The following is a 72,089-nucleotide window of genomic DNA, read 5'->3' on the forward strand; positions in this document are numbered from 1 at the left end:
CAAGGAAGGCAACAGTCATCGAAGAAGAAAACGACGATGGTACTGTCTTGGCAATCATTGAAGAATGTGATGAAGTTATGGTTCTGCTATCAATGACTGCTTCGCTGAAAGATAGGTGGATTTTTCATACTGGTTGTACATTCCATGTATGTCCTCATAAGGAACGGTTTTCCGCTTACACGACCATTAATGGCGGTAAGGTGTTAATGGGAAACGACGCTCCTTATAAGGTGATTGAAATCTGGATGATAATGGTTGTAAGTATACTGGTGAAGGTGGTGTTCTTTCACTACAAAAAACTGGGCCATTAGGGACAGCAAAAAATCGTCCCCAAAACGGAAAAACTGTCCCTAAAAATGTATTGGGGACAATTTTTGTCTGTCGCAGAAAGTGGTGTCCCAAATAGTATTTGGGACAGCTGTCGGGACGGATAGCTTCTGCCCCCAATACTCCATTTGGGACGATTTGCATCTGTCCCTATAACAATGCTTATTAGGGACAGTGATTAACTGTCCTTAAAAGTTCGACTTAAGTTTTCTCCAACTAGCTTTTGGGACAATTGACATCTGTCCCTAAAAGTTTAAGTAAAATTCTCTCCAATTGGGAAATTAAATGTCCTCCCAACAAATTTGCTGGAAATTTTTTCTGGCTCGCATTTGGTAAAGTTAATAACAATACCTCAAAATATTACAGAATTTGATTCGAATGTTAATTTATAATGGAAATTATCTGTACGCTTCTACTTTTTTTTTTTTGAAGCCAAGGGAACCATTTCCATTAATAAGTGATAAAATCACATTGTTTACATGGATGATACATCATTCTTATTTCTCTCCTATGAAAACTTCATGAGAGTTACATACCTTTAAATGCAAAGTGCCTCATGAAGAGAAAGAAATGGGACTAGACACAGACTCAATAAAATGACCCTAAAGGTCGAGAATGAGAAGACCCTAAAGGTCGTGAATGAGAAGACCCTAAAGGTCGCGAATGAAAAGACCCTAAAGGTCGACAAAAAGTAATACTAATACAAATACAAATACTAAAATAACCACTGTAGTCTTCACCGGAAAGTCGTCGCCGTCACCGGAAAAACCGTTTTCATCATCGGAAAACCGTCTTCATCGTCGGAGAACCGCCCCCTTCACCGGAGAACCACCACCACAGAACCGCCGTCAATGCAACCACCCGCTGCCCCATATCTTAACTCACACAATACTGATAAAACTGCCGCCATTGAACCTCTGAGATATTCTGAATCGAGCGTCATCGCTATTTGAACAAGAGACGGATCACACGACGATGATGACGACGCCGATGAAGAAGTTTTGGTACATTCAGCACCATTTCTGTACTCAGGCGCTTCAGAAAACCTAGGTAAAAGATTCAATCCAATCAAATCTGTATCTCTTTTACTATCACGGAAAGATCTAATTGAATCTGAAGATTGAAATGAAATCAGTAATAATAAAGTAACAAAGATTGAAATCGAGAAACCGTTAATCGACATTTTAACGGGAAAGTTTCGATCTTAATCCTCTTCTTCGTCGTCGTCTTCTTCTCTCTCTTAGTTATATAAACCCTAGTTTAGAGAGAGAGAGAGAAAGAGTTAAATGAGATTGTTAGAGATGCAATTAAACACAAGAATAAGAACTCTGATTCGGTTTTTCTGAGTCAACTCATTCATAATGAATCGTTAATCAAAAGTATGGAGATTGGAAGAGTAACAAAGATAGAGAGGAAAAGAGGGAAAGAGAGGTGTAACCCTCGCCGGATCTGGCGAGGGTTACACAAAAACTACAACGAGAACGAAGAAGAAAGTTGAAAAGGGAGAGAGACTAGAGAGAGACGGTGAAGAGAAAAAAGTGAATTTTTTTTTTATGAGGTCAAACATCGATAATCAACATATTTTGTCCATACAAAGAGATAATGTATTCTATTTGTAGCTATTGTCAATCAAAACATTTAGAGTATTTAACAAATATTAACAAAATAACATCCAAGATGTGTGCAACCAAACCGGTAACCGGTCAGATAGACCAAATCGCATTTGTTATAAAAAAGAAACTTGCGCACAGTATCATTTTCATATCTATCGATCTCATTGAAGCACTGCTCGACATGGTTGAAACTCTCCATCGCAGTAGCATCATAGGCAATCTGCAATATCTCAAATATCAGTACGTGTCTGATAATAAAAAAAAAATCAAAAAAATATAATGCAAGTAGTAAATCATGTCAACTTACAACTCCGACATAGCAGCTACCCTTGGACATCTAAATAATCCAGAATGAAAAAGTAGAGGAACTGAAGTATTGGTACGTGCCAAGACAGGCTTGTTGCTTTCAACAAGCAATTTGATATAGCCTTTACACAGTCAGATATGCTAATAGGAGCTTTTCCAAAATTAAATAGAGCTGGCAAGGTAGATGTTTTGCACACAAGAACAGAATTATACGCATAAGAATAAATATTAAAGCCCTCACCTAAATAAATTTTCCTAAATGATGTGTCTCAATAAATTCTCTGGAACATAAATCTCTCCCAACAAGAAAGTGGTCCAAACATGAACTGGTAGAAAATGATGGTATAAAGGTAGCAATTAAACACCCGCATAATTCGCCTACTCAGTCTAATCAAATAAATTTCTTCACATTTCATGGGCTCATGGTATATAACATTTAAACAATCAAAATCATATTCTAAAATCTAAATTACCTTTTTTCACGCAATTCTGCATAAGAACGTATCAATATTGGCCTATGGCCGACATATGCACAAAAGATATGGTAGGAAATATAGAAAAAAAACAGACATGGTTGTCATTATGAACAAAAGATAAAAAATCATATTCTTGGCTCGAAAAGGATGATAGAATTAGGGCCTTTATCGATGCCAATAACAATCCTTTTGCTTGTTTTGGACTTCGAGGAAAAACCGCCTATTAAAAGAAAAGTTATGAGGCTTATGTAACACGGGAGTAAACCTTGTTTTTCTGATCCGGGAACATGACAGAAGAATGCTTCTAGTGATTGTGAGTGATAATACCCACCATGTGCCACAACACCATAAGGAGATCTTAGAGTGAAACCTGATATTTATCATATATTAGCATACACATCTATGAATGAAATCAAGAAATGAAGTTTGAATGAAGTGGAGAACTGTGCCTCCATAATTGAACTGATTCCCACTCCTATATCTGAAATTCTGAATTTGGCAGCTTCATTCACAATCTACAGGATAACAATATTCCAATAAAATAAAAAAATTGTGTAGCTATGAGAGAGATAACTATAAAAGGAATACAGAGTTACAGACCTGATCGAAAGCAGGAAATATATAACCTGCAAACTAAATTTCAGCAATAGCCCGAATCCCCTATAACATTAAAAGTTAAAAATAAAATAAGATGAAGGCACAAATTAATAAATCATAAAAGATATTGAAGCTTGGGTTTTCAATTCATATGCACAATTGCTGCCAGACCAATGCCGAATTCAACGAACCCTGCATAAGAAGTTGTAATACTCTAAGATTTTCTTATGGGGTGTCCTTTGCTTCATCTTATAGAATAAGGAAAAGAGAACTAGTATTTAAAGTGGAAGCTTATGAGGTAACAAATAACCTGCTCGTATAGACGAGTGTTGCTACCAAATCGATCAGCCAATCTTGTTGTGCACTGGAAAACCCCACCAAAACCCACATCTTCGCCAAACAGGTAAATAACAAAGTTCATACTTTATAAGTATTCAATAACTAATAACTAATAAGTTTAATACCTAGTAGTAATATAGTCATCATCTTCAATTTCCATAATGACTAATAGTTCAATAAAATAAGTAGTATACTATTCGGATTTAAAGTTGACAAATAAATTAGAAGGTGTTGTCTCGGGTCTCGACCGAGATAGCCGAGAAACTCGGACAAACCCTAACTCGGAATCTCGGCCAAGTCTCGTCTCGGGGGAGGGTCGAGACCAACTACATAGGAATATACATCTATTTACATAAATTTTTTATGGGTTCTTCTGAAGAACTTCACCAAAGAAAAATAGATAAATTCAGCTCCAAGAAAAAAACGTTAAAACAATCCAACCTTTTTCTCTCTATTATTCTTTAAACACAAAAGGTTCCTAATGGGTTATTGTCTTTTAAATCTATGATAAAGAAAACCCTTTAGCCCTAAATTCAGCTATCTCAAAATTCAGAAGTACTTAAAAATCGAAGCTTTCTATCTCTAACTCCTCAAAAAGAAGAAATTTAGATACTTACGGGCTTAAGCAAGTGTGACCCCAATGTATAACAAAGTCGGGATCAACTTGTAAAGCTCCAACTTCATCCGCACAACAACTTCCATATGTAGTATCCACCATTACATACAATCCAACATTTGTGGTACCATCTGTTTCCCTACTGATAAAATGAAGTTCTTTTATCAAATTCCTCATTACACTTATTGAATCCTTCAATAACTCATCTGGAAACTGAATAGAGGGCAGACAGAGAGAGAGAGATAAAATAGTTGTTTTAGTTCAATTGAAGTTAAAAAAAATCAACTGAATAAGAAAATCTAGGGTTTTTACAAAGAAAGGATTTTGGAAGGGTTCTAGGGTATTTACATAACCGAAGAAGAAGATGATGATGATTGATTAACTGCAACGTGGCTCTAGTAAAATTTCCACTGCATAAGAAATCAACTGTGCAGGCAATTACGTATCAGATGCACCCATGGTTAAGATATATTTCCAGTCACAAAAGAACAACAAATCTGGTAATAATCGGAGTAATATAAACTTTCAAACTAAAATAATTTTCTGCAAAACCGAATTAGGGTTTTATGTTATAAACTCTTAATTGTTTCATTTGAAGAAGAAGAAGAAGAGGAGGAGAAGAACAACAAACCTGGTAGTGCAGGAGATGCAAACGATCTATGATACCGCTAGAAAAACCTAGAAGAAGAAGACGAACAAATTGCAGAGGAAAAAACCCACGCACACGCGAGAGAGATCGAAGATGAAGAAGAGAAACAAACCCTAGGACGAGAAGAAGAAGAAAAATCGTGCCCTAAAATGAGAAGGAGAAGGAAATCGTGCAGTGTGGAGAGATGAGGGAGGAAAAAAAAGAAGGGGGAAACGAAAAGAGGAAACTTATTTGTTTTGCGCGCCATTATTTTTTTTTGGCTCCAATTTTGCGCCATTGCCCATTATTTCTATAAACAACTGCCCAAGAATCAATATATTTGTCCTTATTACAATTTTATCAGGGACAAATATTATAAAATGGTCCCTATTATTAATATATTAGGGACATACGCAAAATGTGTGTCCCTATTGACCCTTTTTTTTTGTAGTGTTTGGATTTCTAAGGGGAGTCTTACAGTTACGAAGGGGTTGAAGAAGAATGATTTATATGTGCTACAGGGTAAGACTTTTACCAAATCTGTAGCGGTATCATCATCAAACAAGGAGGTTGAGACTACCTAGCTGTGACATATACGGTTAGGGCATATGAGTGAAAAAGGGGGTGGCTATACTGAGTAAGAAGGGTTTACTACGTGGATAGAAGGTTGGAAAACTGGAATTCTGTGGACATTGCGTTTTCGGGAAGCAGTGTCGGGTAAAGTTCAGTATAACGGTTCATAATACCAAAGGAACTCTAGATTACATCCATTCAGATCTTTGGGGTCCCTCCCGGGTTAGGTCAAATGGCGGGGGTAGATACATGTTAACCTTGATAGATGATTTTTCCAAGAAAGTATGGGTATACATACTGAAATGCAAAGATAAAGCATTCGCCAAGTTCAAGCAGTGGAAGACCTTGATCGAGAAGAAAAATGGAAAATCATTCAAACGCTTGAGGACTGATAATGGTATGGAATTTTGCGGAAACGAGTTTAATAGGTTCCGTGAAGACCAAGGGATTGTAAGACACCATAAGATCAGAAAGACACCACAACAGAATGGTGTGGCAGAACGTATGAATAGAATTCTATTAGAACAAGCTCGTTGTATGCTTTCAAATGCAGGGTTGTCGTAGTTTTTCTGGGTTGAAGCAGTGAACATGACAGCGTATCTGGTAAATATTTCTCCATGTACATTTATTGAATGTAAAACTCCAAATGAGGTATGGTCTGGTTATCCTGCAAAGTACGAGAACTTGAAGATTTTCGGTTGCTCGACTTATGCACATCTTAAAGAAGGTAAACTTGATCCTAGGGCTAAGAAATGTGGATTTCTTTGTTATGAGCCTGGATTTAAGGGTTATCGGTTATGGAATCCGGATGAAAAATCAAAAAAGTTTATCATTAGCATAGATGTTACTTTTGATGAGTTAGTCATGGTAACTCAGAAGGTAACGCCTGTAGATGCTCAGGAGAGTGTTGGTAAATAGGTGGAGTAGGAAGATCACGGAGAACAAGTGGAGTTTGAGATATGCACTGGGGAAGAGGTTAAACCTCAGATAGATGAGGAAGCCGAGGAAGATGAACAGGAAGAAGTTCATTACAATGTTGCAAGGAACAAGAGAAGGAGAGACCTTCAGGCACTGGAAAGGTATGGACTGGCAGATATGGTTGCATTCGCACTTAGTATAAGGGAAAACATTGATGCATGTGACCCATGCACCTATAAATAAGCTATAAGGAGTGATGAGTCGAGACAATGGTCTTTTGCCATGAATGAAGAGATTGAGTCTCTTAATAAGAACCGGGCTTGGGAATTAACCGAGAACCCTAAGGGTCAGAAGATTATTAGTAGCAAATGAGTTTTCAAGAAGAAGGAAGGAATCACAGGGGTGGAGTATGCACGGTACAAAGTACGGTTAGTAGCCAAGGGGTTTACACAGCGAGAAGGGATTGACTTTAATGAGGTATTTACTCTTGTTGTTAAACATATCTCTATTAGAGTATTCCTTGCTATGGTTGCTTTGTATGATATGGAATTGGAGCAACTTGATGTTAAGACTGCGTTCTTACATGGTGAGTTGGAGGAACAAATCTATACGCGTCAACTAGAGCGGTTTGAAATTCTCAGGAGTAGTATAAGCGTTTTGATACCTTTATGGTTAAAAGCAGTTATGATAGAAGCAAATATGATAGCTGTGTGTATCACAGTCAACTATCAAATGATTCTTATGTGTATCTACTCCTATATGCGGATGACATGCTGATAGATTGCAAGGATATGTCAGAAGTCCACATGTTAAAGGATCCGTTAATGGGTGAGTTTGAGATGAAAGACTTGGGTGCCTCAAGGAAGATATTGGGTATGGAGGTATGGAGAGACAGATCTGCTGGGAAATTGTTCTTGTCTCAGAAAACGTACATCGGAAGGTGTTGGAACGTTTTGGTATGACTGAGGCAAAATCTGTTGGTACTCCATTGGCAACACACTTCAAGCTTTCGGATGAACTGTCACCGACAACTGATGAAGACACAAAGTATATGTCTTAGGTGCTTATGCAAGTACAGTAGTGAAGGATTTATCCGTTCGGTCTGAAGAAGATGTCCTTCGACCAAGGTTGCAATGCGATCAATTTGTCAGTTAGGATAACGATGACCACACGATGAAGATCATCCAGTCCGGTCCAATTAGGGGTCGTAATGCTTTGCTAGAAGCCAACTACGATCGTCGGATCAAGGTGTTGATTCGCGGCTAACATAGACCCGGATCCTACAACGAGTTACACATAAGAGTGGTAACTTGATCGGAGAGACTTGACTAGACGGCAACAGGCTAAAGATAGATGGGATCCAACTGGAAAGGCCGAAAGGGTTCGAATGGAGATTCGGAACAAGATAGAAAGAACCGAGCCTTAAAAGGGGTGCCCGGAGGAAGGCTCATTAGGTCGGCCATGTGATGGCCGACCAAAGTAAGTGGGCCGGCCATAGAAAGCCCATGGTGGGCTGTTCTGGCCTGCCACACTTAAGGGATTGTCAAAATACCCCAAAAGGGTATTTTGGTAATTATCTTTTTTGTGACCCGAAAATAGAAAGACCTAATCTGAATGGGATTCTAATTAGGGTTTGTCTATATATTGGGTCAGTTGAGAACAGAAAAGGTGTGGATTTTTCTCTGGAAGAAAAATATACAGCTCTCTCTCTCTCTCAATATACAGCTAGTGGAGAGAGAGGAATATAGAGAAAAAGCTCCCGTTCTATCAATCTAATCAAGAAGAAGAGTTCTTCTCAACCTTCTAGTAAGTCCTAGCAGTCTGAAAGGAAGGGAGATCAAGTCTATTCACTCGGTGTCTCAAGTAGAGGAGCTACACTTGGAGCTCTCGATCTTCACACGCGATTGGAATGGTTCGAGGGAAAAACACGTTAAGGTATTTATCCCTCTTCTAGTTCATTGATTAGTTTATGCATATGATCTTGGGAAATTTAGTGTTAACATATGATGTTTGAGATTCCGCTTAGAACACTAGATAGTGTATAGGATACACAAAACCCTACAGTGGCATCACGAGCCGGTTGCATGAAACTATCTCTGACTAGTCGAAATAGATTCGAGCTTGATTGATTAGGTGATTTTATGTTTAAATAGGGATTTAGACATGAAATTGATTAGTTTAAATTAGATTTAGAATTAATCGGATAGAAATTGAAAGTGTTTCAATGGGAGAACTTTAAAATTTTGAATTTTTGAAAAGAGTTTTCAAAAGGAAGTTTTAAAGTAGATGGTTTTTTAAAAGAGTTTTCAAAATCTGCTGGTTTTTGGATGAATTTCATAAAAAACAGTAGCTAAAGTTGGAAGAAATCGAAAAATTAGAAGGGAGAAGGTGCTGTCCAAGAGCCGGACTGACCAGGACGCGTCCCAGTCCTTCCCGGACTGGGAATCCGAGAGCGTCTCGGACAGACGCGTCCGAGTTCATCTCAGACAGGGATCCCGAGAGATCCGCGTCTAGCACGTGCGGTCGCCTCACCTGGACGCGACCAGAGAAGTCCGGACGCGTCTCGGATTGAGAATCTGGACGCGACTAGGACTGTCCCTTCCAGACGCGTCTAGGACGCGTCTGGAGAAGCCAGAAGCCATCTCGGACTGGGAGTCCGGGATGCATATACTTGGACAGAGCGTCTAGGATGCGTCTGTGGGGCTGGGGAAGCGTCTGGCCTAGGGCCAGAACGGTCCACCCGAGGGACTTCACACGTTCTGGTACGTGCCAATCCGGGTCCGACCTTGGCTCGGACCTTGACCGTGACTTGACTTGGTCTAGTCAAAGGGTTCCTTGACCAAGTTTGACTTAAGTCTTTGGAGTTTGACTCGGGTCTTTTGGGCCTTTACTTAAATGGGAGGTTTCTATTTTCTTTTTCCGACTTTGACCATATTTTTCTTCCGAAAGCGACCTGGGCCAACCAAAAGCCTGAAACGGAGTTTTTCCAAAATGATTTCAAAACCTTTTAGGTTAAAACCAAAACGAGCCATTAGTCAGAATTTTGAGAAAATTAGACTTAAGGCACGTTAGACATAGAGATGTCGGTAGTATCTCCCGAATAGCTATCTAGAACATAGCAAACCTAGATTCGACCTAAGGAAGCGAATCTCATACATACTTGGGTGTTTTATGAGTGTCATATTATTATGTATGTATGAATTTGAATGCGGGTTCTAGTATGGCCATAGAATTGTTCTATTCTTGTCTTTAAGCACGGATGGGTGCCCGATGTAATTAATTTAATTTCAAGTTTTATACGATCTGCGAATCGTTGAGTCTTGTAATTAGAGTTAAGGGTCCAAAAGAGTCCATTGAAGAGCCAAAGGATGAGATCGTGGTTCGAGTAGGAGAATTCAATGGATGTTCGAGGATGGAGATCCAGGCGAACAGAGGCAAAATAAGCAAGAACCTAAGAAGATTAGATCTTTTAGGTTAGGGGCCATACTAGGATCATGTCTGCTTGATTTATTTTCTCGCGCGCATTTACTTATTTACGTTTTATGTGGTGCATGTATGATTATGTTAGAGTTCACAGTAATGCATGCAAACACAAACGTAAGAGTCCCCAAAAAGAATTTTGAGTAATGCCTACCCAGATTAAGACACCTGTTGAGCCCTTGTTCATCGATGGTGGGTCATGCCAAAGCAGGGTGCCATCTTTTACCTCGGGACAATACGGGTAGACCTATGAAGAGGTCTACATGTCTAAATGGTTATTCTCAACGAGTCAGCAAAAGGGTTTTGGATTTCGAGGCAAAAGGATGAATTGAACACATAAGTGTTATTCATCAACCAAGAGTCATAGGAGTATGATCAGTAAGGAGTTACTCACCCAGGAGGGTGGAGTTAAGGGCAGTGCCAAAGTACGCTTAACTTCACAGGAATGGGATCATGGAATCATATTATTCAAAGGGGGACGGTTTTCACTGAATAATATGGCAAAAATATTTTTGCGGTAAACATTGAATGCAGTACTTAGCAAAATCCTTATTTTGTTTCTGTAGAGTAGAGATGGCATATAGTATTAGTTCACGTTTAGATAGAGATCTATACGACTTTCTAGATTGGGAGGAAGATCAGAGAAGAGTTCTCGATGCTTCGAATAAAGAAAGCGTAATAGAGATACCAGAAAGGGAAGTGGAAGTCGGTGCCTATGTTATAGAGGTCAATTTGGCAGATATGGCTGACTATCCTTCATGGGTATTTGATACCGGATGTGGAGTGATGGGCCTAAAAAGTTTCCTAAATAGGTCTACACCCGCAAGTGCACGGGTGTCAAGTTGTAAATTCCGGTAAGACCGGTTCGTTCCTCAGAGACTAAGTCAAACTCAAATTCTAACTTTAAAACTATTGAGATTTAAAAAGTGAATTGATGATGGTAAGATGATTCAAATAAAAATAGCACATAAAACTAAAAAAGAAAACAAATAAGTTGATATTCAGAAAAGGGGAACCAAGGTTTTTCGAATCCGTCCACGTGACAATCCTAAAGACAATGTATTTGCCTTAGTCAACTAAGTTCTTTGTTTACTCGGGTTCTATCACATGAACGCTCTAGAATCCGGAAGATGTTGTCATGAGAAGCAATAAGGACTTTAAAAGATATGAAGATTTAATCTAAAAATTAATTGACTTGCATATAAATTGAATTGATAAAATTCTCGTTATGGACTTCATCTAAACCCTAGATGGAAAAATTAGTTTCTCATGATAAAGGATGGAAGTTTAACTATATAGAATGTGGGAGAAAAGTAGAAAAATTGAGTTTCTTACTGATTTTGCAGCCAAACAGAGCCTTAAGGAAGTGATTTCCTTCTGTTTTTCCAAGAATTCTGCCAAACGCACCCTCTGGGAAAACGATTTTCTCGTCTTCCCGGAAATGGATTCTCCGTGAGAAAACTATTTTCTCATCTTCTTAAAAATACTTTCTTTCTGTTTCTTTCTCACTCTCTTTGCAATCTCTCTCTCTCTTCCTTTGTAATCTCCCTCTCTCTCACTAAGAAGCAGAAAACAAAAAGAAAAAAGAAAAATAAAAACTAAAACCGAGATGATAACCTCTTTAAAACTCTTAATCAAACTCTCTGTTATTGTTCTCTCTACAATCTCTCTCTCTTCCTCTGTAATCTCTCTCTCTTTCTCACTAAGAAACAGAAACAAAGATGGAAAAAAAAAAACAAAGCAATCAAGAAAGAAAACTAATGATAATCTCCTCCTCTCTCTCTAAGTTGTTCTCTGTTGTTCTTTCATCTCCTGTTTTCTTCTAAAAACCGTCCCCTCTTGCTTCCTTTTCTCTCTCTCTGCTTCTCTTCTGTTTTATAGACCAAAATAAAACCAATCGAAATCTCTCCTCTAACCAATTCCGAGATAAACACGCCAGCCTCTCTATCCCCTCCTCCTCTCAGTTTTTAAATTCGAATTCCACTCACTTTCTCTCTCTCGGTCTTATCTCTTCCTCCTTTCGGTTTTGATTTTTTTGAATTTAATCACATTCTCCCTCTCGGTCTTAACGAACAATCTTCTTCAATCCCTCTCTCTCTCCTGATTTGCTGAATCGAGTTGAATCGAATCTCTCAAAAACTAACTCCCCAAATCTCTCTCTATCCCTTCCTCCTTTCTGTTTAAAGTTTGAGAAGATAAAGGAGGAAGCATTCACGTGCGGTTGGTTAGTCTAGTGCATGCTTGCTTCAGTGGAGTAGGGACTATCGGAGCAATGGTGTGTCGAAGGGACAACCGCCAGATGCGAACGTTTGTTATTACGTCCGTTAGATCCTGGAGTCCCACGTTAATATCATGGCCTGCATTACACCCAGCATGGGATGAAAATAACCCGAGCGCCTTCCCACGGTGCCAGAAAGTATCCCGCTAATAACTTGGACCGTCAGATTACACCATGTGCTCTACAAAGATCTTCGCCACGTGTTCTATTTGATCTAGTCAACTGTCTTTGACTCAAACTTTGACCTTGAATATTTTACACAACTGGACTCTGATTCGACTTCATGTCTTCGCCGTTGGATTCGTCTTCGGCTCTACTCCTCATCCGAATACAGACATGGACAAATCACCTGACTCAATAAATGACCAAAATACCCCTCGTGCGTCTGTTCTCCTGTTTTTATCCGTTTTCACACTGAACTCCCTAAAAGACACCTGAGAAAGAAAATCAAACAAATCATCAGAGTAAGCGCTCGAACTGGACTAACTAACTCGAGTTAAGAGATTCAGATGGGACATTTTCATGTTTCATCATGGAGCACATATAATTTCTGAATTAGATGAGCTCAAGGAGGTCAGGTATCTGACAAAGAGCGAGATGGTTCTACGAGTTGCAAATAAGGCAAGAGTTGCTGCTGTGGTTGTAGGAACCTATGAGCTTAGTTTAGAGACTGGATTGATATTAGTGCTGCATAATTGCTATTATGTACCCACTATATCAAGGAACATCATCTTTGTGTCGGTGTTAGACAAAGAGGGATACCATGCTATAATAAAGGACAAGTGTTGTTCTTTATACAAAGGTGAGATGTTCTATACCAGTGCTAAACTACGTAATGGTCTTTATGTTGTGAACATAGAAGACAAAATCCTGAACATAGACACGAAACGGCTTCGTACTCACGATTCTAACCAAGGCTATCTCTGGCATTGTCGTTTGGGTCACATTAACATGAAACGCATGCAGAAGCTTCATACAGATGGACTTTTGGGATCGTGAGATTTAGAATCGTACGATACATGTGAGCCATGCTTAGTGGGCAAAATGACACGATCGTCCTTCAAGGGGAAAGGAGATCGGGTGAGTGAACCATTAGGACTGATACATACAGATGTATATGGACCTATGAGTACACTTGCGAGAGGTAACTATGGCTACTTCATAACGTTCACAGATGACTTCACTAGATATGGTTACGTATATCTTATGAAGCATAAGTCGGAATCGTTTGAAGTGTTCAAACAGTTCCAGAATGAAGTAGAGAATCAACTTGGAAAGAAAATAAAAGTCATTCGATCGGATCGAGGTGGTGAATATTTGAGTCAAGAGTTTGAGGATCATCTCAGGAATTGCGGAATAGTGTCCCAACTCACTCCTCTAAGAACACCTCAGATGAACGGTGTGTCCGAAAGGAGAAATCGAACCTTGATGGACATGGTTCGATCGATGATGAACTTAGCCGATCTTCCTAACACTTTCTGGGGGTATGCTCTAGAAACGGCTGCTTTCACACTAAACCGAGCTCCGTCAAAAGCTGTAGAAAAGACGCCATATGAGATATGGACTGGAAAGGTTCCAAAGTTGTCTTTTCTCAAAGTCTGGGGTTGCGATGTTTATGTAAAACGTTTACAAGGAGATAAACTAGCACCAAGATCAGACAAGTGTCTCTTTGTTGGTTATCCAAAAGAGACAAAGGGGTATTACTTCTACAACCCATCAGAGAACAAAGTGTTTGTTGCTCGTGATGGTGTCTTCCTTGAAAAGGAGTTTCTTTCCAAGAAGACAAGTGGGAGAAATATAGAGATCGAAGAAGTTTCGATCCGAGCAACAAACTGACACCGTTGTACCGATGTCAGAAGTCGCGATTCCTAACTATTCTGAGCCGATAAAAAAGGAAAGAGGGGAAGAGATGGTAGATCTCGGAGATCCTCCCGCGTAGAGCGAATGTGATTCGCAGGAGAACCCTTAAGGAGTTAAGAGTGTCTCGCCTGTTGTTCAAGACCCGCGTAGGTCCGCAAGGCTGATTGAATTATCTCAACGACAAGAGTTGTTGTTGACAGAGGATAATGAACCCAGCACCTACAAAGAAGCTATGACGAGCCCAGACTCCGAAAAATGGTGGGAGCCATGAAATCCGAAATGGAATCCATGTCTGAGAATCAAGTTTGGAACATGGTTGATTTGCCCGATGGAGTAGAACTAATCGGATGCAAATGGATTTTCATGATGAAAACAGACAAGGATGGAAACATGAGCGTTTTCAAAGCTAGACTCGTGGCAAAAGATTACAGACAAGTCCAAGGGATAGACTACGAAGAAACCTTTTCCCCTGTCGCGATGCTTAAGTCCATTAGGATTATTCTAGCAATTGCAGCTCATTACGATTATGAGATATGGCAAATGGATGTCAAAACCGCCTTCCTGAACGATAAACTGGAAAAGGATGTGTACATGACACAACCTGAGGGTTTTGAGGACTCCAAGAATGTTGGAAAAGTTTGCAAGCTTCAAAGGTCCATCTACGGGTTGAAGCAAGCAAGTCGGAGCTAGAATCTTCGATTCGACGAGAAAATCAAAGAGTTTGGTTTTCTGAAGAACGAAGAGGAATCTTGTGTATACAAGAAGGTTAGTGGGAGCAACCTAGTTTTCTTGGTCCTGTATGTGGATGACATACTGATCGTTGGAAATGACATTCCTATGCTTAACTCCGTAAAAGAGTGGCTTAAGAAGTGTTTTTCAATGAAAGACCTAGGAGATGCAGAATATATATTGGGCATCAAGATCTATAGAGATAGATCGAGGAAGATGATTGGACTCAGTCAAGAGACTTATATCGATAAGGTTCTTGGGAGATTCAAGATGGAAGACTCTATGAGAGGATTCCTACCCATGACACATGGCACGACGTTAAGCAAAACTCAGTGTCCCCGAGATCCTGATGAGCTAGCATACATGAAGAAGGTGCCTTATGCCTCGGAAATAGGATCAATTATGTACGCCATGGTCTGCACTCGCCCAGACGTCTCATATGCTCTGAGCATGTGTAGTCGTTACCAATCTAATCCAGGTGAGAAACACTGGACCGCAGCCAAAAATATCCTGAAGTACTTGAGAAGGACAAAGGATCACTTCTTGGTTTATGGCGGGAAAGATGAACTAATCGTGGAAGGCCATGTGGATGCGAGCTTCCAAACGGACAGAGATGATTTCCGATCGCAGTCGGGTTACGTCTTTTGTCTTAACGGAGGAGCAGTAAGTTGGAAAAGCTCAAAGCAGACTACTGTAGCAGACTCTACCACAGAAGCAGAATACCTTGCCGCTTCGGAAGAAGCTAAGGAAGGAGTTTGGATAAAGAAGTTTATTTCCGAACTTGGTGTCGTTCCTAGCATAGAAAATGGGGTTACTCTGTATTGTGACAACAATGGAGTTATCGCCCAGGCTAAGGAACCAAGAGCACACCAGAAATCCAAACATATCCTAAGGAAGTACCACGTGATTAGGGAAATCACTGAGCGAAAAGATGTGGTCATTTGCAAAGTCGATACGGACGACAACGTTGCCGATCCGTTAACTAAACCACTGCCTAAGCCCAAGTATGAGAGTCATAGAAGGGGCATAGGTATAAAGTGCATCGATGAATGGCTTTAAGTTGTAATTCGATTAATGAAAGGAGTTTCATGTAATCAATTAGCTACATTCAATAAAAGAAATAAATAAGTTATTTCTGTCATTAAATAATGGTTTAGTGTTTAATTGACAGTCCAAAAATAATGAGACATTCCAAGTAGGTTTATCAGATACGTGATCTGGTAAATGGAACCCTACTAAGTGAACATGGAATAGATTCATTATTGAGTCCCTAGTCCAGGTCATTGCATGGACAACAATGACTCAAGAAGACTAGCATGGGAATTGACTGATAGCGCAGTTCCATGGGCTATAGGAATATGGTATTTAAGTAAATTACATGGGTGTATGATTGGGGAATATACACTGGATAACCCAAAGATGAGAGTTCTTCAAGGAGTTGAAAAACGTCAGGAACTCTCATAGGCAAGATTGGAGAGATTCCTTAAACATGAGTACTCCACTCATCTTATGCAAGGAATGTCGAGCTTTGGTACCGTCAAACGCCACGCCGTAAAAGGAGGTTATAAAGGCGGAGTACTGGGGGAGACAGGATAGACATGAAGTTAAGTGGGAGTACAAGACTGGATGATGTCCTCCTATTAAGTTAGGATAAGTATCTCTGGGCCACTTGAGGAGAAGCAACTGGAAAATGTGTGGCCACACTCAAATGGATTAATGGTTAATCATTTGTATTGACAGTTGTTCTCTAGATCAAGAAAGTCTGAAGGGTATGACGTATCAGATGAGATACGAAGTGACATGGGAATCGAGCATTCCACTTGTTCTAAGTACAAGTGGGAGACTGAAGGATTTATTCGTTCGGTCTGAAGGAGATGTCCTTCCGAAGGAGTGTCCTTCGACCAAGGTGGCAATGCGATCATTTGTCAGTTAAGATAACGATGACAACACGATGAAGATCATCCAGTCCGGTCCAATTAAGGGTCGTAATGCTTTGCTAGAAGCCAACTACGATCGTCGGATCAAGGTGTTGATTCGCGGCAAACATACACCGGATCCTACAACGGGCTACACATAAGAGTGGTAACTTGATCGGAGAGACTTTACTAGACGGGAACAGGCTAAAGATGGATGGGATCCAATTGGAAAGGCCGAAAGGGTTCGAATGGAGATTCGGAACAAGATAGAAAGAACCGGGCCTTAAAAGGGTTGCCCAGAGGAAGGCTCATTAGGCCGGCCATGTGATGGCCGACCAGAGTAAGTGGGCCGGCCATAGAAAGCCCATGGTGGGCTGTTCTTGCCGGCCACACTTAAGGGATTGTCAAAATACCCCAAAAGGTTATTTTGGTAATTATCTTTTCTGTGACCCGAAAATAGAAAGACCTAATCTGGATGGGATTCTAATTAGGGTTGTCTATATATTGGGTCAGTTGAGAACAGAAAAGGTGTGGATTTTTCTCTAGAAGAAAAATATACAGCTCTCTCTCTCTCTCTCTCAATATACAGCTAGTGGAGAGAGGGGAATATAGAGAAAAAGCTCCCGTTCTATCAATCTAGTCAAGAAGAAGAGTTCTTCTTAACCTTCTAGTAAGTCCTAGCAGTCTGAAAGGAAGGGAGATCAAGTCTATTCACTCGGTGTCTCAAGTAGAGGAGCTACACTTGGAGCTCTCGATCTTCACACGCGATTGGAATGGTTCGAGGGAAAAACGCGTTAAGGTATTTATCCCTCTTCTAGTTCATTTATTAGTTTATGCATATGATCCTGGGAAATCTAGTGTTAACATATGATGTTTGAGATTCCGCTTAGAACACTAGATAGTGTATAGTATACACAAAACCCTACAAGTAGGTAGCATTATGTATGCTATGGTTTGCGCAAGGTCAGATATTTCACACGTTGTTAGTGTAGTCAGCAGATACATGGGTAAACCTGGGAAGGTCATTGGCAGGTTGTGAAATGGATACTATGGTATCTGGGAGGAACTGCGGATACTGGTCTTGTTTACGACAGAAGGGATGGCACTTCTGGATGGGTAGTTGCATTTGTGGATTCAGATTTTCAAGGGATCTTTATAGGAAGAGATCGCTGACAGGCTATACGTTCACTTCCTACGAGAGTGTCATAAGTTGGAGAGCAGTGCTACAGAGTAAAACCAAATAGAGTCTTTGATCATGTCACACATTTCACAACCCCTCATGCACTTCATTCTTCTTATATTGATGCCATCTCTCCTATTTCTGAACCTAAGACACACAAAATAGCTGCTCAGGATGAACATTGGGTCCATGATATGCAATCTGAGTATGAGGCTCTCATTAAAAATCACACCTGGACATTGAAACCAAGACTACCATCTATGAATGTACTTGGCTGTAAATGGGTGTTTAAGGTTAGGTACAACTCTGATGGTTCACTAGAGAGATACAAGGCCAGTCTTGTAGCTCAGGGATACTCTCAGCAGGAAGGAATAGATTATCAAGAAATATTTAACGTTGTTGTGTCAGAGTAGCTCTTACATTAGTAGTGACTCATCATTGGTCTATACAACAACTTGATGTGTCAAATGCTTTCCTTCATGGTGACTTACATGAAGTTGTTTACATGAAACAACCCATTGGGTTTGAGGATCCAAAGGATCCTGATTATGTTTGTCTCCAACATAAGTCTCTATATGGTCTTAAGCAGGCTCCAAAGCCTGGTTTACAAGAATAACAACCTATTTACAACAATGGGGTTTTGAGAGAAGCTCCTCAGACACATCTATGTTTGTGTTCTATTCAAAGGGACAACTACTCATATTTCTCCTTTACGATGACATCATCCTTACTGGTTCAAGTGTGTCTTTGATCAATAAATTGGTTACTGGTCTAGGTCATGAGTTTGCTATGAAGCAATTGGGAACCCTTCATTATTTTTTGGGTATAGAGGTTAAGACTAAAGGTTCTTCAATGCAGTTAACTCAGACTAAGTATATCATTGAACTACTTCATAAGTCTGAGCTTTTGGACAGTAAACCAAGTCTAATACTAGTGTCTCGTGGGGAAAAAGCTTCCAAAATTGATAGAGAACCTATAGCAAATCCACTATTTTATAGAAGTATGGTTGGAGGACTACAATATGCTACTATGACAAGACCTGATATTACATTTGCTGTAATCTACTTGGCTCAGTTCATGCAGCAACCTAGCACTACTCATCTTGTGTTACCAAAAAAGGTACATAGATATCAAAGGGGAACTTTAGGTGTTGGAGTAACAATTGATTTAGGAGATACATTATGTTTGTCTGGTTTTTCAGACTCTGATTGGGGAAGTTGTCCTGACTCTCGAAGATCTACTAGTGATTATTGCATCTTTCTAGGGTCTACACTTATCTGTTGGTCCTTTAAGAAGAAGAATGTGGTTTCAAGGTCTTCCACAGAGGCAGAGTATATGGCTCTTTCCTTAGCCACTTCTGAGATGTTGTGGATTTCTTATTTACTAAAGGAACTTCATGTGGAAGTTAAGATGCCTATGACAATCTTCTGTGATAATATAGGCGCAAAGTATTTGGCTTCTAATCTAGTCCTTCATGCGAGAACTAAGCATGTGGAAATAGATTATCACTTTATCAGAGACTTAGTGTTGCATAAAAGTCTTGAAGTAAAGTTTGTGTCTTCAGAAGCCAATTTGGCAGACAGCTTTACTAAAGTATTTCTCTTCTCAACTCTGAATCCATTCGAGACAAACTCATGTTTGTTCCTGGTTCAAAACATGAGTTTGAGGGGGGGGGGGGTGTAAGAGAGAAGAATCAGAAGAATGAATAAGAATTGAAGGAAGAAGAAGGTTAATTGTAATAACAATTTCGTGAAGTCGTTATGGGCACTCCCCTCTCTCGTGCGAATCACTTGTGTGAGTATTAGAATGTAAGTTAAGTTGTTAATCACTCTTAACTAACTTCTAACGGCTTTCTCTCTGTCAGAAAAGAGAATTGTATTGATTGAATTGATATTCCTAGCTATTGCATAAGATCATTATAAAGAGTTTTATAAGAGATAAGTTTTAACAATTGCACAATGTGAGACTATATAACTATTCTAACATTCCCGCTCAAACGAATGACTTTTGCTAGTGAAAAATTCATGAGTTTGCTAAAAACTTTGTTGATTTTGACTTGGTATTGATATGGAGACATCATTGTGAGGTTGCTATGTTGTTGTTGTTGTTGTTGATGTTGTTATTTGTTGTTGTTGTTGTTGTGGTTGCTGTTGTTGTTGTTTGTTGTTGTCTTTTTTCCATTAGAAGAAAAGTTGGTACCATTACCAGGTGTTGTTGTTGTTGTTGTTATAATTCTCCATCTGAAGGTCATTTGAAGAAAAGTTGGCGCCATTGCGAGGTATTTTCTCTATGTAAAAAGAATTTTGTTCTCTATTTAAAGAGAAAGCGGACAATTATAACCCATTGTCCGGTTGTGGGCGGAGATATACTCCTTGATTTTAATAGCTCTCACAAATGATTATTACTCCATATAAAATGCAAACCTTTGATCTTATGATTTTATCCTTTTTGAACCACTAGTAATCACCATTCTTTATCTTTACCACTTCAATTCTTCTCTATACTCTTTTCTCTTATCTCCTCCTCATTTGATCTTATGAAAACTAAGGAACAATAGTTTGAGAGTTCTCAACTAGGATATAGGAAGTATGAGCAAATCAACTAAGAGAATGAACTCTTTTGCCATTAAAGAACCCACAAACATGTTCACAAAAAACATCAAAAGAAAACCCTCTTTGAGAATAAGCTTCATTTCTTTCACACATATTACCAAACACTTGGTGTGCATACTTTGGTAAATAAAAAATTAGAAAACTAGAAGTCTAATTTCAAGATAAACATGGGGTATATAACAAAAAATCCATGAATGGATTCTTTCCCCCTCTCTAATAGCTTTCCAATTTCTCCTTGTTTGTACATCTCGAATACAACTTCATTTAAATGACCATTGATCCACATACGTTTCATGTTGGGGAGAACTTGAGGCATTTGAAATGCTTGAGATCTTTTAAGAGCTTATCTTTTGATTTCTTCAACAAATCACTCTTGTTTTGATCTTTCTTCTTCTTGTTAATCTTCATCATTCTCAAATACTATTGAGAAAAGTATTGAATAATGACTAGATTTGAACAATAGAAGAGAACTACTCTTATTTGAAAAAAAATACTAAAGTTGAAGCAAAAGTTAAAAACCGGCGAAAGTCCGGCAGACGCTAGCCATTAATGGGACTACCGCCGTCGGCAAAGCGGAAGACTATAAATGACTAACTATTCCCAAGAAAGAAATCTAAGCTCTTATACCATGTAAGAAAAGAGAATTGTATTGATTGAATTGATATTCCTAGCTATTACATAAGATCTTTATAAAGAGTTTTACAAGAGAAAAGTTATAACAGTTGCACAATGTGGACTATATAACTATTCTAACACTCTCTCTAGACTGTTTTGTTATTAACTTGTTCTATAAATAAGAATCATTGTAATAGCTAGAGTTAACGAAAGTGAATGAATAAATCTTGCTTTCTTTCAAAAGTATAAGGACGATCGTCAATATCAGGCCCGTGGAAGGCCCAGTGCGGGCAGGGCGCTTGCACTGGGCTCCCCACTATCACTGGCCCACTTCTCTTATAGATCTCAATAAGCCAATAGATAACTAGAGTTGTGTTAATACTATGTTAATTTTTCCTAGTTCAATTGGTAAGCCATCTTATTATCCATGTTAGGGACCCTGGTTCGAATCCCTTGTCCTCCAAATCTTCGTTTTTTTTTATCAACCTACCTTTTGTGGTACAATGGTTAACAAAATCCTCATTTCTTCTCCATGACACTTTTTTAACAGTCTTACATCAATAAATAAGATTTTGTCATGTTTAATAATTTGTAAACCAAATATTCAATATGATATTATATTAAATCCAAACAATCTATAGGATTTTAAAACTTCGGTATGTTATTTATGGTTATAAATATATATATATATATATATATATATATATATATATATATATATATATATAATCTAAGATGTAATAAACATAAGTAATTGCGGATTCTTTTAAATCGAAATGAATTTGTTTCATGTAACTAATTTATTCACAATACATTTGAATTCATCTATGATTTTCATTTATTTGTTGTTAAGCTATCTTACCTTTTAATTAATTTTTATTTGTAGTTTTTATTGTACGAAGGGCTCAGAATCGAATTCGGCACTGGGCCTCCAAAATCTCAGCCACGGCCTGGTCAAGATGATCTGCGGTGAATCACTTTTCGACATCATTGATCAATACGAATATTTAGTTTATCATTGTTATGAATTTCAGAACAATAAAACATAATATATTCCTTAACAAAAAAAATAAAACATAACATATAGTCAAAACATATACTGATTTTATTGTATGAATGCACCTCAAATTTACAATAAATATCCTAAATACACCATTGGTAGCACTATTCTTAGATCATGTTTATGTTCTTAGGATTGTTAAATGAAGCTTGTCAACGAAGTTGGGATTTGGTATTTTTTGTGGTTGGAATATTTGGTATTTGGTAATAGACCATTATCATCGACAGAGAAAGAGATAATGACAATGACTGTTTGATGCGTACCAAACGAACCAAGTAACCCATGGATGATTATAGAGTTAATTCTTATTTGGCCCCCTACTTTGTGATCAGCTTTCTTTATGACTCCCTATTTTTTGTAAATCCAAATATGACCTCCTTTTTTTAATGTAAATGTCAAAACTACCCTTCCTATAAATATTTTTCTAGAATAAAATTAAATAGAAAACATGAATTGCACCTCACCTCTCTCTCCACCTCACACCTCTCTCTTTCCAACGCACCTCTTTCTCTCTCACTCCCCAACTCACTTCTCTCTTCTCCGACGAAAATCGCCGACCGGAAAATTTTCCGGCCCGGCCGGCGACCTTAAAAAAACTCTCATCTCTCTCTCTCTCTAAACACTCCGGCGAAGGGGTTTCTTGTTCGCCGGAGCAAGGTATGTTCACGAACAGACCAGATCTGTTCGTGAAGATCTGTTCACGAACAAATCTCGATCTATTCGTGAACAGACCTACAAGATCTGTTCACGGACAGATCTCGGTTTATTCGTGAACAGACCTACAAGATCTGTTCACGGACAGATCTCGGTCTATTCGTGAACAGACCTTGCTCGGCGAAGGAGAAACCCTTTCGTCGGAGTGTTTAGAATGAGTGAGAGTTGAGAGTTTTTTTTTTGAAAGTCGCCGGCCGGAAAATTTTCTGGCCGGCGACCTTCGTCGGAGAAGAGAGAGGTGAGTTGGAGAGAGAGAGAGGTGAGTTGAAGAGAGAGAGAAAGAGAGGTGAGATGGAGAGAGAGGGAGGTGAGCTAAAGAGAGAGAGGTGAGATGAAGGGAGAGAGAGATTTCCGGTCGACGACCTTCTTCGGAGAAGAGAGAGGTGAGTTGGTGAGAGAGATAGAGGTGAGTTGGAGAGAGAGAGAGGTGAGTTGAAGAGAGAGAGAGGTGAGATGGAGAGAGAGAGAGAGGTGAGTTGAAGAGAGAGAGAGGGAGATAGGTGAGATGGAGGGAGGGAGAGGTGACGTGGAGAGAGATGTGAGGTGGAGAGGGAAGTGAGGTGGAATTCATGTTTTTTATTTTGGAAAAATATTTATAGGAAGGATAATTATGACATTTATATTAAAAAAAGGACGCCATAATTGAATTTACAGAAAATAGTGGGCCATCAAGGAAGCTGGTCACAAAGTAGGGGACAAATAGGAATTAACTCATGATTATATTTTGTTAAATAAGAAAAAAGAAGTTCCGACTTAAAAAAAAAAAAAGTAGAGACACCAACACCATTTATACGCGGAGGAGATCGTTTTTCAATTTAATATCTTCTTCAAAGAATTTCCTCAACTTATACAAGAATTAAATTACAGTTGTTGTTTAATTATTGAGTTATTTTCTTTTTCGCCCCTACTTTGTGATAAATTTTTTTTGGCTTCCTATCTTTCATAAATTCAAATTTGACTCTCTTTTTTAATGTAAATTCCACAACTACCCTTCCTATAAATATATTTTCAGAATAAAATTAATTAGAAAATATTTCTCTCCACCTCACTCTCCACCTCACATCTCTCTCCACCTCACCTATCTCTTCTCCGACGAAGGTCACCTGCCGGCGACTTTCAAATATAAAAAAATAAAACAAATTTCCTCTCTTCTCTTCTCTCTCTCCAAACACTCCGACAAAGGGGAGAAGCCCATTCGTCAGAGCCCCTAGTTTCTAGAGGAAACCAGGTCTGGTTTCCTCTGGACCAGACCTGGTCTCGTTTGGACTAGATCTGGTTTTTACACGAAACTAGACTTGGTTTCGTTTAGATACCAGGGGCTCCGGTGAAGGGGATCCTCCCCTTCGCTGGAGCTTTATAAAGAGAGAGAGGGAGAAAAGAAAGGAGAGAGAAAGAGAGAGAGACAGAGACAGAGAGAGAGAGAAAAGAAGAGAGCGAGAAGAAAGAAGAGAGAGAGAAGAAGAGAATTTTTTTTATATGTTTGAATGTTGTCGGTCAGAAAATTTTCCAGCCGGCGACCTTCGTCGGAGAAGAGAAAGGTAAGGTGGAGAGAGATGTGAGGTGGAGAGAATTATTTTCTAATTAATTTTATTTCGAAAATATATTTATAGGAAGGGTAGTTATGACATTTACGTTAAAAAATGAACTAAATTTGAATTTATGAAAAATAAGAGTACAAAAAGGAAACTGGTCACAAAGTAGGGTGTCAAAAAGGAAATAACTCTTAATTATTAATCTATTCTTAGTAAGAGACAAATGAAATATTGCAATAGTTGTTTGAGTAATTTTAACTTAGGGTCTCATTCATTAACTGTTATTTGAACTGATGGAGGCCATCATCATGGGCCTCACGTTCAAGTCATTGGGCCTCACGGCCGAGTCCATTAGGGGTTAGATTTGAGAGTTTCAGGTTTAGAAGTTTCTATGTTTGAGTATCTTTGATATTTAGGAATCCTAGTTTTGAGTCTATCTAGAAGTGTCTTAGTTCACATAAAAGGAAGTCTAGTTTGTCTTGGTCATTCAGATCAGAGAATATTATCAATCGAGTTTATTATTAATCAGGTTTATCGTTTTGTTCTTTACTTTATCAGTTTATTTACGTATTTTATCAGTTTATTTACGTATTTTATCATTGTTATAATGGTGGATTCCATTACTTTTACGCTTCCGCAACAATCTACATCAGCTGGTATTCAGAGCCTGAAGAATCTGGGAACAGATGAAGTTTTTTTCATGGATACATCTCTCCTTGAATGCTGGAATTTTTTTTCCACGTTTAGGTTGGGATCCTTTTCGAGATTCTAAATAATTCTACCTTGATCGAAAAGATCAAGAAAAAATTAATTACGTTTCCAAAATTCCTCTCTTCGACGGTCAATACCATATAGATTTTTGGATTCAATAGATGGAGGATTGGTTCATAAATCAAGATATACATGTCGAAGATAAGGTTTTTGTCATGGAACAACATATGTCCAAAAGATTCTATGAACAATTCAATGCAATGCAATGGAGACTCATTGACGAAGGGAAAAAATTCATAGACGGTTGGTTGACATTGAAAAGTATCTTCAGGTATGTTTTTCTACCCTTGGATGAATATTTCTCATATGCTGAAACAATGATTGAATCAAGTAGACAGTTCTCCAACGTTACTTTGGTCACCGGGATCGATGATATTGAAGAAGTTCTTGACAAACGGAACAAAATTCTATCAATGACCGAGGAAGAAGACGAAAGTGATTTTCCTTCACGAGACATTAATACCAAGAAGTTCATGCTCCCTCTTGTAGGAGTCTCTTTTCTCAAAGAAACAATGAACATAGGTGTAGAAGTTGATGCCCATCACCTGTTCGAAATTAGGTTTCTTAGAGTTTATAAACTTCACGAAGATGAACGAGGGAAGATAATTCAAGTTATTATTAAGAAGGACGAAAAAGAGAAATTGATGAAGTGGATGATGAAATTCATAGTTAATTTTTCCATAGTGAATTATGTGGTGTTCGTGGTCTTCTTCATCAAACTAAAAGACAACGGGAGATGTCGCAATTTGTTAGAAGTTTCTTTCCTACATTTGTTTTTGCGAGATTCTTTGAAATATGAGATTTATGTCAGTGATTTGGTCCATCATTGTCTTCTTCAGATTTTCGCCAACTTTCGTGCAAAGTGGGAATTAAGGATCGCATTGTTAAGTCTCACTTGAGGGCAAGTTCGTTCTCGGACGGGGAGTATGATGGAGGCCATCATCATGGGCCTCACGGCCGAGTCCATTAGGGGTTAGATTTGAGAGTTTCAGGTTTAGAAGTTTCTATGTTTGAGTATCTTTGATATTTAGGAATCCTAGTTTTGAGTCTATCTAGAAGTGTCTTAGTTCCTATAAAAGGAAGTCCAGTCTGTCTTGGTCATTTAGATCAGAGAATATTATCAATCGAGTTTATTATTAATCAGGTTTATCGTTTTGTTCTTTACTTTATCAGTTTATTTACGTATTTTATCAGTTTATTTACGTATTTTATCATTGTTATAATGGTGGATTCCATTACTTTTACGCTTCCGCAACAATCTACATCATGAACTTTAGTCCCAATTTTGGGTATTTTTTTGGTTTTCGTTGGCTTTAGTTTCTTTTTGGTTTTCATCCGCTTTAGTACGTTAACATTTAGCAATTGTTTTTTTTTTTTTTTTTGTTAAACTATTTAGCAATTGTTAGTTTGATTATCTAATTCAAAAAATACATTTTTCAATTTTATTTAGTTGCCCTAGGGCCACCATCATAGAAGAAAGGTATAAACATAGTGTATCACCATGTTGGGTTAATAATCCCAACTTTGCCATGTAGTACTACCAACAATTTAACTCTCTAAATATGTAATGAATGCCACATGACTTTAACAAACATTAACTAACTCTAACTCGGTATCCAAGTAAACAAGGCCAGCCCAAATGATTGGGAGGTCCCAAGTGGATTTCAAATTGGTCTCGTATATGACGCATGTTAAACAAAAATTCTACTCTGTGCTCATGAGAAGCTTTGAACCGTTGACTTATTACACGTAATCTGAACTCTTAACCACTGAGCTAAATCTTAAATCATGTTATAAATCTATTCAGAAATCAATTATTTATTCGAAACTAACGTAGAAAATTCGAAAATGAGACCCTTCACTATGTTGGGGACCAAATCCACCGCTTTAGTAGCTTTGGCTCCGCAGCGACCCTGCATGTGAAGTACTAACTCTTAAGAGCATCTCCAATGGAACGTTTAACAAAAACATTGTACAGGTAACTCTTACATTTAAGAAGAAAATATAGTTATAAAATAAAGTTTTCAGTTGTTTTAGATTTTAAAATTAGATGAGTTGCCAATGAGAAACATTCAAGAGAGTACTCTAAATTGTGTAGTGTTCTCTTTAAATGTCTCTAAAATAACTAACTCCAAATCATCATTAAGTTTCTAATAGAGTGTTTACTTATAGATGGTTTTCAACAACAGTTTTAAAAAATTTATGCGGCACGTTTTAGAGTTTGAGTGACCAATTCGAGATGCTACAGTCAATCACGACTTTGATTGACATTCAAAGACTTTATATCTATGTACATTTTCACTAACAAAGGAGAGTCCACTGACTTTCACGGATTCTCATTATCATTTCAATGGCATTTCTAATGACACTGTATAATCCTTAACGCATGGATTCTTGTTGACAACTTTCATTGACATTATATAGACTTTTTCAAGGATTTCATGTCGATAAAAATGTAGTACATTGTGAAATAAGCTTCTTTTAAAAGTTTTGAGTTCAAAATGATCTCTCTCTAATGACTCATTTCTTTCTCAAGTCTCCTCTACTGTCTCTCGCTATCCACCTTCTTCATCATCTTCAAATTCAAAAAACAACTTTTTCTCCTCCTCTAGCTCCTGTCTCTTATATTGATCATCTTCTTCATCTCTCATATCCATGTCCCTTCTCTCAAACCCAAACTAACTTCTTCTTGTCCTTTTCTCTCTCTCCTTAATCCCTATCTTTGTGGGAGAGAGAGAAATTAAAAAAGAAAAATCTAATCTATTTTATTTGTGAAGGGGGATGAACCTCTTGATAATAGAAAAGATGGTGAGACCGAGAGATGGAGAGATAGAGAGGTCGTGTGAAACCGAGAGAGGTGAACATAAAGTAAAGACACAATATTTAACGAGGTTCAGTCGGATAGTCACGACCTACATCCTCGGAGAAAGACGGAACGGCTACATACTTTATTATCAACAATTGTGGTGATTCGTTACTATGATTGATTAGTAATCGAATACTTAAACTCCTAGCACCCATCTCTTATTTATAGGGTTTAGGGTTTCCTAGTTTCTCCTAACTAAACTAGGTAACAATATAATCTCTACTTAATATTACTATTAAATAGTTACAGGAGATATCCTAAATATAAGAAAAATATCTTCGATATCTTTTATATCTTCCAATATCTTGGACTCATCTTGATCGTCGGATCTCTTTATGTCGATCCGTCTCATCTTCATATATCTTGGACGGTTGATATTTGATATCTTCGAGTCTCGATTCATGTCGATCCTTATACTCTAACACTCCCCCTCAAGTTGCAATGCGGAACGTGTGAAGTATCCAACTTGAATATCGAACTTGAAAAAGAAGAACGTTGCTCGCATACGATCAGATTCAAAACTTGAACTTGAATTTTAATTTTTGGTTAATGTCGAACAATTGGAAAAGGTGCTGAATGTTTTGCCTGCAAGTCGAACTAGTAATCGTACATAAACTTGATATAATATTCTTGACTTTCGTAAGCTTGGATAACATTCTTTTCTTTCTTTCCTTCTTTTCTTTCTTTCTTTCTACCGACAAAGCTTAGAGAACAATGGAAGTTAACATGGAAGTTAACATTGTGCGTAAAAACTAGTGATTGAGGGAGGGATGGTTTGATCCGCAAGGTACCAAATTTAGGAGAAGATCAAGCTCGTTTGAATGGTAACGAATTGATGATAGCCGGATGGTTACGGTTTGCTAGAATATATCTTCATTGTAGACAAAACAAGAAAGATGATCTAATGATATTTGAATTTCGACCCAAGAAAGGGAAAAAATTTCATAGCTAAGAAAAAACTTAAGTTTGGAAAACTTGAAATTCTTCAACTAAAGGAATCTTGGCACATCGTTTAGAAACATAGTTGAAAACATGTTTGGGGATGTTTGGAAATTGCGAAAGTTTGAATGGGGATAAAAATCACAACCAAATAGAGAACTCAACCGACATTGAGAGAGAGAAAAAAATAACGAAATTCGTTAATTCTCGATCTTGATATTGATAATCACAAGATCGCTTGGAAAAGAAAAAAGATCGACAAAGCGATTTGGTTAATGATTAAATCATAACAATTTAAGAGACTTGTAAAAAAATAATAGAGTATGTCGGAAAAAGATACGTCCTAGTCGCAATTGAGAGACAGGTAAAGAGAGAGTGATCGACGATGGTAAAAAAACGAGATAAAAAAATCTTGATTCATCACCCAACTGAAAGAAAGTCAGTGGTGGTTTAGTAGATATTGTCCAAAACGATGAGAACGATCGATTGGTGAAAGAGAAGACCGGGAAAATCGATTGTCAGAAAAAGAGGTAAAGTCGTCTCGGAGACTAAAATCGAAAAAACATGTCCAAGTGTTTTTAGACTCCCCCTGAATGGGAGAAGTTATTGGTGCCTGTCAAAATCATGACGATTACCATGCTGTGACGAAGTAATAGTTATTAAGAGTTTTGACAGAAATTCAATGCACGGGAATGAGGATTAAATTACGTTAAATCACGTGGACAATTAACAAGACAACTAACGATACAAAGACCCATGCAAAAGTGTCAGGAACCAATTTTCATGTTGTAATGATTTTCTCTGTCATTCCATAATGGACAGAAAATGTGTCTTCTTCTTGAATGGAATATTTCAGTTTCTTGATACATGTCAAGAATGAAAAACCGTTGGAATTTGCAGAAGTCTGAATCATGACTGATTAACCTGCTCAGCAAATCGCAGAAGAATATGATGAGAGTGATCACAAGTGGATATGAAATCGTCACAAAGTGATTAAAAAGATATTGAATCATAACGAGAATATAGTCGATAATAGCGGAAGCTAAAAAATGATGAAACAGGATTCGAAGGAAGTGTATCAAAGGTCTTTGATCAATCGGTTGATGGAACGGTAAGGGATGATGTTGATGAAGTAGAAACCCTAATTCTTGGAATTGGAAGAGGAAGATAATTGAAGTAAGAGAGACAACTTACTTGATTACTTGATTCAACCGGATAACACCATAGTGGGAAGAAGATGATTTCATATTAGGATTTTGGAGACGAAGGGGTTTGGAAGCCATTACTGTTTCCGAAAAAAAAAAATAATTGACCAAGTGGTTTATCGATAACGGAATCACAACGATTAGAAAAAAATCGTCGAAAAAGTGCGGAAGCATGAAAGAGGATATATTAACCTGCTCAGATACCATGTGAAGGGAGATGAACCTCTTGATAATAGAAGAGATGGTGAGACCGAGAGATGGAGAGATAGAGAGGTCGTGTGAAACCGAGAGAGGTGAACATAAAGTAAAGACACAATATTTAACGTGGTTCAGTTGGATAGTCACGACCTACATCCTCGGAGAAAGCCAGAACGGCTACATACTTTATTATCCACAATTGTGGTGATTTGTTACAATGATTGATTATTAATCGAATACTTAAACTCCTAGAATCATCTCTTATTTATAGGGTTTAGGGTTTCCTAGTTTCTCCTAACTAAACTAGGTAACAATATAATCTCTACTTAATATTACTATTAAATAGTTACAGGAGATATCCTAAATATAAGAAAAATATCTTCGATATCTTTTACATCTTCCAATACCTTGGACTCATCTTGATCGTCGGATCTCATCTCGATCCGTCTCATCTTCATATATCTTGGACGGTTGATATTTGATATCTTTTCATCTCGATCCTTATACTCTAACACTTTTTTCCTTTTAAATTCTATATTTTTTAGTTTGAAGATGAATGTGATGATTGATGAAGTTAGTGACGCTGTCACGCTGAAGGTGGGAGAGGAGAAGATGAAATAATGCGACGAAGATGTGACTTGATAGAGTTCTGATGGAAATTTCCAGAAATCCGAACATTTCTAAGAAAATTTGAGCCTTTAAGACCAAATAGGAAATTTGACATAAAATAAGGGGCCAGTTGGAAAATAATCCTCTCTTTGTTTCATTATAAATACGGCTTTTGTCAATGCATGTTTTTTTAATTGCTTGAGTATGTGAATACACAAACCTATAGTTTAAACAAAGAGTTAATACGTTTCAATCAAATATAAATATTGTCAGGTCATAACTCATAAGAGGAAGACGAGGAGAAGCAGGAAAAGACAGACGAGTATATTTTGTTCTGACAAGGACGTACCTCCTACCCCAGACTCTCCTATACTAGTTGTATCTTATATATATATTACGAGTAATGTCAAATTAAAGTGACAACCCAATCAAGCAATATCATTCTTTCAAAAAAAAAAAAAAAGAAAAAAAGATCAAGCAATATCATTATGTCGTCGTCCTATATTAACGGAGAAGGTAGCAGAAACAACAACAATCTCAGATTTAACGAGGATGAGGCCTATGTTGAAATCACTCTGGATCTCAATGACGACGATTCCATCGCCTTTCATACTAAGCATGTCGCTGGACGACCAAATGAACACGAAGATCCAAAAGTCACTCTCTTGTCAAACACTAGTAGTAGCACTCTAGTAAAGAGATCCCCCTCCTTCCGTTCTTCTTCGGTTATAAGAAATGTTTCTTCCAGATTCAAGCAGGTCTCTCAGGAGCTTAAAAGATTTGATGGTTCCATCAACCAAAGGCCCTCCACCTCTAATCCTCGTCCCAATCAAACCAAAACTTCGAAACTTAAATTCATGAGTTCCAAAGAAGAAGAAGAAGCCCGATGGTTCAAAGTTGAAAGGAGATTCAACCAGAAAACTAAAGAGACAAACGGCTTACTACCCCGTTCTCTCTTCCGCCAGGTTATAGGTAATAAGATTCTAAGGTTAAGGAAGCATTTGTTTGTGTCTTCTTCTCATCAAATCCAGAATATGATCCGAGGTAGCATTAACTCGGATCATATTTCCAAATTTCTTTTCTCTGACTCATGATACCTAAATTGTTGGACTGAGGTTGATTCTGGATTCATTCCATTCAAACGATTCAGACAATAAGAAAAACAAACATCACTTAATATATTTATATATATGGAAAAAATAGTAAGATTGATCTCTATATTAGAAAGACGTACGTACATGTTAAAACTGAATTTGAAAATGTTATCTTGTTGTGAAAATACTAGGAATGGACGAAAACTCAGAGGAGTTTGCACTTGGGCTATTCGATGCGCTTACTCGGTGGATAGGTATATCCGCAGATACAATCAACGAGGCGGAATTGGGAGCAATGTGGAACGCTATGTTCGACCAAAGTTTTGATACTAGGCTTCAGATTTTCCTAGACATGTAACCAATTCCATTTTCATCAATTTTTTTTGTATGGCCTTAATTTCTTGAATTATTCCTTTAAACTTGAGAAAGAAAAAGAATTAAAATCCAAGATGTGATTCCAGGGTGGACAAAGATGGAGATGGGAGAATCACCAAAAAAGAAATCATTGAGGTAAGGACAATGAAATTTAAGGGTTGATTCATGTTTGGGACCTCAATTACAATATATTGGTTTATTTGACCCCTAGAATCTGGTCACCGTTTGGCTTGTAAAAAGATTTTGTCAAAAAAAAAAATGCTAACTCGTATATTTTTTTTCCTACATATACCCTTACCTTTCTCTAATTTCTACCTTCCTCCTCTCTTCTGTTTTTCTATCTTCTTTATGTGTCTCTCTTCTTTCCTTCTCTCATCAATTTCTCCTCTTTCGAAGACTGCCATCAACCGAGAACAAAGAAGAGAGAAACTAGAAGGACGTGAAGGGTAAATTTGGAAAAAAGAGTTAAAAGTAGTTTTAAAATGGTATCAAGAGGCTAAAAGGTTAACTCGTCATAATAGAGTTAATTCCTATTATTTGTCCCCCTATTTTGTGACCAGCTTATTTTATGGCTCCCTATTTTCTGTAAATTCAAATATGACCATTTTTTTATGTAAATGTCTTAACTACCCTTCCTATAAATATTTTTTCAAAATAAAATTAAAAAGAAAACATAAATTCCACCTCACTTCCCTCTCCACCACTTATCTCTCTCCACGTCACCTCTCTCTCCACCTCAGCTCTCTCTCTCTTCGACGCACCTCTCTCTCTCTCCAACTTACCACTCTCTTCTTCGATGAAGGTCGCCGGCCGGCAACCTTCAAACTTAATTTTTTTATTATCTCATCTCTCTCTCTCTAAAAACTCCGGCGAAGGGGGTTTCCCTTCGTCGGAGTTCTGGTCTGTTGAAGAACATACTTGAACAGGTCTGTTGATCTGGTATGTTCTTCAACAGACCAGAACTCCGGCGAAGGGAAACCCCCTTCCCCGGATTTTTTAGAGAGAGAGAGATAGAGATGTGACAGAAAAAAAATATTGAAGGTCACTGGCCGGAAAATTTTCCGGCTGGCGACTTTCGTCGGAGAAGGTAATGGTGAGTTGGAGAGAGAGGGGTGAGTTGGAGAGAGAGAGAGAGGTGAGTTGGAAATAGAGGTGACGTGGAGAGAGATGTGTGGTGGAGAGGGAAATGAGGTGGAATTAATGTTTTATTTTTAATTTTATTTTGAAAAATATTTAAAGGAAAGGCAGTTAGGACATGTACATAAAAAAGAGGGTCATATTTGAATTTACAGAAAATAGGGAGTCATAAAGGAAGCTGGTCACAAAGTAGTGGGTCAAATAGGAATTAACTCTATTTAACAAGCACATTAGGTAGGCTAGGGTGTTAACCTTAATTTAACAAATCAAATGAACGCAAATTGCTGTACAGATTATTTGTCACAGTGCTTCTGCAAACAATATATCCTATATCGATCAGAAACAAGCGGAAGAATATGCTACTTTGATCATGGAAGAGTTTGATCCATACAATATTGGCTATATCGGGGTAATTACATTATTCAGCTAAGCATTATCATTTGTTTAGTTTTCTTTTTGATACAATAAGACTCTAGTATCTTCTATATGTGATAGACTTAAAAGACACACGCGCTCCACGTCAGCTGAAACAAAGAAAAAAAACACGTGTTAGGCTAACCACGCCACACGTGAGAGGGCGTGTGAAAATAGTCCCACATGGGAGAAGGGGTAACTAGCAGCAAAGAATATAATGTATAGGTCCTCTCCACTCATTGCCAATTGGTTTTGAGTTGGATGACCACAAACTTAACACAAGTTCGAAGGGGAGACATTTAGGAGTGACGATATTCTGCCCACTTAGGCCAGTAGAATTCTTACTTCCTTAGGTAGATAGACATGATTTAAAGAGAGAATTGATCTCTAAGAGCATCTTAATTGCAAAACTCGAAAAAAGAAAATCAAATTGTCTTATGTTTCGAGTCTCAATTGAGATTCTCTTTCTTAGATGTCACTATTGAAATCCTTAATTCAAAAGATATGTTTGAATTAAACATTGTCACATCATCTTAAGATCCAAATTGTGTTTTGCATTTGATTACAAAAAACCCAAAAATCCTAGGTGGTACTTAGAATTTTTCAATTTGAGTCTTGCACTGAAGATGCTCTAAATCTTGTCTGTCTACGTAAAGCGGTTAGATTTTGCTTTCGGAGTCTAGCAAACTATTATTCTTCTTTTATTAATTAGTTAAGGCTACACTTGCATCATAACACTAACTTTGTATTTCATGACTAATAATGGAGAACAGATTCATGACCTGATGATGGTACTATTACAAGCTCCTGATCAACCTATTATAAAAGGAGAAAGTGGTATCGTAACCAGCAACCAACTTATACATCCGAAGGCGCATATACATCCGAAGGCGCATATTCGGCAGACAAGATGGCATAATCGGAGCAAGTACTTCATCTTAGATAACTGGCAGAGGGTTTGGGTACTTTTACTATGGGTGTGTATCACATTAGGACTCTTCACTTACAAATTTGTTCAATATCGAAACAAGGCAACCGTCTACCATGTCATGGGCTATTGTGTCTGCACGGCCAAAGGTGCAGCTGAGACTCTCAAATTCAACATGGCTTTGATATTGCTACCAGTATGTCGCAACACCATGACATGGCTCAGAAACAAAACCAAGTTAGGTTTTGTGGTCCCTTTTGACGATAACATCGATTTCCACAAGGTTAATTTATCTCCAAATTGATCTATATTTTCCTTTATATCATCTGAATCTGATACGCCTGAGTCTAATATGTCTGAATCTGAATCGTCTCAACCCCACAGGTAATTGCGGTTGGAATTGCAGTTGGGGTAGCCTTGCACGCGGGAGCTCATCTAACATGTGATTTTCCACTCCTCCTGCACGCGTCAGAGGAGAAGTATGAGCCTTTGAAGCCTTACTTTGGGGAAAAACAACCTCAGAATTACTGGTGGCTTCTGAAGGGGATAGAAGGAGTGACAGGGATAGCAATGGTGGTGTTGATGGCAATAGCATTCACTTTTGCTACCCCATGGTTCAGACTAGACAAGATTAAACTCCCAAAGCCTTTCAATTGGTTAACTGGATTCAATACGTTCTGGTATTCCCACCACTTATTCGTCATTGTATACGCTCTACTCATTGTCCATGGAGTCAAACTCTATCTCACCAAAGAATGGTACAATAAAACTGTAAGTATTAATCGAAATAATTAGTGGGCGAATTGAATTTGAATAATATTTTTGATTCATCTCACTTTGCTTCTTATGGTAGACATGGATGTATTTGGCTGTCCCGGTGATGCTTTATATTTTGGAAAGATTGATTAGATTTTTCAGATCAAATATCAAATCAGTCCAGATACTTGAGGTATGTGGGCAGGGTAGAAACTAATTATAACCACATTTTTGTTTTTCTATCTTTTAACCATATATAGGCAGGTTATTTACACTTTTTCCATTCGTAGGTTGCTTTTTATCCCTTTAGACAAAATGAAAAGGATGTTTTTTGTCGTGAAGATGCATTGGCACTACATGTATCTAAACCTCAAGGCTACAAATACAAGAGCGGACAATACATGTTTATAAAGTGTCCTAGTATCTCTCCTTTCGAATGGTTTGTATATATATATAGCTACTCCTATTAATGAACATAAATTTTTTTTCTATTAGTAGTCCATAGAATAAAATTTTCAATATTAAATTTTGTAATGAAATATATAGGCATCCATTTTCTATAACGTCCGCCCCTGCACAAGACTATTTGAGCGTCCTCATTCGAACTCAAGGAGATTGGACAAAGCAACTCAAAGTCGAACTCTCTAATGTAAGTTTATGATTTTATTGATGAAATTATTCTACTAAAATTTGTGAGATCTAACTCAATTAAATCCAATATTTCAGATTGTGAAACAAATAATTAAGTTAATCATAACTAGTTAGTTATTTAACATGACGGATGATGAATATTTGTGATGAAAACAGGTATGTGGCCCCTTCATCAGCAGGAATAATGGGGTTTCGAGGGCTAATTTCTTGCCAGGAGGAAACAACCCAAGGTATCCACCTACCATTATAAAATTTATTCATAATTTATACAAAAGATAATGTTTTGTAAGTCGTTCTTTATATATTTGGGAGCAATAAAACAACGACAACGTTATGGTGACTTTTATATCTTTATGTATTATTTACTTATATTTTTCAAAACTAGAAATCAAAAGAAATGTTAAACATGAGTTGCTTAACTTGTTGAGGATTGTATGAGAATTTGGAGTTCAAAAATGTGTAGAAAGTAAACTAACCAGAAGTGATTGCAGTTTGCCAAAAGTGCTTATCGACGGTCCATACGGTGCACCAGCACAAGACTACAAGAACTATGAAATAGTATTATTGGTGGGATCCGGGATTGGGGCCACCCCAATGATAAGCATAGTTAAGGATATTATGGAAGACAGTCGGAGAGAAAAAGGAACAAAGATAAAGAAGGCATATTTGTACTGGGTGACACGGGAGGCAGGGGCGTTCGAGTGGTTCAAAGGCGTGATGAATGAGTTAGGCGATGTAGAGGATGAGGGAGTAATAGAGGTTCACAACCACTGCACTGGGGTGTACGGAGAAGGTGACTCTAGGTTTGCACTCATAGCCATGATTCAATCAATCAACAACGCTAAGAATGGTATAGATGTTGTGTCTGGCACAAGGGTGAAAACTCATTTTGGTAGACCTAAATGGCCCGACGTCTACAAGAGGATTGCTCAGAATCACCAAGAATCACAAGTTGGTCAGTTTCTACATTTCTTTCGTATTCCTTTCCATATGTTTTCCACCCGTTATTTAAATTTCACAAACGAGTTTTCTGGACGTCTAGTAATTTGGTATGTTTTGGTATGTTGAGGCTTCACAATATTTAAACACGTCAAGTGTGTTCAATCTGTTAAGAGGGAACCATTTTTCACTTTCCATTGAATGTGAAATCGGTTAAAAACACACCCTCCCTAAACTATAATACAGTAAGACCATCATGTTAGTAACATATCATAGGATTGTGTTCATGTTCAACCTTATGGACAACTAGCCACATTGAACGTTTTGGTACTTCAAGTCTGATAGCTTGATACGAGTCATGAGGAAAAGGTAGTTTATAATCCCTTGTAAGGGATACAAAATTAACCTCCCATGCGCCCTATTTGGGACTGATTTACAACACTATCAACGACTAATTGCATTTAAAATTGAATTTTAATTTCCAGGAGTATTCTATTGCGGGCTACCGGCACTGGTGAAGGATCTTTCTGAACAAGCATATAATTTCACCCACACGACGTCCACCAAGTTTGATTTCCATAAAGAGAACTTCTGATCATCACTAATTAAAAAAATAGTCAAGCATTCCTTAGGCTCTTCCGTCTCTGTTTTTTCCCTTTTAAAACCTGTATCAAATGTTATGGTTTATCTCGTGAATTGATATAGTTGTTTACTTGATACCTAATGGTGTTTAGGGTCTTCTAGTTCTCTCTTTAGAGTTGTTGACATTAAACCGTCGGCAACAACATTAAACCGTCGGCAACGATAAGAAACCGTCGAGAAAGAGTACTGTCGACGGTAATAAAACTGCCAACAGTTTACTTAAAAACCGCCAGCAGAATGAAAAGGAAATAAAGTACGAGAACGAAAGAAACGACGAGTAGCTAGGGCTTTTAAATATCACTGTCGACGGTATGACTGGTCGTTGGCATGAGACAAAACACGGGGTTCACGGTACTTAAGATATGCAGACGGTTTTTAAGGAAACCGTCGGTAGTGATCACCTTGTACCGACATTAACTAAGATAACCGTTGGGAGTACAATAACTCCCGCCCAATTCATATATTGACCTCGGGAAATGGTGTCGGCAGTAAATCGTATTTTTGTAGTGGCTGATGTAGACTTTTTCCTGGTCAAATATGAATCTAATGACTTTTAGAGTCCAATGTCAAAAAAATGTGATGCAGATTCGACTGGGCCTCACAGCCAAGTTAGTGGGCCTCACGGCAGAACTAGTTAGAGGGCCTCACGGCCGAGTCCATTTGGGTTAAAATTGGGAGTTTCTATGTTTGATTATTTCCTATGAAGTCTAGGTTTAGAAGTTTCAATCTTTGAGTATCTTTGATATTTAGGATTCCTAGTTTGAGTCTATCTTTCTATGTTTGAGTATCTTTGATATTTGGGAATCCTAGTTTATGTCTATCTACAAGAGTCTAAGTTCCTATAAAAGGGGCGTCAAGTCTGTCATTGTTAATCACCTTTCAGAGAACTATTACTCAAAGTTTATCGTTTTCCCTTTATTTTAATCGTTCTTTATTCAAGTTTTATTATCTTTACGTTGTGTGTACATTAAGTGGTATTCAGAGACATCAAAGTTCTGGAATTTTTTTTTTATGAACTTTAGCTCTTATATATCAATGGATTTTTCGTCTTATAATGATGAAAGTTTTTTTGAAGAAAGATCGAATTGCGAAGAAGATGAGTTATCTTACCAAGATGATTATTTCAATGATCGACAAGAAGATAACTTATTCTACTATGAAGAAGAAAAATTCGATGAGTCAAATATGGATGATTCCGGATTCAATTGAGACTATTCAAAACACAACAACGAAGACAAAATAGAAAGAGAAGAAAATCATCATAACCAAAAAAAGAATTCGAGATGTTCATATGTTTGGGAACCCGGAGACAAACCAAGTAAGTCTTATTATCCGTATTATCCTTCTTCATCTTCTTATATTTCTATGGAACAACCACCACCCACCGCCACTACTTCTATGTTTTCACAAAACACAATTTTTTTTTTTTCAATCCATCCATGGCTTTATCTTCACCATACTCTAACTTTAGTAGGCACTACCATACATCCTACCAAACTGAAACCACCATAGAACCTATCATGTTTAGTCACCCTTCCCTTTACCAACAAATCCTAGCCGAAACCTTTACAAACCCGAACCTAGTCGACCACCCTCCACCACACCGAACCTTAGTGGGCCAACCATATCCATACCCTCAAACCCTGTTCGGCCACCCTAGTATATGAAGGATATAGTCCTTTGGTCTGAAGGAGATCCTTCTGAAGGAGTGTCCTTCGATCAAGATGGCAATGCGTACAATTTGTCAGTTAGGATGACGATGACTTTATCGGGAAGATCATCTAGTCTGGTCCAATTAGGGATCGTAATGCGTATCTAGAAGCCGCTTAAAATCGTCGGGTTACTTCGGTAATCCGCGGCTAACATAGATCGGATCCTACAACGGGTTACACCAAAGAATGGTAGCTTGATCAGAGAGAGTTGACTCGTGGGAGCTTGCTTATAGATGGATATGATCCAGTCTGATAGTGCCAAAAAGATGGAAAGAATCAGACTCGAAAGAGAAGCCCGGAAAAGTGGAAAACCCACTTATTGGGTGTCCAGATCAAGCCCAGTAATGGGTTGATCTGAACCGGCCATAGTGTGGGAATGGGCCGGCCAGGCCAAGCCCGTTAATGGGCTTAAGTGGCCGGCCACACACCATATTAAGGGGAAACCCTAATTTCCCTTCAAAGGGTATTAAGGGAAATTTGAGTGTTTATCTTTTCTGAGACTCTTATTGAAACCTAATTTGAATGAGACTCCTATTAGGGTTTCTCTATATAAGGGGCATTAGAGTTCAGAAAAAGGGTTTGATTTTTCTCAAGAGAAAACAACTTCTCTCTCACAATAAACAGCTAAGTGGAGAGAGAGGGTTTTAGATAAAAAAAAAAACTCTCAATCTATCTAATTAGTCAAAAGAAGAATGATTCTTCTTCTCAACCTTCAATGGAGTTTTAGCAGACAAGAAAGAAGGGAGATCAAGTTATTTATTCGGATGTCTCAATTAGAGGAGCGACAATTGGAGCTCTCATCTTCTTCGGGATAAAGTCATTGGAATCTAGTTCGTGGGAAAGCGAATCCAGTTATTATACTTTCAGTTTCTAGTTCATTATTAGTTCATGTATATGATCCCGGATAACTAGTGTTAATCATATGTTGATTGAGATTCCGCTTACAACATTAGTTAGATGATTATGTGTATTAGATACATACAAAACCCTACAGTGGCATCACGAGTCGTTTGCATGTAACTAGTTTTGACTAGAATGAATTAGATTCACACTTGATTTATTAGATAGATAAGTTTGAATAGAGATTCGAACAAGTTTTGGTTAGTTTGAATGAGATTTATTCGTAATCAAAACATGGTTTTGAAAGGGTTTTAAAGCATAGAAACCTTAGATTTTGAGTTTTTTGAAAAGGGTTTTCGAAAACAAAGATTTTAGGGTTTTTGTTTATGCTTTAGAAGTTTTAATTTCTCAAACTCGAAAGACCCAAGTCCACATCTTGGTCAAAGCCCATTGACTAAGTCTCGGATAAGCCCAAGACTAGTCTCAGCATGGGTTGGACATAGCCCGGACCAGGGACGGCATGTTCAAAACGTGCCAGGCCCCTCGGCCCAGACGCGTCCTAGCCCTAGGCAGGACGCGTCCTTATGTCCTAGACGCGTCCGGGACGCGTCCTTATGTCCTAGACGCGTCTGGGACGCGTCTTCACCAAGATCGTGTCTTTGGCCATCTCGGACGTGAAGTCCGAGATGCCTTAGACACACCCAGAGGCGTCCTAGATGCGTCTGGACACCATTTTTGAGACGCGTCTTGACTCGTGGTCGCGTCCTTAAGACGCGACCTAGTCAAGGTCGGCTCTTCTCGAACTCTAAGTCCGAGAACACCGGGACTAGTCCTAGTCCATCACGGACTAGGTCTCCCGGTCCGAGAATGTCGGGACTCCTAGTCCAAGTTGGACTAGGGTTGTCGTCCCTAAAGGATAGGACACGACTAAGTCGCATCCTGGAACGCGTCCTAGACGCGACCGACCAGACCGGCCCACGTTTTTAGAAACCTTAAAAACTCATCTTCTTCTTCTCTTTTCTTTAGTTGTTGTTCTTAAGTTGTTGTTTGGTGATTATTCATCACCAAACACAGTGATTTTTCAACTTCTTAGATGCGTCTGGTGACCGAGACCCTGGACACTGGTCCAGACGCATCTAAGATGCGTCTGGAACGACCAGATGCGTCTAGGACACATCTGGTGTGTCCAGTGCCATCTCGGCCTTAGTGACCGAGATGGCCCGAGCCGTCCCATGCTAGGACGCGTCTAGCATGTCCCATTGGAGAGGATCTTGGCATCCGTCCCTAAAGTCCAGACCTTTGACTAGCCTTAACCAAGTTTGACTTGTGTCTTATCGAATTTGACTTGGGCCCATTGGGCCTTGACTCGAGAGGGAATTTTTTCTTACCTTTTCTTCCGGTTCCAAAACATAAATTTTCCGAAATTGACCCTGGCCATCCGATGGCCTAAACGGAGTTTTTCCTTGAATCGATTTTAGAAATCATAAAGGAAAAAACGTAACATGCCATTAGTTCATATTTTACGAAAATCCTAAAAGCCCGTTAGACATAGAGATGTCACAATTTTCCACAAATAGCGAACCTAGAAACGAATCTATGATACATACTTTATTTTATGAATGTCATATTTTGTATGTATGTATATGTGAATGCGTAGAATAGTATTTCCTTTAGATAAGTAATCGACTCTTGTTTCCAAGCACAAGTGAGATCATGGTTCAAGTGGGAGTAATCAATGGAGGTTCAAGGACGTAAATCCGAATGAACCATAGGTGAACAAGACGTAACCTAAAAGATTATATCTTTTAGGGGCTATACTAGGAACTAATTAATTCCTTATGCAAACCGACATAAACTTTACGTAATAAGTCATGAATGGTTATGATAGAGTTCACAGTAAAACATACTTGATAAATTACGTAAAAGTCCCCAAAAAGAATTTTGAGTAAAGTTTACCCAGATTAAGACACCTGCTAAGCCCTTGTTCATCGATGGTGGGTCTGCCTCCGTAGGTGCCATCTTTAACCTCGGAACAGTTCGGGTAGACCAGTAAAGAGTTACTCACCCAGGACGATGGGGTTAAGGGCAGTGCCCTAGTACGCTTAACCTCAAAGAAATGGGGTCTTGGAATCGCATTATTCAACCGTCCCAATGTGGCAAAACTATGTTTTGCTATAATAATAAGTTTTAGGATTTTGCTTTTTTCTTTTAGTGTAGAGTATATATGACTATTAGAAAATGGTTTTCCAACCTTCGTTCATTCCTCAAGAAGGAATGAAACGAAACTTATTTCCTTGATTGGATTAGAATCCGAGAAACGCTCTCGAACTCGAAACAAAAGAAAACGTCCGAGAATATCCCATTCCTAATGTTCGATGTTACCTCGGTCTATGAAGACAAATGAAAAGAACATTAAGGAACGTTTGAATCTAAGAAAGAAATTTTTCAAATTCAACAACCAAAGGAATGTAAGAAGAGTTCTTATGATTCCTAAGGCATAAGAGTCAGAGTTTTAAAAGCAATGGATAGGCCATTGCGGAAAACTACCCTAAGTACCTGGAAGACAAAGAAACGGAATTCAGAATTCCGGTTCTTGTATCTTTGTAAACAAAGTTAGTTTCGAAAATATAGTAGACTCCCTTCATCAGGTGTTTAAAACCGGATGTGCAGCTCAGTAAGAGCTCAAGGGAATTACATAATTGACTAAAAGGAGTAGAAGCAAGTGATTGTTAAGGATGTTGAATTGGATCAAAGTCTTCTTGTAGACACTGATCTAGCTTAGAACTTAATAAGTATTATTATGTTTTTCTAGAAACATCTAATGTTTTAAACCAGTGCTACATAAACAAAGTCTTCGATTGGATAAGGATTATGAATATTTAAGTCAAGGATTTGACGACCATCAAAGAAGTTGAGAAATAGTTTCTCATCTTGCTCCAACAAACACATCATATATGTGACGCCCCGTGTTCCGAATCAAGGTTTGTCCGGCAGTTTATAAAAGAAACTCGGTCTAATACTACCTCAAACCAGTTTCAAATATAAACCCAAGCCAAAACTCTCATCACGGGTTACAAATCAAGAACAAACACAGCGGAAAATCAAATATAGTTTAAACCTTTTGAAAATATGCTCGGAAAATATGTAACCCAAAATAGTTTTCATAAAGAGAAAACAACTTGAATTCATGTTTATGAATAGTTCACAGAAGAGACTGAATTTGGACAGAGTCTCCTCTATAAATTGAACATATCAAACCTGGAAAAACCTGTCAAACATTCATACATATCTCACAAACTTCTAAATAACAATAGCCTCAAATAAAAAGTGATAATGTGCATACTATTTACATGTGTACAATCGCAAACGAGTGAGAGAACGATCCTAAATATTATAGATGATACATATATAATATTAACGTTGTGATTATGTTGAAAATATAATAGAAATTATAATCTTACATAATGTGAGCCGTCGAAGTAAACTATGTCACTCCGGGTCACCAATACCTGCAACTGAACAACAACAAATAGGAATGAGATAACCCGAAGGTCAGCTCAGTAGGATACCTAGACATCCTACCCGCACCACACACATCAACATTTTAATACATTAATAGTTATAAGTGTTACATATATACAGATATATACAGAGATATCAATATGCACACGAAGCAAAGCAATATAGCAAGATAATTCTTCTAGCTTACCAAGATCACGACTGAATACGCCCTCAGTCGAGGTCACCTACTATTCGGCTAGGAAGAACCGTTCGGCCTTTGTTAGTGCGTAGGCAGGCGGCGCCTTATCGAACGTTTGACTACTGCAGTGTACACATGGATCCACGTAATACCCCGGTAAGAGCTTCCGTAACTCTCCCTTCGTCATCATCGCCCATCGGGCTGGCTTGTGATCTCGATACGCATCAAATAGTAAATCTCACCCAAACAATGACACGCTTAGAATATGTCATGACTTACCCAGACGACTATAAGAGCATCGTCGTGTAGCATGATGGGCCTAAAAAGTTTCCTAAATAAGTCTACACCCGCAAGTGCACGGGTGTGTCAAGTTGTAATAATTTCCGGTAAGACCGGTTCGTTCCTCAGAGACTAAGTGAAACCTATTCTAAGACTTGGAAGTAAGACGATTTTGAAAATGGTTTTGACTTTGGTTTTTAAAATAAAATAAATAAAGAACAAAATAATAAAGGAAATGAACTCAAATGGGGGGAGGTACCTAGGATTTTAGAATTCACACATACAATCACTTTTAAGAGCAAATAATTAGACAAATTGAATCTCTCTTTTTATAACTCAAAATTCAAGATAATGAACTACCCAAAATTTCGGAATATGTTTTCGTTAAAATGTGATTGATAATCATAAATAGTAATTGTTTTATTTTGAAAAACAAATCTCTAAACTATTGGCTATTAATCGGTAAGCATACACCATCAAAGAACTTAATCTAAGTATGGTGTATCAAACTAAAAATATAGACAATGAAAAGAAAATAAGTTTAGCTAATTAAAACAACTTAAGCTTTTAAGCACGATCAAGAGATTTAGTCATAAAAGAATATGTTTCTAAAAGATCAATACGGTTTCATCATAAACCCTAGCAAGAGAGGTTAATAAGAAATAATCATCAAGATAAAAACTAGTTAGCATGAAGGAAAAAGATAAAAGTTGGATAAACTTAATTTTTCTCACTGTTTTCCCACTGTAAGCCAAACACTCCTTAGGAGAAAATATTTTCCAGCACCCTGAGAAAATAAATTTCCCGCAGAAATCTTAGACCAAACGAGGTCTTCTTCTTCACTCTTCTCCTCTCTCTGTTTGTTCTTTCTCTCTCTCTCTTTACAAATACTGATTTCTCTCAAAACAGTAAAGGTTTCCTCTTCTCAATTCTTTCTCTCTCACAAAGAAGAAGATTGAAGAAATAAATAAATAAAGCCCTCTGTTTCTTGCTAAATTTTCTCTACAAATACTGTTAATTCCTCTCTCTCACAAAAAGAAATATAGAAGATGAAGATGGTGAAAGTCAGCCGAGTGATCTCTGTTTCTGTTTTATCTCACTAAAAGATAGACAGAGGTAGAAGAAGAAAAGGAAGATGGTGATGACCCTTGATGTTTTTCTTGTTCTAGCTTCTCTCTCTCTCTGGTCTTTCTATTCTGGTTGAGCTTAAGAGAGGCTCATCCCTCCAAAGATGAGATGTTTTCTGGTTCTGTTTCTTCTCCCTTTTATATCCGAGAAGATGACCAACATAAAGATAGCAGCTCCCTTTCCTTCTCTGTAAAAATCTCTTTAAAAAAAATCTTATCAATCGAACATCTCCATTCAGATTCAATTTCCAGCCGAGATTCCTTTAAATAAAACCAATCAAATCTTCATGCCATCTACCCTTCATTGATCTCCATTATATTGAGAAAATATTTCTCAATCTTCATCTCTGTTTTCTATCCAAACCGAGACCGAGTTCCAGCTATCTATATTTCCATTTCTATGAAGTTTCTAAAAGTTCCTTTAATTTCTTTCTCTTTTCTTTTCAAGATCTCTCTTTAAATCTGTTTCATACTCTCTCTCTCTCTCTTGTAAGCACCAACCGATATGATAGAAGGAGAAAGAATAAGACTTTCCTTCCCTAAATTATCTTCTCAAATTATTTCCCTAACTAACTCCTCTCTGGTTTCTCTTTTACTAAGATTTCACAATCTTTTTAATTTAAATAAAGGAAAGAAGAGGACGGGAAAGAGATAAAGAAGGAAGGAGTAGTTGCACACGTGATTGTTGTAAGAAAAGGGATGATCTGATGCAACATGGCCTATCACGTTTACTTGCCTTTCAAAATAAATGAACGTTGGATGAAGCGGCTTGTCACGTGGTCCGTTGAGATTAATAAACTCGAGCTAGTGGTATGAAATCGCATGTACCGAATCATTCTCCTGATTTGGTATAAGTCTGTCCCGCTATACCCGAACAGGTACCGCGCATAGTGATGTCGCGCCTCTGCTATACGCCATGTGTCTCCGGAAACTTGGTGCTGACCTTGGTCAATTCTATTTGACCCACTTTGACCTGCTCTAGTTTTATTCTCCGAACTCCGATTGGACTCCCGTTTTCTCCTACGGACTCGTCATGGACCCCACTTCTCATCTGAGCACCAACGTTGGTTAAGATTACCAGAATTCCCAAATGACCAAACTGCCCCTCAATTGTGTCTTTCTCCCGATTTTAGCAATTTTTCGCACCGAACTCCGTAAAAGACACCTGGAAAAGAGAAACAAGTAATTCATGAGAGTAACTGCTCGAAATAGACTAACAAGCCCAAATTAAGAGATTCAAATGAGGCATCTTCATGACTCATCAAACATCCCCAAACTTAGATTTTGCTAGTCCTCGAGCAAAACAGAAAAATGAAACCAAACCCAATTCACCACTTTCGTAGGGAATCACGATTGCACTTAGCACGTGCAACAAGCCGTTAAACCTCTAAGTTACCTTAGAGGACGAGTTTTGTCTCGTGAGGGTTTCCAGTGAATAAACCCACAAAATTCAAGAATTTCAAAAATGCAGAAGGGTTTTAAATATGATGTGGACTAAAAATGTTTATCCGGTAAGTTTTCGAAAGTTAATAGAAATGAGATCAAAGTTGACCAAACCATACAAAGGCTAAAAATCCCTTCACTAGTAATCAAGACCTAAAGTGCACATGACCAGCCAATATGAGTATCATTTCGGTTCAGAACAGACAAGACCTAGATTACCTTCTCAATACATTTCGCCTCGACTGTTGCCTCACGGTCATACACTCAAAAATTCAAGTCACTCAGAAATGTTTCACTCAATGTGCGAGTATGAGTATGAAAGAAAACTCAACACATTACAAAAAACGGACTAAATTTTTTTGTAAACGACTGATCTCATCGAAAGGAAACAACCACTAATACGGAATGGGGAAGCTAACCAACTCTTCTCACCTGATCTACTTTCTAACGATGCTTCCTAGAGGTCAATAAATATGAAGGATGTGATTAGAACTTCTGAGAACTCGACGTCTTCAAATCTTCAAGAATTTCTTCAAAGGATAAACACTTAAACTAAACAAACATTTTTTCTTTCTTTTTCTATTTCTATTTTTCTTTTTCTTTTTTTTTTCTTTTTTTTTTTTTTTTCTTTTTTTTTTTTTTAATACACTTTTCTGGTAATCAAACTCAAATACATAACGTACTTTATTCACATTATTCTTTCCTTAGGTAAAATTCTCTTCATTTTGCTTCATGCCTTATTCTCAGGGTTCTAAAATATGGATTTCTATCTTCCTCTAGTTGACACTGTTTTCAAGTTTCTCAGACTACAAGAGAAGGGTTTACTTCCTGATGACATCCCTAGTGGTTGTAAAATTTGAACTCAAGAGATCAAATGAGTTCTTCTTTCAATATTGCGAGGTTGAGTAGCTCTTCACTCTACTCGGAATTAGCTCAGAAGAGATCACTCAAAACAACAAGAAAGGCTCAGAATCTCACATAGGTTAAGTCTCCACTAATGATCGATTAAGTTCTCTCAGAAAAGTCAACTCTTCACCTATCTAACACTCACATGGCTAGTGCACAGACAACTTCAAGACTCGAAATTCATGGAAAAACCTTTAGCAAACGGATAGTCTGACAAACTAGACTCTATAACTATTAACAAGCAAAAACAACTAGACTCACATTTTCAATCCAAAAATTAAAAATTTTGAACCCTTTTGAATTTTTGAAATAAGGACTAAAAATTCAATCCCCTATCCCCAAACTTAAACCGAACATTGTCCTCAATGTTCTGAAGACTATGCAAAAATAAACGGTGAAGGGAAAGATATTACCAGATTTAGATGTCCCATGCATGGGTTGCCTCCCAGAAAGCGCTAAGTTTAACGTCTTCAGCCAGACGAAACAGATGACTCGAACAAATAGAAAGAACTAACCTACTGGATTACAGATATGTGTTTAACTGTAAACCAATATTCGATACATCTGTGGGTCCACCCAAAACACAAAGTTTTCAGTGAACGATAGTCTCACATCTTTGTGAATTGCAGAGAGTGCATGTGAGACTATTAAAGATGAGGGGCAATCCCCAAACTTAGTGGATGCACAGTCCACTAAGTAACTATAAATACTTGGACCAATGACTAGAAAGTCATCAAAAGGATCGACATAACAATGAAGGGCCAATATATCCGTCGAAGGCAGAAAGTCATCTGCAAGCTTAGTGGATAAAATATCCACTACTTCCATAGACGTTCCCGAGGAGACATCTGAAGTGTCCCAAAAGGGATCAACAACCGAGTCTGAGACCATGTGAAAGGTCAAACTAGACTCTAAGGGTAAGGCAATATGCTCGGGGACCAGGTCAAGGTCCATGGTTTCCTTAGGTAAACAGTCTGACAAACTATCTAACATGTCTCTACTATCATCAATGTCCTCAAATACATCTGGAGTCTCGCAGTCATTCATAATATCATGCCTTCCTAGAATTTCATCTAAGGCTGACTCCTTACAAATCTCAAATGTCGGAAAGTTCAGAATAGTGTCATTCCCAAACTTGCTCATAGCGCCGTCATTCTGGATATCAACGTCTAATACAGTCCTATCATGGTGAGATGACATAGGTGGAGGAAGCAAGACAACAAGGTCATCAGACCTTTCAGGCTCTAGGATATTATCAGTAAATTCATCGACATTTAACTTAGTACTAGGGTTAGACGTATTAACCTCGTCATCGTACCTAGTACCTTCCTGAGTTTGGGGTGGTGAACCCCCTTCCTCGTCGGCGAATAACTGTGACTTAAACATTTTCATCTGTTGAGCCAAGGACTCAGTATCCTGCTGCATTTGAGTCGTAAATTGTGACATAATCTCAATAAGACGACTCTCGGACTCTGATCGAGATCTATCTTCAAGAGTCTCCTCATAATAAGGCTCACTAGTGTAATTAAATGAAGACTCTTGATAAAAACTCTCACCGTACATATTAGGATCATACCTGTCTCTAAAGTCATTGGTCTCAGAATAGTGTGGACTATAAGGTCTCTCATATATATTTGGCGTCGGACCATATCCATCGCTAATCGGACCATCTCCACACATTTGCTGATAATCTCCTAATGTCATATGAGATCGATCAGGCTCATATGGTCTACTCCACTCACTAATCGGACTGTTTCTAGACATTCGTTTATAATCCTGAAATGTCATACCCGGTCGGTTAGGCTCGTCTCTACACATCTGTTGGTACTCTCCTAGGGTCATACCAGTTCGGGTAGGCTCAACTAGCCTATTCCCCTCGTTAAGTCGTTGACAATCTCTTAGAGTCGTACCACGTTGGTTAAGCCAGTCTTTACGCAACTGTTGGTATTCTCTTAAGGTTATATCAGTTCGGTTGATTACGGGTCCCTTTAGATCAAGGTCATCATCATCAACAGGGTACGTCCAACCATTGGAAAAATGTGCCATGATGGTCAGGCACGATCACAAGATGAGAATTGACACTTATGTAACTAAACTTGACTCCTTTCTTTTGGTCTCTTTTTTTTTTTTTTTTTTTTTTTTTTTTTTTTTAACACGAAAACCGAGGAAGCACTACGAAGATCTTATCAAAAGTACCCACTAACAGGGGATTCGTGGGTGATTAGAGAAAGTTACCTCCCGTTCGAGACGGGCGACGACCTTTGCAGACGACCCGGGCCACTCTCCCCGCGAGTGTTCGAACCCGAGGCTTCGTTTTGGTTTTTCGGTTACAATTTATAAGCCCTCTAATTTAGGGTCAAAACTTTAATCCAAAAATAAAAACTAGAAAGTCTAAAGTCTCTCTCTCACCAAAATAAATACAAAAAAATAAAAATAAAAACAGTAAATTTCTTCTTTTGAGGTCCTCCTCCTTGTTGCGCCTCCTCTTCAGCTCCTTAGTGTTCTGCACACCAAAAACAGAGAAGCAAGTCAAAGTATCCAAAATTCAAAACTTACCAAAAATAAAAACTTTCCAAGATTAGAACAAATTTAAAACTAGTCCCCGGCAGCGGCGCCAAAAACTTGATGGGCCTAAAAAGTTTCCTAAATAAGTCTACACCCGCAAGTGCACGGGTGTGTCAAGTTGTAATAATTTCCGGTAAGACCGGTTCGTTCCTCAGAGACTAAGTGAAACCTATTCTAAGACTTGGAAGTAAGACGATTTTGAAAATGGTTTTGACTTTGGTTTTTAAAATAAAATAAATAAAGAACAAAATAATAAAGGAAATGAACTCAAATGGGGGGAGGTACCTAGGATTTTAGAATTCACACATACAATCACTTTTAAGAGCAAATAATTAGACAAATTGAATCTCTCTTTTTATAACTCAAAATTCAAGATAATGAACTACCCAAAATTTCGGAATATGTTTTCGTTAAAATGTGATTGATAATCATAAATAGTAATTGTTTTATTTTGAAAAACAAATCTCTAAACTATTGGCTATTAATCGGTAAGCATACACCATCAAAGAACTTAATCTAAGTATGGTGTATCAAACTAAAAATATAGACAATGAAAAGAAAATAAGTTTAGCTAATTAAAACAACTTAAGCTTTTAAGCACGATCAAGAGATTTAGTCATAAAAGAATATGTTTCTAAAAGATCAATACGGTTTCATCATAAACCCTAGCAAGAGAGGTTAATAAGAAATAATCATCAAGATAAAAACTAGTTAGCATGAAGGAAAAAGATAAAAGTTGGATAAACTTAATTTTTCTCACTGTTTTCCCACTGTAAGCCAAACACTCCTTAGGAGAAAATATTTTCCAGCACCCTGAGAAAATAAATTTCCCGCAGAAATCTTAGACCAAACGAGGTCTTCTTCTTCACTCTTCTCCTCTCTCTGTTTGTTCTTTCTCTCTCTCTCTTTACAAATACTGATTTCTCTCAAAACAGTAAAGGTTTCCTCTTCTCAATTCTTTCTCTCTCACAAAGAAGAAGATTGAAGAAATAAATAAATAAAGCCCTCTGTTTCTTGCTAAATTTTCTCTACAAATACTGTTAATTCCTCTCTCTCACAAAAAGAAATATAGAAGATGAAGATGGTGAAAGTCAGCCGAGTGATCTCTGTTTCTGTTTTATCTCACTAAAAGATAGACAGAGGTAGAAGAAGAAAAGGAAGATGGTGATGACCCTTGATGTTTTTCTTGTTCTAGCTTCTCTCTCTCTCTGGTCTTTCTATTCTGGTTGAGCTTAAGAGAGGCTCATCCCTCCAAAGATGAGATGTTTTCTGGTTCTGTTTCTTCTCCCTTTTATATCCGAGAAGATGACCAACATAAAGATAGCAGCTCCCTTTCCTTCTCTGTAAAAATCTCTTTAAAAAAAATCTTATCAATCGAACATCTCCATTCAGATTCAATTTCCAGCCGAGATTCCTTTAAATAAAACCAATCAAATCTTCATGCCATCTACCCTTCATTGATCTCCATTATATTGAGAAAATATTTCTCAATCTTCATCTCTGTTTTCTATCCAAACCGAGACCGAGTTCCAGCTATCTATATTTCCATTTCTATGAAGTTTCTAAAAGTTCCTTTAATTTCTTTCTCTTTTCTTTTCAAGATCTCTCTTTAAATCTGTTTCATACTCTCTCTCTCTCTCTTGTAAGCACCAACCGATATGATAGAAGGAGAAAGAATAAGACTTTCCTTCCCTAAATTATCTTCTCAAATTATTTCCCTAACTAACTCCTCTCTGGTTTCTCTTTTACTAAGATTTCACAATCTTTTTAATTTAAATAAAGGAAAGAAGAGGACGGGAAAGAGATAAAGAAGGAAGGAGTAGTTGCACACGTGATTGTTGTAAGAAAAGGGATGATCTGATGCAACATGGCCTATCACGTTTACTTGCCTTTCAAAATAAATGAACGTTGGATGAAGCGGCTTGTCACGTGGTCCGTTGAGATTAATAAACTCGAGCTAGTGGTATGAAATCGCATGTACCGAATCATTCTCCTGATTTGGTATAAGTCTGTCCCGCTATACCCGAACAGGTACCGCGCATAGTGATGTCGCGCCTCTGCTATACGCCATGTGTCTCCGGAAACTTGGTGCTGACCTTGGTCAATTCTATTTGACCCACTTTGACCTGCTCTAGTTTTATTCTCCGAACTCCGATTGGACTCCCGTTTTCTCCTACGGACTCGTCATGGACCCCACTTCTCATCTGAGCACCAACGTTGGTTAAGATTACCAGAATTCCCAAATGACCAAACTGCCCCTCAATTGTGTCTTTCTCCCGATTTTAGCAATTTTTCGCACCGAACTCCGTAAAAGACACCTGGAAAAGAGAAACAAGTAATTCATGAGAGTAACTGCTCGAAATAGACTAACAAGCCCAAATTAAGAGATTCAAATGAGGCATCTTCATGACTCATCATAGCAGAGCCATATACCCACGGCGATACAATTATCTCATCTTGAGGCGCGTCCTATCTCCGGCCAGATCTGACGCTTCCTCGCAAGGTAACTCATTGACCATTCGAAGAATACCCAAACATATGCATGAACCTATAATAGTATTAAATGATCTGATAGACTCCCAAAGCTACAAGAACAGAGCCCTCCTAAAGGTCCCATCAACCCAAAGGAGAAGAGCGTTCTCATGTCTCAAGGTAGGGTAAACCCAGTTTAAAGCCAAGCTTTTACAAGTGTCCACTTTCAGGGAATTAGTATTTTCTTATTAAGAAAACTCGGGTAAACACCCTCTCTTATTTCGGTGAAAACATTGTAAGTATCAATCACAACAGAATTCAAACCACACACACCAGTGGTTTAGCAGAATAAATAAACAAGCATGGCATTGGGTCAGTCCCCTAATCACTCCAAGGGTCGGAATACCCCAACTCCCATCCTCTCCGGACCCCATTCCGGGTAAACTAGAATGGTCGTTACCAAACGGCTGGCCACGCACCGAGTGTAACCCTTGACATAATTCATGGCTAATCCATAACATAAAATAAACAAGGGGACCAACCAATGCCCGTCGGAAAACAACCATTACACATAACACAGATCAAGCGATTCCGCCTCCATGTTATACACGCAGCTCAAGCGATTCCGCCACCACGTGTTTACAATTCACACAAAACGATCACACAGATCAAGCGATTCCGCCTCCATGTGATTATTTTTCAGAAAAACCAATTTGTTTTGAAAAGAGAAACATCCATAACATAGAGTACACCACATACATACATATCATACCGCATCATATCATAAATTGAACTAGAGAACTACAAAAAGAAGAAAAATGACTATATATATATAATGGTGAAACGGGGAATACCCGTGCTCCAAGTAAGATTCGTAGGATCCTACCTCTCCTTGCGCTTCCAATAGTGTCTTTGACTAAGCTCCACCTCTCCTCGAGCTCCCTATAGCAGTATAGTAGTCTCACTGGAATATAAAAGGACAAAACGATCATTTGACAGTTACATAACTGTCAAGACTCCTCTTGCAAAGCAAGAATGCATAAAATGAATGAAACTATACTAGGAATGTCCCATCGGCACTAAAGAGATCACTGAGACGTCCCATCGAATAACTGAAATACAAACAAATTAACCAACCAACTTCCCACAAACTCTATTTTACATTTCCGATACCCCATAAGCTGACAAATTATATAACGAACCAAATTCTCTGAATCTTGAACTATGAAATCATAAAATGAACCTAATGTTACGAATCCATAACTCAACCTATCCATTTATGTTAACGGCAAGGTTCGGGTAACCATCTCTATTCCAATTCATTATAAAAACTGATCCAAATATCAAATTTGAGCCGTAAAATAATTCGGCAGCAACCCGTCTATATATGAACACCCCAAAATAGTCTATAATATCCTAAACATAATCCTGAACGTAAATCATTCCAAGAAATTGAATAATAATCGTCTAAACAGCTCCAAATTTCGATCCCAAATGAAATTAGTACAGCTATACAGTATACGAAATAACTATCGTAAAACTATCAAATTCGGACGAAATTGAAAATTCTAAACTGCTAAATATGTAGAACAAGTCGAATAGGATTACCTGGAACAAATTTCAGCGAATTCCGACCACCGAACCTGAAGAAATCGACGGACGAAAAATTGGAATATTTCACGGCCAAATAACTCTCTTTTGATCTCGCGGATGAATGGGTTTCAAATTGATTTTGAAATCAAAGGGAAACAGGCTTAATTGTCTAACGTGGGGTCCACATGAGATATAAAACTAATTCGCCTCCAAAACGCGTCACACATGCACGGTTAAGGCATAAACTTGGATTGCAAATAGGGAGCCACATGTCGCAGTATAAAGTGGCCACAAAAATTTAATTACTCTTCAGTCCCTAATTTATATATTCCTCATAAACAAAACCCCCCACAATTATATCTTACTTATTCAACCCCTATTAATTACCTTATAAACTCAATTTGACTTTTGCATTCCTTTTTCATCCCACAACTAACCATGAATATTAATTCAACCTGGAAGAAAACTACCGAATACGAAACGATAGCCAAACAATGTCCGATCTTTTCGTGTGACCAGTCAAAATTCTTGATTTCTCGATTTCTATCCAATGAACGGTCTAGCTCAACCAAATAACTATTCAAAGTCAAATCTCAAAACAATCGCCTAGCTCCATTCGACATTCCCACTCGTTCGATTCTCGGACTCGAAAGTTTGGGCGCTACAATATATGTGATGAGTCTAGTGGGAGTAATCGAGCATGTAAGACATGAGTCGATTAATGATGGGTATATGCCAATCTTCCGAACAATTTCTGGGATATATTCTCGACAAGGTCATTCTTCCTACCTAACCACATTCCGTCTAAAAGTTGAAAGACAAAGTATTTCTTTATGAATAAAGAAACATAGTTGATTCTTCTACAATCCATCAGAGAACAAAGAGTTTGTTGCTCGTGATGTGTCTTGCTTGAAATAAGAGTTATTCCAATAAGACAAGTCGAAGAAATTTAAGATATCGAAGAAATTCGATAAGAGCAACAAACTGACAATGGTATTAAAAACCAACGGTGGTATACTAATGTCAGTAATTGAGGTTCCTATCTACTCTAACCGATAGATATGGAAATAGTGGTAGAGATAGTAGATCTCCGAGATCCTTCTGCATAAGTCAAATTAGATTCGTAGGAGAGCCCTCAAGAAGTTGAGAGAGTCTCAAAGTTGCTCAAACCCCTCGTAGGCCTTGAAGGCTCATAGATCTGTGTCAAAAGACTAAATCCTACTGAAGAAGAGATGAGCTACCTACACAAAAGCTATGACGGAATCACTCTGAAATATGGTTTGGAGTCATAAGATCAGAACGGAATCCACGTCTGAAATCAAGTTTGGAACTCACTACAAAAAAAGTGGTCATTAGGGACGGCTCAAAACCGTCCCCAATGAACTATTTTCTGTCTTGAATAGCTACTTGGGACAGTTTTCAATCTGTCGTTGATACTTGCGTCCCCAATACTATTGGGGGCGAATATAGTGACGAATGGGATCTCATCAACATACTTTCATATAATAAACTTTCTTCGGATTGATTGGAGACGCAATAACACCTTTACAACTCTCATTCCCGAGAAGATAAAATCCTGGAACCTAAAGATTGTGGGAGATTAGAGGTGTAGATACATCAATACAATTAGATAAACTCAAAAGGTTCTCATCAACATACTTTCATATAATAAACTTTCTTTAGATCTACACAATCTCATAAGCAAAACATACGAAGTTTTCTCACAATAATAAACTAGATATTGAAGTTAGTTCTTACCTTAAACACAAGATTCATACTAGATCTATGTCTTCTTCTTCAAGTTTCATTTACACTATTCTCCTTTTACTTTCTCTCTCTAGATTGTTCTTAAACTAGTCAAACAAAAAAAACTCTCTACACCCTTTTAATTAATGTCATGAGACTTTTTCCTTTTTACCCCTTCTTGTTTGATTAAATCATTTACTCAAGCCCACATTTCATAGTAGGCCCTAACCTAAATTTGGTTTAAAAGCCCACTTTCAACATCCCCCCTTAAAAACCAAATGTCCATAGCTTCTCATACCAAACATCCACTTCAATCTTTCAAAGACATCATGCTTCAAAAGTTGTTCATCAAACTTTTCTTCTCCGGGAACACTATTTAGGATTGTCAACTTGACATCAAATTGATAACTTTTCCATGAATATTTACCCGCTATATAGATCCATATTTTCATATGAACGAAAGGAACAAATATCTTACTAAAATTAATGTTGACTCTTTGCTTGTAACTTTTATCTAGAAGCCTTAATTTGTACTTTTGGACTTCACCACTTGCATTCTTCTTTGGTGTGTACGCACAATTTACACCAATAGACTTGTACCTCTTTGCCAACTCATATGCATCATTCTTTTCAATTGTATTAATTTCTTCATCCATTGTTTTTTTCTTTTTTTCTTCTTGAATGACTTCTTCATGTCTAGTAGGATCATAATCCATGAGAAAGCAACATAAGCTCACTTCTTCTTCATTATCAATAACTTCATAAATCTCTCTCAAGCTTCTTGTTTTCATTGGTCTTTCACTAGAACTTCCTTCCCATGATGAGGATGATGGAGATGAAGATGATGGTGATGATTATGCTCTACACATTGGTGTTTGTGGCTCTCTTTGAATTTCGTTTGGTGCTTCTTCTTCTTTTTCGCCTTCAAGCTCAAGTTCAACTTGAATAGTTTCTTTTCCTTTCCATTCCCGTGTCATTTCTTCTTCAAATAGAACATCTCTACCAAGGATAACTTTATTGGTAGTTGGATTAAATAACTTATAACACTTTGTTTGCTCACTATAACCAAGGAAGATGCATTTTTCACCTTTGTCATCAAGTTTTGTTCTTCTTGCTTCTGGTATCTTTGCATAAGCAATACATCCAAATATCTTTAAATGAGATACACTAGGCTTGTAATATCCCCATGCCTCTTGCAGTTTCTTCATATAAACACTTTTAGTGGGACATCTATTTAACAAGTATACGGCACATGCAACGACTTCACCCCAAAATTCTCTAGACAAACTTTTTTCTTTTAACATGCTTCTTGTCATGTTTAATATAGTGCGATTTTTCCTTTCGGCTACTCCATTTAGTTGTGGCGTGTATGATGGGGTAAGTTCGTGAATAATTCCATGTTATTTACAAAACATATCAAGGTCGCTTGAAGTAAATTCCCCACCTCTATCTGATCTTAGTTTCTTGATAACATACCCACTTTGTTTCTCAACCATATTCTTGAATACCTTAAACACTTCAAATACTTCGGATATATTTTTCAAGAAGTATATTTTTCTACTATAATCATCAATAAAAGTGAGAAAGTAATTGTTACCTCCATTTGTCATTGGCTTCAATGGACCACAAACATCGGTATGCAAAAGCTCTAGAGGATTGTAAGGTCTCCACCTTCCTTCTTTAGAGAAAGTTGTTTTATGATGCTTCCCAAAGATACATCCTTCACACACTTTATTTGGGTGATCAATATATGGTAAACCCCTTACCATGTTCTTGTTTGCCAAAGCTTTCATTCCATCAAAATTTAAATGTCCAAGTCTCAAATGCCACAACCAAGATTTATCTTTCACAATAGAGTTTAAGCACTTTGCATCACCATGTTAAATGTTTAAGGAAAATAATCTATTCTTTGCCATTTTCACCTTAACAATTAGAGTTCCACTTTTATCTCTTAATGTGAGATGAAGATCCTTCAATCTTATATCATAGCCTTATTCTAAAAGTTGCTCCAAACTTAAAATGTATTTTTCATTGCGGGAACATAATAAACATCGAAAATATAGTGATGTTTTCCATTTTTGAGTTGAATGAGGATATTACCTTTCCTTAGGAACGGAATCTTTGAGGAGTCACCGAACTTTACACACCCTTTCACACTTTCATTCACTTCAACAAACAATTCTCTTTTTCCACAAATATGATTACTTGCACCGGTGTCGAAATACCAAGTATTTGTTTGTGATTCATCAAGTCCATCACAACAAAAAAGCAATGTAGGATCTACATTAATTTCTACATCATTCTCAACAAGATTTGTATCTTCACATACCTCATTTTTTTTTGTTATACCAACATTCATTACTATAATGTCCTAGTTTGTGACAATTATAGCATTCAATATCCCTTTTATCTCTACCTTGCCTATTATAAGGTCTAGTAAAGTTTTCCCTTTCTCTTGGTTCATTTGTTCTTCCTTTATTAAAGAAATTTCTTCACCTTTGGCTTTCAAAGCCACTTCTACTATTATCATAACCTCTACCATAATCCTCATAGTCTTTTTCTTTTTGGGACGAATATTGTTTTTCTTCTAAAGTGACTTTTGCTTGAAGTATTTGATCCATCGAATAATTTGAAGAGCTTACAACATTTCTATTCACCCTTTGTTCATGAATTTGCAATGTTCCCATCAATTCATCCACCGTCATAGATTCCAAGTCTTTTGACTCTTCAATAACAATGACCACATTATCAAACTTAGGTGTCAAAGAGCGTAAGATCTTCTCCATCACCCTAACACCATCACATTTTTCACCACAGCTTCTCATTTCATTAATATTACACAATACTCTTGAAACATAATCGAGACAAGTTCCCCTTCATTTATGCTTAACTTTTTGAATTCACCACGCAAAACTTGAAGACGAGCCTTTACCACTTTATCAACTCCTCTAAATAAATTCTTGAGAATACTCCAAGCTTCTTTCTATGATTTTGCTTGAGACACTTTTCCAAATGTAGGAGCATCAATTCCTTGATATATGTGAAACAAAGCTTTTTTATCATTCTTTCTTGATTCCTTAAGAACATTTTTTTGTAGATCATTCATAATATCCTCTTCTTCTAAACCTGGTTCTACATAACCATTTTGAACAATATCCCACAAATCTTGAGATCCCAACAATACACTCATTTGGATAGACGAATGTCCATAATTTTTCTTTGTTAACCTAGGTATTTGAGATTGTACCATATTTGCCATATTTCTTACAAGATCCCAAATTTTTTACTAACCCTAAATTCTCAAAATGTTGAAATGATAAGGTAATATGGCTCTGATACCAATTTGTTGGAGATTAGAGGTGTAGATACATCAATACAATCAAATAAACTCAAAAGGTTCTCATCAACATACTTTCATATAATAAACTTTCTTTAGATCTACACAATCTCATAAGCAAAACATACAAAGTTTTCTCACAATAATAAACTAGATACTGAAGTTAGTTCTTACCTTAAACACAAGATTCATACTAGATCTATGTCTTCTTCTTCAAGTTTCTTCTCCACTATTCTCCTTTTACTTTCTCTCTCTAGATTGTTCTTAAACTAGTAAAAAAAAACTCTATACACCCTTTTAATTAATTTCATGAGACCTTTTCTTTTTTTACCCCTTCTAGTTTGATTAAATCATTTACTCAAGCCCACATTTCATAGTAGGCCCAAACCTAAATTTGGTTTAAAAGCCCACTTTCAACAAGTTATTCATTTGGTTTTTTGCAAATTGTGGAAGCGAGGGCAATGATTTTGGCTGTCAGAGCCCATGGAGACATTCAAGTGGTACTTTGATATCTTAGTAGAAGTTTGCATGGAGCAATTACAAAAATTAGAAGAGAAAACCATGATATAGTAAGGAGCTGAAACAATAATCAGGCGTCAATTAGTATAAGAGATTTTATATAAATTCTTGTCGTTCCATTAACAATTCTTAATTACACTTTGAATAAAAACAAAACCTGATATATATACTATATAAGAGATAAAGCAATTTTATTTGGGGTTTGGTGGAGACAAAAGAAGTCTTAGTTGTGCCTACTGTATTTTCAATATGGAGAAGGAATGAGATTTGGAAAAAAGAACAACGATGTGCCTACATCAAGCATGCCACAGGATTTAGTTATTCTAGATAACAAGGTACAATAAATTGTTGGAGGAATCGTGGTTGATACAAGCCTTCGAACAAATTATGCACAAAAAGATGGCCACATACGCCTTGATGAGTCTTAAGTAGAGAACTTATCAAAGTAAAATAATCTAAAAACGAATCAAAACTTCCCAATTAAGTAAGAAAGCATGCACCACTAACCTTAAAAGAAGCATTAACATAACCAAAACAAGCTCGTGAGATATAGCTTCGAGGAATCCTATTCATCCAATAGTAGTTTTCCTGCAAGATCACAGATTTATCAAGAACCAAATGAGAGATGCATCTATAAACGACTAAATTGTGATAAAATATACAATTATTGGATTATAAATTTACCTACAACCCGTTTTCATGGTCATATTGCATTCAAAAATAATTGAAACATATCCGATTAACCAATAGCAAAAAACCTACCATCTACTAACAAGAGTATGTAGGAAATGTATATCAAATAAATTTCAGGATTGTGCCATCTGTTTAAATCTCCAGTGTAAAATGTCATTGCTATATTTCCCATGACAAAGACGCTTCACTCATTGGAACAAACAAAACAAACTAACAAATCAATTAAGTAGAATATTTAATTTCATCTTCAAACAAGGGAAACCCAATAGTTGTAAGATTGTGGTGAAGCTCCATTAAGGAAAATTATAGTACCACACTGGTAATCAGAAGATCCTGCATACACAAATTTAGACAATCATAAACAAAGAATTATAGGACAATATGTAAAAGTCCTAGAAAGATTAGAGTCATCAACACTTGTTTTCCTAAAAAAAATTCATGTTTTCCAGAGCTAACATAAGAACAATAATCTTCCCTTATCTTCTACAAATACAACACTTTCTCAACAGCCCAAAGGCCAAAAATCCTTCCAAAGAATGATCCATAAAAATTTCATCTTCAAACAAAAGAAACCCTAAAATATTTTAGTGGATTGTTATTCCTAATAACTATGGTTAGAAACAGAAAAAAGGAGACGAAGAAGAAACTCAATCTAAGAATAGAGGGTACCGATGGAAGCAATCGATTCCTCTGATTTCTCTAATCTCACTTTAATTTCTCCAATTTCCTGGTTAACAGTTGTATTAGAAGAAAGAGAAAAATCCGCAGTCTCTGAAGAAAATAAATAGAGGATAAGAAGAAAAAGAAAGTCGAATCAGACCAGAAGAAGAAAAACGAGAGATGAAGGATAAAAATCGAGAGAGAGAGAGAGAGAGGGAGGGAGGAAAGGAAGAAAAAATTTGGAAATGTTTTGTTTTAACCGCCAGTTTACTTTTTTTGTTTTACGGGCGGGAAATATTAGCGCCCAAAAAATCAGGCGCCTTCATAAGCGTCCCTATTGTAAATATATTGGGGACAAACGTTAAAAAATTGTCCCTATTCTGAATATATTAGGAACACATGTAAAATAATTGTCCCTATTAGTTTATAGTGATCTATCTGCTTAAAGGAATAGTTCCTGTTAAAATAGGTTTTTCAAAGAGTTTGAAAAACAGACAAGGATGGAAACATTAATGTTTCCCAGAGCTAGACTAGAAAAAAAGGTCAAAGAGTTCTTGGTTTAGACCATGAAAAGACCATCTCTCAAGTCACGATGCTTAAGACCATAATGATCAATCACTAAGCAAAAGAATGTGCACATGACACATTCCGAAGGAGAGTTGACCATCCTCTAAGTGACAATTGCAAGCTTTAGAAATTCATCGAAGGATTGAAGCATGCAAGTAGGAGTAGGAATCTTCGATTCTGCAAAGTAATCCAAAGTTGATTTCTTTAAGAATGAAGATAAATCTTGAATTCAGAAAGTTCAAGAAGGTTAGTGGGACTGACGCATTTTTCTTTGCTTCGGTATGTAGACGACATACTAGAGATTGAGAATAACATTCTGATGTTGAAAACGGTTTAGAACTGGCTCAATAAAAAGGACCACACACAAAGGTGAAAGGTTGTTGGGCATCAAAGATCTATACGAATAGATCGAGAAGATGATAAGGCTCATTCAAGAAAAGTCTTGAAAAGTCTAATGTGAAAGACTCAAGAAGAGTAATTCTACCCAAGTCTCAGGAAACATAGCTTGGCAAAATTCAGAATTCGAGATATTCTGATGAACAAACATGCATGAGAAAAAATGGTTATGCTGAAAGCATAAGATCAGTCATGTTAGACATGATTAGCGTTCACCTTGACGTCTTAAATACTTGGAGTATTTATGGTCATCACCAATCAAATCTAGATAGCTGATCTAGATTGCAACTGAGAAATACTATAAAGTATTTGAGAAAGACTTATGATAGATTCTCAGCACAGTGCTAGGAAAATAAAATGGTTGAAAAGTCATATGTTGCAAACTTCCAAAATAAGATGACAATCTTGACATTGAAGAACAGTGAGTTGGAAAGGTTATAGGAAGAGACTGTTGCAAACTCTACGAATAAAAGAAAATAGTTAAAGCTTGAGAAGCTTTAATTTAGTATTAAAATACTAAACATTATCATCAGGATGATAACCAGCAAGATCCACATAGATTAGATCTACTAACTAAACTGTCACCTTAGACTAAGTACGGAAGTCATACTAGGGTCATAGGCATTAAGCTTTCCTGAAAAGCTTAGACTGCTGATGAGTCATGAAAATGCCTCATTTCAATCTCTTAACTATAGCTAGTTAGTCCCTATCGAGCCGTTACTATGATGAATTGCTTGTCTTTCTGTTTCAGGTGTCTTTACAGGGATTAGTGTGAAAAACAGATGAAATTGGGAGAAATAGTGTCAAGGGTACTATGGTCATTTGGAAATTATGGAAGTCTGACTATTTGGTCAACTTTGGTGCTCGAATGAAAGGTATTACTTGACGCCCGTATACTTGCGGGTGGAGACCTTTTAGGGTAACCTTTTAGGCCCATCAACTGCTATAGTTGAGGGTGTAAGGAGTTACACGGGAAGGCTCAAATTTACAAACTCTTATTATCAGAAATAAGTTAATTATTTCGTCGTTAAGTCATGGTTTAGTATTTAACCGATAGTCCAAAAATAATGAAACATTCCAAGTAGGATTATCACATACGTGATCTGGTGAATGAAACCAACTAAGTGAACTTGGAATAGATTCATTATGAAGTCCCTAGTCCAGGTCATTGCATGGACAAAAATGACTTACGAAGACTACCATGTGAGATTGACTGATAACGCAGTTTCATGGGTTATACGAATTGGGAATTCGAGTCAATTACGTGGGTGTACGATTGGGAATATACACTGGATAACTCAACATGAGAGATCTTCAATGAATAAAGAAATACGTCATGAACTCTCATAAGCAAGATTGGAGAGATTCCTTAAACATGAGTGCTCCACTCATCTTTAGTAAGGAGTGTCAAACTTTGGTACCGCGAAACGTCGTGCCGTAAAAGGAGGTTATAAAAGCGGATTACCGGGAATGACACGATAGACATGAAGTTAAGTGGGAGTACAAGATTGGATTATGTCCTCCTAACTAGGTTAGGATTAGTGTCTCCGAGCCACTTGCGGAGAAGCAACTGAAAATGTACGGTCATACTCTAATGGATTAATAGTTGATCATTAGCTTTGACAGTTGTTCTCCAGATCAAGAAAGTCTGAAAAGATATGACATGGCAGATGAGATGCGAAGTGACATGAGAATCGAGCATTGCACTTGTTCTAAGTACAAGTGGGAGACTGAAAGATATATTCCTTCGGTCTGAAGAAGACGTCCTTCCGAAGGAGTGTCCTTCGACCAAGATGGCAATACGTACAATTTGTCAGTTAGGATAACGATGACTTTATCCGGAAGATCATCTAGTCCAGTCCAATTAGGGATTGTAATGCTTAGCTAAAAGCCGCTTACGATCGTCAGGTTACTTCGGTAATCCGCAGCTAACATAGATCGGATCCTACAACGGGTTACACCAAAGAGTGGTAGCTAGATCAGAGAGAGCTGACTCGTGGGAGTTTACCTATAGATGGATATGATCCAGTCTGATAGTGCCAAAAAGATAAAAAGAATCGGGCTCGAAAGAGAATCCCGAAAAAGTGGAAAACCCACTTATGGGGGTGTCCAGATCAAGCCCAGTAACGGGTTGATCTAAACCGGCCATTGCATGGGAGTGGCCCGGCCAGGCCAAGCCCATTAATGGGCTTAAGTGGCCAGCCACACACCATATTAAGGGGAAACCCTAATTTCCCTCAAAAGGGTATTAAGGGAAATTCGGGTGTTTATCTTTTCTGAGACTCTTATTGAAATCTAATTTGGGTGAGACTCCTATTAGGGTTTCTCTATATAAGGGTCATTAAAGTTCCAAAAAAGGGTTGGATTTTTCTCAAGAGAAAACAACTTCACTCTCACAATATACAGCTAAGTGGAGAGAGGGGGTTTTAGAGAAGAAGCTCCCAACCTATCTAATTAGTCAAAAGAAGAATGGTCTTCTTCTCAACCTTCAATGGAGTTCGGGCAGACAACAAAGAAGGTAGATCAAGTTATTTATTTGGGTGTCTCAAGTAGAGGAGCGACAATTGGAGCTCTCATCTTCTTCGGGATAAAGTCATTGGAATCTAGTTCGTGGGAAAGCGAATCCAGGTATTCTACTTTCAATTTCTAGTTCATTATTAGTTCATGTATATGATCTTGGATAACTAGTGATAATCATATGACGATTGAGATTCCGCTTACAACATTAGTTAGATGATTATGTGTATTAGATACATACAAAACCCTACAGTATACCCATGACCCTGCTAAACCCTAGCACCATCCGTCACTCCTCCTTACCCAACCAAAGCCTAACCGAAACTTCTACAAACCGAAGCATATTCAGCCACCCATTACCACCCTACCAAACCCTAGACAAAGCAACACCAATCCCTAGCAAAACCGACCAGCAGGACCTACCCATCAAACCCTAGGATATAAACACCCCTTTGCGATTACCTTAACATGGCCGTCCAAAACATAAATCCAACTTCCCCATACCCACCCACCACCAACCACCTTGCATACCCTACCCACCCGGCTGCATTTTCCTCTCTACCACTCGACCCACATACCCGACCCTATCAACCTAACCAAAATCCTCATGGCCCATTACCGAACCAATATACACCCCATCTTTTACCCACGTCCCTTATGAAGCCCTACATGACCCTACCCCCACTATCTACTCGGCTTAATCCATCAACTACACAACAAGCACACCTAACACCGCTCTAAACCGCGACCCTACCCTATTACACGAAGACCTCTTCTACAACCAAAACTCGAACCCATCCAAATCATTCCTAGAGCAACTCACAAAACAAAATCCTTACCGTGACACTTATCAACCCCTTGACCATGACACAACCCCAAACCGAATCCACCTAAACTACCCACACAAACCGTTTACTCTAACCCTTGAATTGAACTTTCCATCACCACATTCATATCAACATAACCTATCAGTAACCAACCTAAAATCATACCTAGAGTCATACCTTACCCCCACAACCGAGACCATCCACCAACCAACTACATCACCACCTCAACCAGTTTCAAGACAAATAAGATGGACCTATCTTCCAAAAAAGAGTATGACACAAACATAATAGAGGAAATTCATAAACTGGATTTAATGAAGGAAGATGATGAAGATATACTTGTTACACAATCACCATGGATACGAGACTTCTCTAAAAGTTATGGGATTTCGGATGGAGCTATCTCTTCTTATATTATTGGTGTATGTAACTTTGTTGATTATGTTACTCGACTATTTTCTTGTGCCGATTATCAAAGTAACTACATTTGGAAACCAGGAGAATTGATTATTTGTTTTCTAGAAGTTTTACAATGTTTTTCAATCGACATGCCTCAAAGTAAAGAGAGATCTCGACAACTAAATGTTGCAGCGAATCAGATTTGGAGACCAGGAGATTTATTCTTTTATGTTGATTCTGTTACTCGACTATTTTCTTGTGATGATTATCAAAGTAACTACATCTAAAAACCAGGAGATATATTATTTCATATTCAGAAAGTTTTAAGAGGAGTCGTCCTTCAGTGATCTACATTTGTTGATCCTTACTTCTTAAAAAACAAAGTACGAAATCCAGTCCTACAATATTTACCCGACATATCTTCAAGAAAAGAGAGATCCCGACGACTACATGTTTCATCTCTCGGGATTTTCACATTATTTCAGACACACCCTTATATGTTCTTTATTGTGATTCCTATGAAGAACACGAGGGAGGCCTCTTTTGCTCAAACCATGCTTGAGACGTTATTCAACATTCAATCAGATTCTTTATCGAAGCGGTTCGGGACGAACCTCTGGGGAGAAGGGGAGGCTGATAATTTTTATGTTTGATTATTTCCTATTAAGTCTAGGTTTAGAAGTTTTTATGTTTGAGTATCTTTGATATTTAGGACTCCTAGTTTGACTCTATCTTTCTATGTTTGAGTATCTTTGATATCTAGGAATCATAGTTTATGTCTATCTAGAAAAGTCTAAGTTCCTATAAAAGGGAAGTCAAGTATGTCATAGTTTAGATGGGCTTCAGGCCATGGTTTAGATGGGCTATAGGCCCGGTTTGTTTGAGTTTGTATGGGTAGTAATTGAGCTTATCACATCTATGATGTATCAATACCAATTGTAATGGAATTACCAAAAAAAAAAAAAGTATGTCATTGTTAATCACCTTTCAGAGAAGTATTAATCAAAGTTCATCGTTTTCCCCTTATTTTAATCGTTCTTTATTCAAGTTTTATTATCTTTATTATTTCCGCTGTGTCTACATCAAAAAATTTCTCGTGTCGTATTATGTTGAAAAACCTATTAAGCAAAGGTAACCTTTATAGGGTTCTCCATATTGGTTTCAGGCACTCCATTCTAGATACATTCCACAAGGGACACAACGTGTTTGGCTATGGTGAAAAATTGACAAATTTTATATGCGTCACAGTTTTTATTTATTCACAAAGCAGGTTATACGCATCGCACCCAAAATGTGTAATTAATATACACACCGTCGGCTAGGAGTCAAAAACTTTTGATTGTTTGTTAAATTCACGATTAGGTGATAATATTAACATAAAATAAATGACACAATATTTAACAAGGTTCAGTCGGATATTCACGATCTACATCCTAGGATAAACCCACAAATCTACATATGTCATTCCTCACAATTATAGAGAAATTGATATTTAGGGTTTCCTAGTTTCTCCTAACTAAACTATGGAACAATATGAAATCTATCTAATATTACTATTAGATAGTTCCAAGAGATATCCTAAATATAAGGAAGTATATCTTCCAATGTTTTCGCCTCATCTTGTTTGTCGGAACTCTATCTCGATATGTCTCATATATTACGTGTTAGACACGTACGTATCTCAACACCCCCTGCAAGTCGAAACACGAAATTTTGAAGTGTTCGACTTGGAGAAATGAATCACATCCAAAAACTTGTACGGCGTACTTGAATCGGCTAGGTTGGACGGAACAACTTACAAATTGGTTCGGCTGGAAAAGCTTTGGCTCATGCAGGTGCACAACTTCAATGACAAGGCTTGTGGTCAAATCGGCTTCAAATCCTTAGAAAATGGACTCCGCTTTAGAGAGCCTTGTACCTCGTATAGACCAAAACCTTGTAACTCATATAGACCATAACCAAATAATAAGGATAATGCCCTTTTAAAGTGATGAAGCTAGGTGGATGTTTTTGACTTTTGAGTCTCTGGATAATTAATCAAGCAGAAAGAACCCTTAATATAAAGACCGATACAACATATTGCTTCGATTTCAGATCGAGTGATTTTGGTTCTAAAGTTGTGTTTTGAATTTCATACCAAATTTAGGTCTAAAAAGGTAAACATAAATGTAGAACTGACCATTGTTAAAGAGGAAGTCTTTGGTGCTTCTTTGATGAAATTTAATGAATCCCAACAAATGAATTAAGCTCTAGTACCCTTCATTTGTACTTGATAATCTCCATCAAAGATAAAAGTTATGGAACAATAGATAGTCATAACGGAAAAAAATGTTGGAAGATCATCATAAGAATAACTTCGTAATCAAAAAAATTCGTCAACGTCATTGATTGATTATTATATCACAATGAACAATAAAAACATTTAAAATTTTTGTGGAAGCTTGAATCAGGATTGATTAACCTACACTGGTACCATGTAAATTCATGATTAGGTGATAATTGAAAATGGATGAATATAAAATAAATGACACCATATTTAACGAGGTTCAGTTGGATATTCACAACATACGTTCTCGTATAAAGCCACAAACAACTACATACTTTATTCCTCACAATAGTGGTGATCTGTTGCAACAATCGAATAGTTGTTGAATGTAGACAAATAAGTTAACTCCCAAACCCTCGCTTAGTTATAGAGAAATCAGAGTTTAGTGTTTCCTAGTTTCTCCTTACTAAACTAGGGAACAATATAAAATCTATTTAATATTACCATTAGATAATTACAAGAGATATCCTAAATATAAGAAAGTATATCTTCCATATCTGTGAGGAATAAAGTATGTAGTTGTTTGTGGCTTTATACGAGAATATATGTCATGAATATCCGACTGAACCTCGTTAAATATGGTGTCATCTATTTTATATTCATCCATCTTCGATTATCACCTAATCGTTAATTTACATGGTATCAGTGAAGGTTAATCAATTCTGATTCGAGCTTCCACAAAAATTTCCAATGTTTTTATTTTTTGTTGTGATATAATAATCAATCAATTACTTTGACGAATTTTTATTTCTCGAACTTCTTCTCACGTATGACACCGCGTGTTCTCCAAGTTAGCTTTCCGAAGCATAACGTTAGATCTATCTAGAACTCGAAGGTATGTAATAAAAGTTTTCAATGATTTAATTGGGATTGTTTTATCTTATTTTTTACTTCATATTTTCTATTTGGTTGTTATGCAGGATAAAGGTCCCATAAAGGTCCATCACCATGCGCCATCGATTATGATCGGGTTGCCCCATCCAACATAATGGGAAATGTCCATTGAGATTGACTACATCTTGGGGGATCATGGAGCTAGAGGTCAAGGCTATCAGATTTTCATACCATAAACTCGATAAATTGTTGATCATTGCTTTTGTCGAGATGTATAGTATGAGGATACCAACCCTTTCCCCTTACCATATGGAGAGACTATGATAGAATCACAAAGGTGTAAACTCAAGTGTGAGGGACTGAGGGTAAAGATAGCTGGAAAAGAAACTATCCTAAATAGATGAAAAGATGATGCGAGGGGTTTGATGATTAAGAGATAAAAGATTAAAGAAGCAAAATGAAATGCAAAAAAGTAAAACGAGTGATAGAGGTGTCAAGGGTCTGGAATCAATCGTGATTTTATCTCCCGACTCCTACAGTAGACATTTCTAAGCGTCGCGTATATTTGGAGATCATACTTTGTCAAATGAGCGTCCAAGTAGGTTAATATCAAGTGCTCGAGAATGACGCTTAGTCGCCTTACTAAGCGATATGCATGACATATCACATGAAAGTGGATCGAGACATGCAATAACAAATCGATATCGATCCTATCACCTAATAAACTAACTAAATGAGGCCCTTGACAAAACAAATGAAAAGAGATTAAAACTATAATCGAAATAACATTATAAACCAATTTTATAACAATTTATCGAAATACATACTTAACTTCAACACAAAGCAATTAGCAATTTACGGCATACGAGGAATCAAAGAAGAAGAAAAAGATATGGTAAGGTGTGGGGAACCCCCTTTCAGTCTTAGTAGAATCCCCAAACTTGTTGGTCTTATTTTTTCCCCACTATCTAACTATAAAACTTCACCCAAAGAACCCAAGGAACCGCAAAAAGGACCCTAGAGAGACCTAAGAGAGGCCAAGACGAAACAAAGAAAAAAGCAAAATGACCCACTGAATCAGTGACCGTGGCCTGGGACGACATGCCTGTGTTGGCCGGATGACACTCGGTTTCATCCTGAGATGTGTCCCAGGGCGTCCCGTGCTCTGGTCTGTGGAAACCTATTATGCTGGCCAGTGTAGCTAGTGTGCTAGCTGACCAAACTTTGCCCGACAATCCTTCATACCTCTTCCTTTGAAACCCTACAACTCTAATGGAGAAGAAATGCTATGGGTTTTTTCTTTTTTTTTCTTCTTTATTTCTCATCTTCCTTCGTGAAATGCGAATGGGCTTCATTTCTTCTTCCTTCTCTTCCCAAGAAGACCAAAATATTCCTAGATAGAAATTTTTTAAGTGTTGTATCTAGCTAGCACTTATCGATAACTTGTTGTTACCCATTAAACCTAGAACTAGTCATTATACCTATTACTTAATGTTAAGTTAGATTGTGCCATTGTTGGTGACTTATAATCCCCATCTCTCTAAATTAGTGTAAGTTTTATCATACTATTATTCCTTGTTTCCATCTAAAAAAAAATAATTCCATCTTGAGTTAAGTACTTCACATATTTATATCATAGACTAATAAATATCCTTAGATTTCAAACTTCTCCAAAGCCTACACATATATATATTTAGTCTCAATAAGCATCGGGAAATGCTAAATGTACAAAGAATCTTTGACAAGATTCTTCACAAAATACTAAGTGAACGGTCCCAATCAAAGTCAAACTTTGAAAAACTTTGATCAACTTTTGTCTTTTAGTGAAAATCAGTCATTGAGTAATGAATTTTGTTTGTACATGTAGCACTCCCGATAAGCATCAGATACTACTTGTAGGAATCCAAACATTCCAGCCTCACACTTTGAATATTCATTTGTTGGTTGTCTCCATCTCGAAATCTCTTTCAAGACATAGGTAATCAGCGAATCCAAACTTACCTAATTGTGGCCATATACTTTATATAAATATATATAGCAAAGTTACTTTGGCCAAAAACTCTTTTATCATTGAAGATCGATCAATTATTTAGCATGAATTTTGTATGTAAGTTTGGAGGGATTTGCAGAAGTCATGTATATGCAAGATTTACACACGTTTGCACAAGTTAACACATAGTTGAAGTTTGGAAAATGTTCACATGATTTTTAACCAATACCATTAGAAAAATTGACTCAATTTCTTGTATATATGTATATATCCAAAATATATTGATTAAACTTGTATTATAAATCCCACTGGAATAAAAAATCTTATAGCCTCGTCAGATTATACTCATTCAGATTATCAGTAGTCTCTACTGAAAAAAAAATCTGAGATATAGACTTTCGTACTAACTTAAATCTTAAAAGCCTTGTTTAGAATTTCTCCACAAATTTCTGAAAATGAAAGAAATATGGGTGGGAGGAGAGAGACATAAAGAGGAAATGGAGAAGAGAGGAAAAAAGAAAGAGAGAGGTAAAAGCGATGCATGATTGTCAGGCACGCGTACAAATGGTCGACTTACACTTCTCTACAACGCGAGTCATTTTTCAGACACTAAAATAGTTTAGAATATAGAAAGATTAATGAGGAAAATATTTTGACAAGAAATAGTAAAAACGAAAACAAAAAAGCTAATTGATGGAATTATATTTGGGGCTAAATTTGAGTATTATATAACAGACGGGGCAATTCT

General features: G+C 37.4%; 1 protein-coding gene and 2 long non-coding RNA genes across 4 annotated transcripts; 1 reads left to right on the top strand and 2 right to left on the bottom strand.

The window, feature by feature from the left end:
• Window positions 1–1,647: 1,647 nt before the first annotated feature.
• LOC147567293 (uncharacterized) lies at window positions 1,648–5,189 on the bottom strand. Of its 2 annotated transcripts, none has more exons than XR_015230732.1 (7): window positions 4,906–5,189; window positions 4,623–4,700; window positions 4,276–4,416; window positions 3,630–3,709; window positions 3,323–3,511; window positions 2,328–3,237; window positions 1,648–2,160 (listed from the first exon to the last, which is right to left on the bottom strand). It is a non-coding gene; the product is annotated as an uncharacterized LOC147567293 (long non-coding RNA). The 2 variants fall into 2 exon arrangements; XR_015230731.1 differs by having other exon boundaries at window positions 4,276–4,487.
• A 26,192-nt stretch (window positions 5,190–31,381) lies between these two features.
• LOC147567294 (respiratory burst oxidase homolog protein C-like) lies at window positions 31,382–37,970 on the top strand. The gene is made up of 12 exons (XM_086669222.1): window positions 31,382–31,929; window positions 32,243–32,405; window positions 32,513–32,561; window positions 33,856–33,972; window positions 34,751–35,188; window positions 35,290–35,676; window positions 35,759–35,854; window positions 35,952–36,100; window positions 36,208–36,310; window positions 36,469–36,542; window positions 36,804–37,267; window positions 37,737–37,970. The coding sequence occupies exons 1-12, from the start codon at window positions 31,446–31,448 to the stop codon at window positions 37,844–37,846; spliced, it is 2,634 nt and encodes an 877-aa protein (XP_086525348.1). The 5' UTR covers window positions 31,382–31,445; the 3' UTR covers window positions 37,847–37,970.
• A 5,774-nt stretch (window positions 37,971–43,744) lies between these two features.
• On the bottom strand, window positions 43,745–54,768 carry LOC147567295 (uncharacterized). The gene is made up of 3 exons (XR_015237628.1): window positions 54,546–54,768; window positions 53,824–53,901; window positions 43,745–43,960 (listed from the first exon to the last, which is right to left on the bottom strand). It is a non-coding gene; the product is annotated as an uncharacterized LOC147567295 (long non-coding RNA).
• Window positions 54,769–72,089: the final 17,321 nt, after the last annotated feature.

This window comes from Eschscholzia californica, unplaced genomic scaffold (assembly GCF_041429995.1).
Source record: "Eschscholzia californica isolate CP2 unplaced genomic scaffold, dmEscCali1.0.p SCAF_1, whole genome shotgun sequence".
Classification (NCBI taxonomy): Eukaryota; Viridiplantae; Streptophyta; class Magnoliopsida; order Ranunculales; family Papaveraceae; genus Eschscholzia; species Eschscholzia californica.

What these genes read in the sequence shown, in the direction of transcription:
- LOC147567294 (XM_086669222.1), top strand. Translation starts at nt 31,446, where the DNA reads ATGTCGTCGTCCTATATTAACGGAGAAGGTAGCAGAAACAACAACAAT. An exon ending in ACAATATTGGCTATATCGGG is followed by an intron (nt 33,973 to 34,750) that starts GTAATTACATTA and finishes AATGGAGAACAG; the next exon opens with ATTCATGACCTGATGATGGT. An exon ending in TCACCAAGAATCACAAGTTG is followed by an intron (nt 37,268 to 37,736) that starts GTCAGTTTCTAC and finishes TTTAATTTCCAG; the next exon opens with GAGTATTCTATTGCGGGCTA.